The 72,089-nt window shown below is 34.9% G+C and overlaps 1 long non-coding RNA gene across 1 annotated transcript; it reads left to right on the top strand.

Moving 5' to 3' along the window:
* The first annotated feature begins 14,165 nt into the window (after positions 1 to 14,165).
* On the top strand, positions 14,166 to 47,352 carry LOC141521620 (uncharacterized). Its single transcript, XR_012478027.1, has 3 exons — positions 14,166 to 14,218; positions 46,031 to 46,084; positions 47,203 to 47,352. It is a non-coding gene; the product is annotated as an uncharacterized LOC141521620 (long non-coding RNA).
* The last annotated feature ends 24,737 nt before the right edge of the window (positions 47,353 to 72,089 follow it).

Below are 72,089 nucleotides of genomic sequence, written 5' to 3'. Positions count from 1 at the left end.
TAGTAGCCTGAGTATGTGACTTGGGCTCAGGAAGATCAGAGTCTGGGGGTGGCTAGGTGGCACAGTGGATAAAGCACCGGCCCTGGAGTCAGGAGTACCTGGGTTCAAATCCTGTCTCAGACACTTAATAATTACCTAGCTGTGTGGCCTTGGGCAAGCCCATTTGCCTTGCAAAAACCTAAAAAAAAAAAAAAATCAGAGTCTGAATTATGCCTGGGAAGGAGAAAAGTCTAAAATTCATACAGAGTAAAGATGAATTTGTGTACAAGGTTTCAAAATATTTCATATGGTATATTTCAAGGTATAGTTAGAACAAATAAAGGACATTTCTTTTTTTAAGAAAGATTTTATTTATTTTGTGTTTTACAATTTTCCCCCTATTCTTGCTTCCCTCCCCCCACCCCACCCCCCACAGAAAGCATTCTGTTAGTCTTTACATTGTTTCCATGGTATATATTGATCTCAGTTGAATGTGATGAGAGAGAAATCATATCCTTAAGGAAGTATGAGATAGCAAATAAAGTATGAGATAGCAAAATTGAATAATAAGATAATGGCTTTTTTCCCCTAAATTGAAGGTAATAGTCTTTGATCTTTGTTTAAAGTCCACAATTCTTTCTTTGGATACAGATGGTATTCTCCAACACAGATTCCCCAAAATTGTCCCTAGTTGTTGCACTGATGGAATGAGCAAGTCCATCAACATTGATCATTACCCCCATGTTGCTGTTAGGGCATACAATATTTTTCTGGTTCTGCTCATCTCACTCAATATCAGTTCATGGTAATCCATAAAGGACATTTTTAATGTTCATTGCAGGTAGAAATTTTATGGAACTCGTGAGATACCTTGAAAACTTTTATACAAAAACATTCCATTAATGAGAGAAATAGCAAGACAGTTAGATGGTACAGTGAATAGAACACCGGCCCTGGAGTCAGGAGGACCTGAGTTCAAATCTGCCCTCAGACATATAATTACTTGGCTGTGTGACCTTGGGCAAGTCACTTAATCCTATTGCCTTGCCAAAAAAAAAACCCAAAATGAGAGGGGATGAGGTAAAGAGAATGTAAGTTTCTTGATGGTAGGTATTGTTTCATGTTTGCCCTTGTATTCCCAATGGGCAAACTATAAATGGTACCTAGAAGGTGTTATATAATTGCCTATTGATTGACCACATTTTTCAAGATTTCATGAATAATATATGCTTTCTCAAGTCAAGGAAGCAGCAGCTATGAATCTGTTTCCAATTTAATTAAAAGAACTTTTACCAAATTCTTACTATATACAGTAAAATGAGCTAGATATGACAACAGAAGTTACAAATGTTAATAGGTTAGATAGAGAAGCAAGCTCAAAGGTCATGTCCAACTCCCTTACTTTACAACCAAGGAAACTGAGAATTAGAAAGATTAAACGATTTTCCCCAAAGTCACACAAGTGGCAGGTGGTAAAACCAGGATTTAAACCCAGATCCAGACTCTAAAGCTGTGACCCTTTCATTTCTATACAATGCCAGGTCCCTGTCCTTTTGGTATTTATAATATAGGAGGAGATCATGAGGCATGCACAAGTGATCACATAACAAAAGAGACCCAAGGAAGGAAAGACAATTTCTGATGGGTGTGAAGTCAGGATCAGGGAAAACTTCATGAAAGAAATAACATTTGAGTTAGGTCTTGGAGGAAAAGCAGGATTCTAATCCTGAGGCCCAAAGACATCAAGCAGCTTATGCAAAAAGGTACCATTGAAAGTTGGTGGTAGAGCTAACACAAGACTGCCTTTATTTTATCTGTCACATTTTAGGACTCTCCCCAAATAGTTTTGTATCCATGATGAGAATGGAGTTTTAAGTGTTATCTCCCCTCTCCCACATACACACATTTATCTCTGATTCTTTGCCTAAATCTATGATGATTTCAACTCTAAATCAGTGTGAAAACTGACTCTATTCATGGTCAACTTAGAATTTTGGAGACCTGCATAGAGCACTGAGAAGTTAAGTGATTTGCCAACAGTTACATAACTGGCATTCTTGCTAGCTACTGATGGAACATAGTTCTTCTTGTCACCAGTTGTAAATAGATAGATAAATAATTTATTAAATGCTAATTATGTGCCAAGCACTGGGGATACAAATATGAGCAACAGCAAATTATAATACTAATGTGATATATTACTCTGCCATTTTGGGCATTACTAACAATTCCTCACTGATTAGAGTCTTTCTTCCTTCAGGATCTTCTTTGATATGATATCTATTGATATCTTTCAAGTATGGAATAAATCTAAGTCTGTCCCTCAATGGAATGTCCTCTAGTTTTCCTAATAATAATAATAGCTTTTGCTATGTGCCACTAATAAGTTCTAAGCCCTTAATAAATATCTCATTAGATCTTCACCACAACCCTGGGAGGTAGGTGCTATTATTATTCCCATTTAGCAGTTGAGGAGACTGAGGCAGAAAGAGGTTAAATTGACATGCCCAGGTTCACACAGCTACTAAGTGTCTGAGGCTGAATTTGAACTCATGTCTTCTTGAATCTAGACTTGACTTACCATGCCATCTTTCTTTCAAACCTGAACCTGGGGTGGCTAGGTGGTGCCGGTGATTAGGTGGCGCAGTGGATAAAGCACCGGCCCTGGAGTCAGGAGTACCTGGGTTCAAATCCTGTCTCAGACATTTAATAATTACCTAGCTGTGTGGCCTTGGGCAAGCCACTTAACCCCATTTGCCTTGCAAAAACCTAAAAAAAATAAAACCCTGAATCTAACAAGATCTTAGCCATTCTTGTACATTCTCTTTCTCCACAGAGCCTACCCTGAGCCACAGCAACCCACAGTGATCATTTTCTCTCCTGAATTCCTCTGGCAATTATTTACTATCTATATCTTGGTGCTTTTTATGTATAGCGTACATAGTAGAAAGCTACATGGTTTAGTAGAACAAAGGATTCTGAGCTGGAAAAACAAAGCTGATTCCTTTCTATCTTCCTTTCAACCTTCCTTTCTTCCTTCTTTCCTCCCTCCCTCCCTTCTTTCCTCCTTCCCTTAGTTCTTCTTTCCTTAATCCCCTCCTCTTTCCCTTCTTTCCTTTTCTCTTTTCCCTCCTTCCCTTCCTTCCTTGTTTCCTTCTTTGCTCCCTTCTTCCCTCTTTCCTTTTTTCAACTTTGAAAAGTGGAATTATCAATATATTGATGTGAAAATAGTCATTCCCATGAAAGGAAAATTGTACAGAGATACCATCTTTTGTGACCTAGTTAAAGAACTTCACAAGGTAGATAAAACTATATTCCTTTAAATTTCTGAAAATCAATTAAAAGTCTCTTGCTTACATGAAAAGAACATTATCCTTACTTTACTCAGTTACAGAGAATTATAAGATGAGGAAAGGAAAGGCCGGATTTGATTAACAGCACCCAAAAAGGCATACAACATCAAAAAGTAGGAACAAGAAATGAAAGAATCTAAAAATCTTCCTAGGAATTCTAAGGGTCCTTTATAACAAAATGGGTTCCTTGGAAATATCCATTAAGTACTTAAATAACAATGGAAACTTGAATGCAAGGAAGCACATTGTGACATTTTCATTCATCATACTATAAGTTTATAATCCTAACCAAAAGAATTTTTTTAATTCAGATGTATTATTTCTGATACAAGAGAAACTCTTTCTAATATATGGGAATAAAGTAATAGTAAAGCAATGACCATAAATATTTCATGCTAGAAAAAGAGATTATCACACTTTCCTCCTTAGTTATAAAAATTGAAAGTAAGCAAACTATAGCAATAATCATATTAATAGCACACATTTATGTAACATTTTGTAATTTATAAAACACTTTTATATAGCATCTCATTTTATGAAATATAAACATTAAAAGATTATTTGGATAGTTTTTAATCTAGTAATCTATATACAATTTGAAAATTTCCATGTATATGTTTGTACTATTAACTTATTTCCAGTCTAGATCTTTTTCACATACTTTGAATAAATTATTCTTGTGCAATTCATGCAACATCTATTAACATCAAATCAAAAGTCCTTCCTGAGAATTGTAAAAGGTATATATATAACTTCAGGTCAACTTGGCATCAAAAGCCCTTCTAAGTAGATTTTTTTTTCCCCTTATTTTATGGGACTTCCCTTCCCAGCGAGAGAAAGCCTTCTCTGAAAGTTTCAAACTAATCAGAGAAAATATTATAATTTACATTTCCATCTTTCTTGTTTTTCCATTACCTCCACAGTGGGTAAAAAGAGAGATGAAAGTTTTATATGATTATGACATTTTTCTCAGTCACAGATTTCTTATGACAACTGACATCTTTGAAAGAGTAATAAAATACTGCTACTTTAGGTATGCATGTGTATATTCACATGTGCATTCACAGGAAGGATCATCTCATGACAGTTTTAAGAGAAAATATCTATGAGTATATATATATATATATATATGCACATACACTATATATATTACATATACATTTGTTATTGTTATAAATTTGAAAATTAAAATTTACATAAAATTATAAGTTTTACAAATTAATTATTTCATTGATTCCCTTAGCAACAGTTCTACCTCACAAACTTTGTTTAGTTACAGACTGTTTCCTTTTAAATGGAATGTATCCCTTCTTGTAGACTATAAGTTTTTAAAACAACATTCTAAAAATCAAGTTTTGGGTCAGATTGAAAACTATTGCACTGAATTTATAATACCTGAACATGGCGCCTCCAAGATCTGTATTTCTTGGGGAATAGAGTCATTTCTCTCACCTCTCTTTCCTTCCAACTAATTGCTTAGGAGGGTTCCCTTGCTGTACCACAGGAGACTGAATAGGTTTGGAAGGAGGCACTTGTGACACTGTCAGCTTGGGGCTCAGGAATTGAGTTGGGAGTGAGGGGCTCATTTTTTTTTTGAAAGGAACAAAGCTGAGGTATTTTTTAAGATGCTGATTTAGTGGGTTATTGAAAATGCTGCCCACATAGCCTTTTAACCCTCAAAGATATCAGATAACTTTTTTCTTGCTGTGAGATGAAGTGGCTGTCATTATCTCCGAAGGTCTGTATCATATTGGAATCTGTCAGTGCAGGTCAGAGAGTCCGCAGTGCTCTGGGCCCAGCTCCGGGACTGAATTACATTTCCCCAGCACAATGGCTGCAGAATGGGTGGGTACTTTGTCATTTAAACTGCATAAAGAGGCAGAAATTGATTTTTATTGTGGATCTTCATATCTAATAAAGCTCTGAGGGGCTCTTTTCTTCTCCGATTGAATAGCCATTGAATGCTTTCAATCTAGTTCTGTGTTTCATGCCGAAACTGAATAGCGGCAAGGAAGAAAATAGATGGGGGAAAAGAGGCCAAGTCACTTTCCAGATTGAAAAGGATATGGCAGAGAAATAAATTAAAAAAAAATAAAATAAAATAAGACTATTTGGAAAAGCATTTAAGTGGAAAAAGGAACTTTCTTGATGCTAAGGGGGAAAAATTGCTTTTTGAAATGTGTGTATGTAAGTGCAAATCCACTTGTGTGTGCACGTGCTTGCCCTGATTCCTGTGTGTGCATGTGTGAAAATTTATTTGTGTCAATGTGTCCAAATCCAAAGTGTGAATAAGAAATGCTTTACTCAAAGTCAGTTCAGAATGACTCTCCTCATGCCCATGGCCCAGAGACTGAAATAGGAACATGGTTCCATAAGCAAGTATTTACCATCATGAGGTTATTCTGGCTATATCTTAGTAACCACACATGTGTCCTTCTTAATTGCCACTGTCAGATGCTCTTTCAAATTAAGAAACTAAACTTTCTACAGACCAGCAAACACAGATTTCTCCAGATGCAATAGGTCCTTTGTGGTATCTAGCCTACTCTGGATGCTCAAAGAAATAGCACCTGGTGAAATTGTAACTACTGTCAATTGTGAGGGCTAGGAATAGGATGCAGAATTACTAATGGCAGCAGGCTTGCCATTCTTTTTGGTAAGCTTACTTTGAAAGTTGGAATACAAGAGAGATTTTTTTTTAGAGAATCATGTATATAACTCCATCAAGGCATGGAATGAAAAGGTTTGAAAGATTCACTGTCCACTAGTTGCTATTGGATTACACCAGAAAATCACAGTCAACAGAGACCACCTAGAATCTCTCTCCCTAAAGCAGCTCAGTCAAATGGGAATCTGTCTTAGTCTTTAAAACCTTTGGGGAAAAAGACTCTATGACCTTTCTCAATAACTCATCTAGGACTTAATGATCTTTAATCTTGAGATTTTCTGTAAATAACTGAAAACCTTCAATTTGTGCTATAAGCTCATTTCTTCATGTTGGGTACTTAGTGGAGAAAGAGGACTGTGACTTACCAGAGAATACAATGTCTGACTCTAATATTCTAGGACTCTAATAGTCTAGAGTCCTAGAACAGTAAGGAACTACCAAATATAGAAGTTTTTCTTGAATGCCTGAAGGATATAAATTTTTGTGCTTATATATTTATATCAGTATATTTTGTATATGCACAAAAACTTCCTTCTATTCTTTCATTTCTCCAGTTTACTATCTTAGAGGCTTATCTCAGTAACTTACAGGTTAAGTGAATTCCATCAGGTCCCATGATAGGTTTCTGTCTGAAGATGTCTTCCTAACTTTGAAGCTAGCTCACTATAGTTTGCTACCTTTTATCCACCCATATTTGGGTAGTGGGTGGAGGAGAGGAGAAGGGTTTCAGAGGGAGAAAGATCTGTTATTTCTTTGGTGTAAGGAACTCCTATGAAGTAACTTCTATCAATACAGAGTAGAACCTCTTCTGCACTTTATGATCTCAGGGAGTAATAGCCTGAAGTACCAAAAATTTAAATAACCTGTTCATGTATCTTGCCTTAGTGACACAGACATATGAGGCAAGACAAGTCCTACAGTCTTTCTGACTCTAAGATCAATTCTCTATTTATATGCCAACTGCTTTTCTATCGTTATAGAGTAAGGGAAAAATTGTGTGTGTGTGTGTGTGTGTGTGTGTGTGTGTGTGTGTGTGTGTGTGTGTGTATAAATATATGTATATATATACATATATATATACATATATATATGTATAATTTGTGTTTGGGCATGTGCATGCACACACCTTTTCCTTCATGTAGGACAAAGTCAGAGGATCTGGGTTTGAATTTTTTGGATCTGTTGCTCTATATGTTGGATAAATCATTTTATCTACCTGGTCGTCAGGTGCTTCCACTCTGTAATGATAGAGATAGAGTTAATGATCTTTGAAGTTTCTTTTGGGAAAGTTAGGTGATGCTGTGTATAGAGCATCAGTCTTACAACCTGGAAGACCTGAATTCAAATCTAGATTCAAAACACTAGCTGTGTGAACCTGGACAAGTCAACTAGTCTGTTTGTCTTAATTTCTTCATCTATAAAATTAGCTGAAGAAGGAAATGGCAAACCACTCCACTATCTTTGCCAAGAAATCCCAAAATGAGGTCATAAAGAGTCAATTAGACTGAAACAACTGAATAACGACAACAAGATTTCCTCTAACACCTATGAATAAGAAATTCAGGGGCTTAAAGTTATCCAAATGAGCAATAAGATCATATTTATAAGAAAGAATGGCATCCTAGTTTGCAGTATTCTGTCAAATCCCACCCCTGACACACTGATGATTTTAGCCTGGGCAAGACATTAAGCTCTGTTTGCCTTAATTTCCTTAAGTGTAAAATGAGGATAAAAACAGTACCTATCTCACAGAGTTGCTATGAGAATCAAAGGAAATAATACTTGTAAGGTGTTTAGCAGCAGGGCCTGTATGTAATAGGTCCTATTTAAGTATTTATGGCTTTTTCTTCTCCTTCCCCAACCTGGGGAGTTCCCAATATTGATAAAATCGTAGATCTGGATCTAAAATACCATGTGGCAATATTAGCAAACAAAATATTGCTTTGGATGAGTTCCTTATGGAATTAACTGAACCAATCAGTTTCTTTTTTTAGTACTAATAAAGAGGTAGCCTGGGACTAGGAGGGCCTTTAAAATATGAAAATGAATTCCTTTTTTTCTTTCTGAAGTTTATCCCTTTATCCAATGTTCAGATACATTACTTTCCCTTCTGGCCACCTTGCTTTGATCTTTGAAATAATTTTTGGTGTCTTCTCTCTCCATTTCTTCTTTTGCCTACAAAGTTCTATATTCTGTTACTTCTCGCTTTGTAACATATCCAGAATCACCCTCCCTTATCTCCTTTTGAAGAATATACACCATCAAGCTGAATAACCAGGTTGGTTGACAGGGGAGTTGACTGAGGAAACTTAATGTTCCCATTAGATACTTAGAGCAGAGGAAAGACTGAAATGGAGATCTATAACCCAAAGTGGGATTCACCCAAGAAGAGATAGCCTTTTCTGTGCAATAGAACAAAAATATAAGTTGACTACACCTACTTGTCTACTTCCATTTCATTCATTTAAGTGGACCTCAATATTGTTTTCATCAGAGAGGAGACTAGAGCAGCTCCCTTCTAAATTATTTTGGTGTTGATAGCCAAGGCCAGCCTTTGTCAAAATAGGGAAGCAGTTGTACCTTGTATTTTGAAAAAAAGCTGTTTGGCACCCTGTCCCTGGATGCATCAAACCTTGGCAGCTGAGGTTTCTTAATTTCCATCTTCAGACTTAGGTTTTTTAGAGCCCTGGGGCCAAGACTATTCTTGAGCCTGAGAAAGACCAAGAGTACAGAAATTTAGCATTTTTATCAGCCTTAAAGTTGTTTTTGAACTGCACCTGTGCCCCAGTTTTAGGATCCAGGACCCTCTCTTGAGTCTCCATCCCTAAGTAATTATCTTATTTTTCTGCATATTACACAACTTCAAGCTTATCCATCCAACTATTTAGCTCCACCAAATCCTTTTCTAGGGGCTGAAATTCTTTCCTGAACTACAGTTTCTATGTCTAGGTTAGTCCTTCCAGGTTTGGAATGCCAACACAGTCTGCCTCTTGTACCTCTGTCTCTATATCTTTTTATACTATTTTATAATAATAATGTCACATTTATAACACCTTAGGGGGTTCAAAGTATTTTTTTTCCCAACATGAGTTTGTGAAATAGGGAGTATAAGCATTATTCTCCCCATTTCATAAATGTAGAAAATGAGGCTCAAAGGGATTAAATGGCTTGCTCAAGGTTACAAAGCAAGAAAGAAGAATTTTAAGGTGGAATTCAAATGCAAGGCACAACTCCATATGCACAGCACATTTTCCCAACAATTAATAACTTTACTCATAACTTCATTTTTAAAAAATGGAATGATTTTCCAAATTATCTGGCCAATATTGAATCTTCCTTTGCAGCAAAGAAAATAATAAGCAAAACTGAACAAAATACTTGTAGACAATAAATGCATCATTCAACACTTATTTAATGAAAGAAAGGAAAAAGGTATTTTCCTTCTCTTTTCTCTGGGACTACCCATTAGTATTTAACTAATACAGAACTAAATCTATAAATTAATTAGATAGTTGTATCTTTTTTTAATTCTATTGGTTCATGTTCCAGTATCTTTGCCAAGAAAACTCCAAAATGGGGTTATGAAGAAATTAACACAATTGAAATAAATGCATAACAGCAATGTAGATGGATGACTATTTTTAATTATGGAAAGTGGTGACAAACAAGTTTTCATCAATAAGTTAGCAATAGGTTTTCAGGCAAAAAAAGGGGGACTAAATGTTATTTAGAAATGGAAAAGTCATTGACGTTTTATTTTTTAAATTAGAAAAATACAGAATGGAATTCATTTTTAAGTAAGATGAAAGAAGTTGAAAATATTTTTAAGTAAAATTCTTTTTATAATATTATTTCTTTAAATAACATAAAAGATCATGAAAAAGCCATTATCTGAGCCATACAACAAGTATGTCATCTATCAGAGCTTCTCAACCTCACAAGTTTCACTCTGGTGAAAGACTAACTAATGGAATACAGATTTATTTCTTTGGTTACATTATCTTTGGCATTGTCATAATTTTCAAATACAAAGAGAGTCAGCATGCTTCAATGAATATAGAGTCAGCCTTGTGACTGAGAAGACATAGGCTCAAGTTAAACAAGAAAGGAATGAAGAATATAGCAGTGGTTAATCTGTGGTAGAGTAGGGGGAGAAGACATAAAATAGCCATGAAATCTGTTTAGAGGGAAGAGATTTATTTTCTGTTGAACATGGAACAAAACTAGAATCCATATGAATAATCTATAGTGAAGCAGATTTTAGCTCACTATATAAAGTATTTTTTTCTAACAAAAATGATTTGAAGATGAAATGGACAACCACAAACCTAGAGACTAAATAGAAGGGTTTGAATAAATGTTAGGGATGATATTAGAAATATTCTTTTAAAACTATCATCATCATCATCATCATCACCATCTTTCTTATTATTAATGAAATTCAGGGCAAGTGTCTGATTTTCTATTATTCTTTTCTATTTAATGCTTTATATTATTTCACTTTCTGGGATCATTAGCTCCTTTAGGTTTAATTATTATCTCTAAAGATGATTCACAGTTCTTCAAATCCAGCCTTAGTCTTTCTGTCTAGGTATAGTCCTATATTACCAACTGACTTTTGAACATCTCAAACTAGATTTCTCACAAGCATCTTAAACTCAATATTTTCACGATTTCCCACAGATATTCTCCTTGTCTGGACTTTCCTCTTTTCACCACATGTATCCAGAACCAAAATGCTTTCCAAGGCAGGGCCCCTCTCTAGGGTGTGAATTCATTCCATGGTGGCTCTGCCCTTCACAAAAAAAAAGCAAACTCTCCTTCGGGCTCCTGCCAGGAGCAAATTACTGCACTGGATGCCTCATGGTACTGGTCTTTGCTACTCTGGATTAGGGGATCTGAACCCAACTCCTTTTCAAACAGCTGAGGGTAATGGAGGCCATAGTCTATCTTTTAAGTCATTTAATTATCACATAAACTTTTCCCCTTTATCCTTTCTCCCACTAGTAACCCAAAGATGGCTATTTTTAGACACAATATGTGTGTACTAACAGCAAAGCAGTATAGCCCTATGCATCACAAGCTGATATTGTTCTAGTCTTAAAGCTATTGGCAATCATATCATACTGATGAGTAGTTCACAACTAAAAAAATGGAGGGTTTGAGAGGAACAAAGGTCCTAATGATTGAACAACAAATTAGGATGTACCTGACAATCACATTCTATTACCAAATGTCACATGCTGGTGCTTGCCCAGCATTGTGGATGTGCCATTGTGCCTCACTGATACAGAAGGAAATGAAACCATTTAAGGCCAAGAGACTCCTGCAGCAGTCAGACCATCTCCAATAGTACTATTTCCTATAAATCAAGCCCTGGGATGGAACAATTATGGTAAAGACAAGTGAAAAAGATGCCTTGAACAGTATTCCCATCACTATAATGAACATAATTGTACAACTTACACCTCCAATCATTTGGTTGGTTAGTGTGGTCCTTTTCGATACTGAAGGACTAGTAGTAGAAACTTTTCTCTTATTGATGAGCACACCAATATCCTTCCAATTACCAAAGCTTGCTTGAAATATCAGTATCTTTTAAAAAATTGTTTTTAAAGTTATGGAATAAAGCAAGCGTTTCCATAATACAGTATAATAAAAAGGTTGAATCCACATGAAGCTGAAAATCTTTTATATATGACTTGCTATTCCTTTTATTTTTTTAATTTTTTTTTTTTTTAGGTTTTTGCAAGGCAAATGGGGTTAAGTGGCTTGCCCAAGGCCACACAGCTAGGTAATTATTAAGTGTCTGAGACCAGATTTGAACCCAGGTACTCCTGACTCCAGGGCCGATGCTTTATCCACTACGCCACCTAGCTGCCCCTATTCCTTTTAAATATATAATAAAATTATCATGTAAATTTCTTTTTTTCCCTTTTTTTCCCTTCTCCCACCCCTGCCCTAGAGATGGCTATCATTAGACACATAAGTTTGTGTGTGTGTGTGTGTGTGTGTGTGTGTATCTGTGTCTATGTCTATGTCTATGTCTGTGTATACATTCTATACATACTTATATTTATCAGTTCTTTCTCAGGATGCAGATAATTCTTTCAAAGGAAGTTAATTTGCAGCTAATTTGGATTTTTGTAAAAGTAAAAATAACATTCACTCAAAGATATTCTTAAACAATATGGCTATTATTGTACACAACATTTTCTTGATTCTGCTCATTTCATTCTTCATTATTTCTGCAAGTCAATGTTTTTCTAAGATCACTGAGCTCATCATTTCTTACAGCATGGAAGTATTCCATCACAATCATATACCACAACTTGTCCAGTCATTCTCCAATTGATGGGCGTCTTTCCCAATTTCCAGTTTTTTGCCACCATAAAGAGATTTGCTATAAATATTTTAGAACATATAGATTCTTTTCATTTTTCTCTTTGTAAAGAATACTTCAGTGAATATAGAGTCAATCTTGTAAATTGGAAAGACATAGAATCCATTCAATGGAAGGAAGGAATGAAGAATTCAGCAGTGCTTAACCTGAAATACAGTAGGGGGAGAAGACATAAAATAGACATGAATTCTATCTTCAGAGTAGACCTAGTAGTGGTATCACTGAGTCAAAAATTATAGACAGCTTAATAACTTATTTGAGTATAATTTTAGACTGTCCTCCAGAAGAGTTGGATCAGTTCAGAATTTCACCAACAATAAATTAGTGTCCCATTTTTTCCACATTCCTTCCAACATTTGGCACTTTCCCTTTCTTTGATTCCTCACTCTCACACACCTCTTATATGCAGCCTATTGCCAAATTTCATTGCTTCTACCTTCTTAACACATCTCATATGTGTACCCTTCTTTCTTCTCACAGTCACCAATTTAGTTCAGGTACTCAGCACCTCCATTCTGTTATATGCAAAAATCATCACCCACCCGATGTCTTTGCCTTTTCACTGTCTCTCCTGACTTAAATGCTCTCCCTCCTCACCTCTGTTTCTTAGTTTCCTTCTCTTCCTTAAATATTCAGCTCAAATCCCATCTTTTGCAAGAGAACTTTCCCAATCCCCCTGACAGATGATGCATTCCTCTCTGAAATTATTTTTCATCTATTCTTTGAGCACCTATTTATATGTTGTCTCCCACATTTGAATATGAGTTCCTTCAAGACACATAGTGATTTTCTTTTTTTTTGTATCCCTAGCACCTAATCAATCAATAAACATTTATTAAATGCCTAATATGTGCCAGGTCCTGTAATAAGTGTTGGAAATATAAAAAGAGACAAAAGAAATTCCCTGCTCTCAAGGAATTTACAATCTAATAGGGAAGACAACATAAAAACAAATTAATACAAAGTAATTCATATACAAGAGAAGTAGGAAATGATTAAGAGAAGCTACTTAAATTAAGAGGATTTGGGGAAGGTCTTTCTGCAGAAGATGGGATTTTAATTGAGATTTAAAAGAAGCCAGGGAGATCAGTAGTCAGAGGGAGGGTATAGAAAGCATGGGATGCAACCAGAGAGAATGCCTGGGGCTGAGAGGAAGTCTTGTTGAGGAACCAGTTTGGGGGCTAGTGACACCAGATTGAAGAGAAGTGTTGAGGAGTGAGATGTAAGAAGACAGAAAAGATAGGTGGATGGATTATAAAGAGCTTTGAATGCCAAACAAAGAATTTTGCATTTGATTCTGGGGACAATATTAAGTCACTGGAGTATATTGAATAGGGGAGTAAAATGATCAGGTTTGTGCTTTAGAAAAATCACTCTAAAGGTTAAATGGAGGATGCATTGGAATGAGGGGAGGCTTGAGAAAGGTAGCTACATGTAGACTATTGCAATAATCAAGACATGAGGTGATGTCAGTCAAAAGCGGGGGGGTAGTATCAGAGAAGAGGAGGCATTTTTAAGAGATGTGGCAAAGAGAATTAATAGGTCTTAGCAACCTTGACTGTGGGGGGTGAGAGATAATGAAGCATTCAGGATGACTTCTAATTTGTAAACTTGATGGAATGGAAGGAACATTTTGCTCTTTAGAGAGTAGGGAAAGTAGGAGAGAGGGAAGGTTTGGAGTAGGGGGAGGGGAAATAATGAATTCAGTTTTGGAATATAGAATTTTCAATGTCTACTGGACTTTCAGTTTGAGATATCTGAAAGTTAGTTGGAAATTTTAGATTAGAGGTTAGCGGAAAGATTGGAAGAAGACAGGTAAAGAGCATAAAGATGATAATTAAATCCATGGAAATTCATGAGATAATGAAGTGAAGTTGTATAGAGGGAGACCCATACAGATCTGTGAAAGATGACTATAGTTAAAAGTTGTGATCTGGAGGAGGGCTAGAAAAGGAGATAGAGAAGGAGAGTGGTCCCATAAGTAGGAAGAAAACCAGGAGAAAGTACTATTCTGAAAACCTAGAGAGAAGAGAGGATCAATAAAGAGAAAGTGAGATCAAGGGGAATGAGGATTCAGAAATAATATCATTGATTTGTCAATTAAGAGATCATTGGTAATTTTGGAGAGAATAGTTTTGGTGGAATGATAAGGTCAGAAGACACATTGAAAGGGGTTAGCTAGTGATAGGAAAATGGAAGCATTTTTTAAAGGAGTTTATCCATGAAGAGCAGAAGAAATATAAGACTATGGTTAGCAGGGATGAAATCAAGTGGTTTTTTTTTTCAGGATGGAGAGCTATGGGCATGTTTGTAGGCAATAGGAAGTGAATAAGTAGATAGGGAGAAATTAAAAAATAATTGGAAGCATAGGGATGACAAGGGGGAAATCTGTGGGAGGAGATAGGATGGAAAAGGAACACTTGAACATATGAAGGTGAAGAAAATGGAAAATGAAAACTGAATGATAGAAGAAAGGGAAGAGGGAAGACAAGGGAGTTTGCATTTAATGGTCTCAATTTTCCCCTTGAAATATAAGGCCAGGTTCTCAGCTAAGAGAGGGAAGAAAAGAGGAGAAATAAGAGGTTTGAGGAGAGATGAAAAGTTTTAGAAGAGTCACTATGAAGAATGAGTTGATAAGGGAGGTATAATGGAATTTCTACAGCCACCCAACTAAAGTTATATAACATAGGTTTGTGGTAGGCCCAGTCAGAACAATTGCATAATTTTCTCCACCTTTGTTCAATAGCATGTGTGTAGGTTTAAAGGTGAAAAATGATGGGAGAGATCCAAGGCTGAGGCTTGGTTGGGTATAATCAGCAATTTGAGAAGAGGGCTTAGGGATTCAAGAATGGATGACAGAGTGGGGTTGAATTGAGTCATCAAGAAATCAAGATGGAGAGGAGAGAGTGGCTAGTACAATGCAGATGGCCTGGGAGAGACGTTTGTGTTCTAGGGACTGGAGGCCATAATGAGGATGAAGAGAAGGTAAAGCAGGGAGGGAAGAGGGAGAGGTGAAAAGTGAATAAGTTATTATCAAATAAGGGCATTTCAGTGCTTAGCATAAAAGGTCTTACTAAATGCTTTTCAATTAATTGATTTCTGTATTGCCCAAAGGAACACAATTTTACACTTAAGTAAAAATTTGGGGATATTAGTTCATCTTTGGTAGGTTCAGTACTATAGAGCATCTTCAAGACAAGAACGATAGTAGGCAGGATTATAGGGACAATTGGTACATCATTCTGTTCTTATATTATTTTGATTTTTTTATTTTGAAAACTTTTCATTTCATGCAGCTTAGATGATTTGAGTATTTTTGCATGGTAACATATATAATATAATATAATATCATATCATTATTGTTATTTGTTTTACTTTAAACTTCATACTATAAACACAATCAAATGTTAGCAGTTATTTATTTTTAAACTAATGAGTTTTAATAAATTTGTTAAAACACTTTTATTCTTTCCCTTTAAGTTGTTATGTGTATTGTTTTCTCATACATTCTTTTTTTTTAAGGTTTTTGCAAGGCGAATGGGGTTAAGTGGCTTGCCCAAGGTCACACAGCTAGGTAATTATTAAGTGTCTGAGACCGGATTTGAACCCAGGTACTCCTAACTCCAGGGCTGGTGCTTTATCCACTGTGTCACCTAGCCGCCCCGCCCCCCCCCCCCCCAATACATTCTTATTTACTTTTCCTCAGATGATGATTCTGGACAAGGTTTATTCATCTCTTCTGGTTCTACTTTCTTGAGAAAGTGGCATCAAAATTTATATTGCCCATTTTATTTTGAACAATAAAACCAATTTCCAACTATTTATATTTGTAAATGTGTTTCAGCACAAATATTGTCCATAGCAATTTATTAGGTACTCTTTCCACTTTTTCTTTGATTAGCTTTTCTTATACATTCACCTTTGAATTTATATGATTTTTTAATGGAGTTAAAAATATATATGGAGAGTTTTTTAAAATCTTTTTTGTTTCTCATTATTTCTTTCTCATCATAACTTTCAAAATTCTTGATAATCCTCATATTATTTCACCTACAACAGTGTATTTCATTTTCTTTTTTTTTTTAGGGTTTTTTTTTTTTGCAAGGCAAATGGGGTTAAGTGGCTTGCCCAAGGCCACACAGCTAGGTAATTATGAAGTGTCTAAGACAGGATTTGAGTGTATTTCATTTTCATGAAGAATGTGTTCATAATAGTTTCTGTGCAATGATAATTTAGCTAGCATTTATATAGAACTTTCTACCTGACACAAGTCTCTGCTTATTCCAATATAGCCTTCATTCAACTGTCAAAATGATCTTCCTAAAATGACTGACCATGTGACACACCCCTACTCAGTAAATTCCAATGGTTCCCTCTCTCCTCAGGATCAAATATAAAGTGTCCTGACATTTAAAGTCCTTCATAACTTGTCCTCTCCTACCTTTCTAGATTTCTTACATATCTTACATCCCTTTCCTCTTTCAGTATTCTGTGATTCAGTGACATTGGCTTCCTTGCTATTCTTTACCCAAGAAACTCTGTCTCTGAAAAAATGTAATCTGTATATAGCTTGTTTCCAACATAAATCTTTAAATATTGTCTTCCCTTTTAGACTGAGCAGCTTGAAAAGAGGGAAAATCCTTTACCTTTTTTTGTATCTACAATAATTAGCACAGTGCTTAAAAAGTTTTATAGACTGATTGACTAATACTTTAAGATTTGAAAAATGTTTTATATATATTGCCCCATTTTATCTTAATAAACAACCCTGAGAGGTTGGTTGGTACTATTATTATACTTCTTTTGCAGATGAAAAAACTGAGGCAGAGGCTAAACGATGCATAATGTTTGTCCTTTGTTTTTGTAGAGGACCATGGCATCAGGGAGGTGATGCCATGACATGTATGTGAATTGGATTTGAGTGAGGGGGAACTTGCCTTAAGTCACCAACCTTATTTTCTCCTCCAAAGCCATCTGGCTCCAGTGGCCAAATATAAATCAGGACAACTGGAGATGACCTGGATGTGAGGCAATCAGGGTTAAGAGACAGCTAATAAGTGTCAAGTTTCTGAGGTCAAATTTGAACTCAGTTGCTTCTGACTCCAGGGCTGGTGTTCTATCCATTGCACCACCTAGGATCACAGAGGCAGCTAATTGGTGTACTGGAAAGAGCACTGGGCTTGGAATCAGGAACACTCATCTCCATGAATTCAGACTCAGACTAAGACACTTACTAACTTTGTGACCCTGGTCAAGACATTTGGCACTATTTGACTAATATCTCATCTGAAAAATAATCTGAAGAAGGAAATAACAAACCACTCCAGTAACTTTTTCCAAGAAAACTCCAAAATAGGATCATGAAGAGTTGGATGTGACCCAAAGGACTGAATAATAACAAAAAGATTATAATAGCTAATAAGTATCTGAGGCTGAATTCGACCTCTTGTCTTCCTTGACTCCAGGTCTAATATCCAATACAATGGTCCACCTAGATTCCTTAATTAGTTTTAATTTTTGTAAAGAAATGAACACAAGTTATTTTATTTGTTCTTTACAATAATCTTGCAATAAAGTAGAGCTATTTGGATTCAGGATTTACTGAGTCCAAATCTTTTAAACATTGCAAGTCCCTTCATTTATGCCTCTTGAATTATGCTTTTCCTGTACATTTCTCTCCATCCTCACCTTTTTCTCATCCTTTCATTGAAGTCACTGAATAGCAGCCTGTTATGTTGATTTAATTTGGAATGCATTATCAAGTTCTTTAGAGAATTTCCCTACCTCTCTATTCTCAGAATCCACTGTTGCTACATAAACTGCAATTATTTTCAGGGTGATATTTTCACAAATACTTATCAAGACTACAATATAAGATGACAAAGTCTCATGAAATAATATTTCTTGTTGCCTTTTCTATTACACTAAAACCAACTCTGCAAACTCTGTTTTTTTAATCTCTCCAAGAAGCACTTGTGAGCTGTCCTTTTATTTAGCTCAAACTTTCTTCTTTTTTCTGGTTTTGTTTATAGTAAGAATATAAATATTGATATGATTTAGCTCTTCTAGCAGTATCTCCTCTCTTTGGTCACTGGACTAAGATTTTATATGTAGACTACCAACAAAGAAATTGAAGTTTATAGATGTTCTAAAAACTGATTTCTCATATCCTCTGCCATTTTCCCATCAATCTGCTATCATCACTGCCAATGGGGAAGGGGAATTAATAGGACTGGATTTAATATGTAAATTAGTGAACATCAATAGAACAACAACAAATATTAGAAAACTGGAAAGGATGTTAAAAGATTACTATAGCAAACTTTTTAACATCCTAGAATGTAAATCTATTATATTTAGACTCTAAATATAATTTACACTCATTTCTCTACTCCTTATTTCTTAGAGAAATGATTATGTCTCTCTCATATTAATAGTCAATTCTTAAAATTGGAGAAACCCAAGTTTTGTTTTCCCTGTCTTATTTACTTGTCCTAGGCCTACTCTTTCAAGGACAGGATTAATGGAAGATAGAATTAATATTCTACTTATTCTGAGTATTGCTACTCCACCCAACTGAATCAGACTTCTAATCTAAAATGAATTCCTATCCCTTGCACTGAAGCTAACTTGGGCAGAAGTAGATCTTCTGTCTAGGTTGCCCAAGGCTGTGTCTAAAGTAAAAAGTAGTCCTTTTGTCCAAACCCCTCATTAAAATAGGTTCACCTATCTTTAGTTGATAACCAATAAAATTTGATTTTTTCTTCAGAAACTTTTAATGACATATTATGTAAGTCTACCTTCAGGAAACTTCATTGATCTGAGATAACTGACCAAATGTTCACTCCTTTTATTAAGAAAATTCTAGCATTTTTAATAAAATTATTAATTATACAGAAATTATGTCCCCAGAACCTTTTAAACATCACATTTCTCACTCCTTAATAGACAATTAAGAAAATATCCTTCCTTTAGTGGACTAATAAATTAATAGGGCAGTTTCCCATTTGTATCACACTGGTTCTTTGTCCAAAATTCAATAAAGTTTGAACCATGAAGGCCTACAGTCCTTAAACCAGAGGGTGAAGACCATATACCCCAGCTACTGTATTTTGCTCACTTAAGGAATGTTCATCACATTACCAATATTGTCTTCTCTAGAAAACAATCCCTTCCTACTCCCCTCCCTGAGTCATAACAAAATTTCTTAAAAAGCAAGAATACTTTTTTTTAGGTTTTTTTGCAAGACAAATGGGGTTAAGTGGCTTGCCCAAGGCTACACAGCTAGGTAATTATTAAGTGTCTGAGGCTGGTTTTGAACTCAGGTACTTCTGACTCCAGGGCCGGTGCTCTATCCACTGTGCCACAAAGCCAGAACATTTTTTTAAAGAAAAGAAGGAGGAAAAGGGGTCGAGGGAGAAGTAAAAAGTAAAAAGAAAGGGAAAAGAAAATGAAGAGGATGTGTCAAGGAGATGAGAATTTTTCCACAGTGGCTGAGTATCTAAGGGATAAGTTATAAAGACATTCAGTGGTTTGAAAGCTTGAACTTCAGACTTCTGAAGATCTCCTGTGATATATTGCTTGAGAACAAGAAATTAACCCAAAGAGAGCCAAGGATTCTATCCTTTGGTGTCTCCTCACCATGATAGAAGTTCTCATTCATGAGGGAAATGAAGTGTCAAGGGTAGACTCAGAAGCAGTAAAGAATGCATAAACCCATTTTTCAAGCTGATAGAAAACTAAAATCAGGGATGTTAATACAGGCAATACATAGAGTGAATGAAATGAATGTGTTTCTTTAATGTGGTGGGGAATCAAAGAAGTAATAACCTCCATTTCCTCTCCCATTTTTTTTTAGTCTCTTAAGTTCATAGTTTCATGAGATTTGGAGTTATTAAAAAACCTTCTTTGTTGGTTAATTTCCACACTATTTCCCACCTCCATATTTTTGTAATAGTTTCCCACTTCCATGCCTTGAGTACTGTCATCAACAATACTACTACTACTAGAAACTCTTTGCTCCCTTCAAGTTACCATCTCAAGTGGTAACTTCCTCCACCTTCTTCTAGATCTTTCTGTAGTTTTTGACATTGCTGACCACTGTCCCTCCTTCCCAATTCCTGTATACTTTCTCTCTCAATGGTTTTCATAATACTGTTATCCCTTGACTTTCCTCCTATCTATTTGAATACTCTTTAAGTTCACTTCAGTAGGTTCAACTCGGCATGAATACAAGTTTCTGTCTTGGACTTCATTCATTTCTGTCTAGTTGCTTTCTCAGTGACCTTATCTGTTCCAGGGGTTCAATGATCTTTATTCAGATGACTGCAAAATTTCTATATCTACTCCTAATCTTTTCCTAAATTCCATTCCCATATCAACTAGGCATTTCTCCTGGATGTTCCAATAGTATCTCATACTTAACATGTCCATAATGAAACTCCTACATCCCTCCTTTAAATGTCCATTATGGTCGATATTTCTTGTATTTATTTTTTCCTGTCATTCACATTTATAAATTCTAAGTCATCTCTTTTTCTTCCCTCTCACTTCCCATATTTATTTAGTCATCAAATCTTGTTAATTCTTCCTCTAAAGCATCTCTTCCAGTTGATCCTTTTCTCCATTTACTTGACTGACACCCTAGTTAAGGCCCTCAAAACCTCTTGCTTCTACTAATATAACTGTCTCCTAATTGTTTTCTAATCTTCCAATCTATTCTTCTCTAATCTTGACATAATTCTCTAAATAAATTTTTAATAGCACAGAGGAAATAGGATTTAATGGAAAGAATGCTGAATTTGGAGGAAAAAATCTAGATTTTAATAATTCCAGCTTTCCTTCTTATTAACAGTGTGACTTTAGGCAGGTCATTGAAACTGTCTGGGACTGTTTCCTCTGAAGAGAGGGAATAAGATTATACAACATCTGTAGTCCTTTCTAACTCCACTTATGAAGACAGATCTGATTGTTCTATTCCTCTGATCAAAAACTTTCAGTGGCTTCCTCTTACAACTAAAAGATGAAAATGTTCCAACTTGGTTCTTCTGAATCTCTACAGTCTGGCTCAGTTTAGTTTTTCATATTGCCCTCCTTGTTTTTTTTTTTTGTTTCAATTAGCCAATTTCAATACTTAACATATCATTGCCCACCTCAAAGCATTTGTCCAAGTCAAACCAATTTCTTGAAATTACTTCCTCCTCATCTTATTAACCTATCTTACTTTAAGTCTCAACTTAGCTCAGGTATAAATATTTTCTCTGTGAAGCTTCTGTGATGCAGGAAAATGTCACACTGCCATCATTACTACATTTGTTCCCACCATGCCAAATTCTGATGAGGTTAAAGAAAAATTTATGACTATCTGGAGATCCTCTTCATCAATGTACTAAAAGAGGATAAGCTTGTAATCCTGGTGCCAGAATAGGTAGAGCCTATCAGATATAACAAGAAGTTCTTGGAAAGAATGGAATGGGAAACAGCAACAGCAATGGTCACTTATTACTGAAGACTTAGAAGTTTCGTGACTTTTTCATCACCAACACTTTTTACTTAAAATCCATTTCCTTAAATGCAATAAAACTTTATCAATGTACTCTCAGCAAACATTGGCATTAATAGACTGTGTTATAGTAAGGAGAAGAGAAAGTGAGAATTACAAAAGCAAATGTGTGCCACAGAATGCTAAACTGATCATAGACTTATACTCTCCAAACTAAATATTTGCATTCAACATAAGTGGCAGCCCCAAGGCAGGTGACAACTAGAAGACTTTAGATCAAGACAATAGAGCACATTTCTGTGTGTAAACAGTTTGTTGCTAATTAGGACAGAAAGTTGAGTACAATAGGCAATTAGTAACAGTGGAGCAGAAGAGGAGTGGGCAGCTTTCAAAGATCTGGTGTACAGAATTGCATTTACTCAACTCACCAAGACACACAAATATCAAGATTGGTTTGACAAAAATGATGGGAAAATTCAAAACTGCTAAATGAAATATGATAGCTATACACGTTTTACCAGCAAGAGAGTTTATCTTTCTCTAAGGAGGCAGCATATAACTCCATAAAAAATAAAGTGTAAGTGAAGCTTAGAGGGATGCAGGATTCTTGACTCAATAGCAAGGCAGATGAAATTCAGTTTTATACTGATAGTAACAATCCAAAGCAATTTTATGATGCCTTGAAGGCTATTTATGGGTCAATTCTGATTGAACCACATTGATTAGTGATAAGAACATGATTTTGAAGAGATAAACTAAACACTTCTATAGTGCTCCCAGCAAGGCTGTCATCAGTCATTGCTGAAACCACTGATCTTATACCTCAGGTTGAAATCAAACTTCCAACTGAAATAGTTTTGAATGACATAAGATTCCTCCCATGGCAAAAAACCAGTACTGATTCTATTTCAGTTTTGATTTACAAAGCAGGGGACCGCTGTTCATACATTATATGATAAGAGGAATTTATCTGCTGGGAATTCAAGGATTTCACCATTATCCATCTATAAGGGTAAAGGAAATAGGTTGCTTTGTAACAGTCATGGAGGGAACAGTCCTTTCTCTTAGTCATCTATCTGAGAGCAAATGTGGCATCAGAAAGGGTTGAAAAATAGTCAATATGGTGTTTGCTGTGCAACAATTGCAGAAAAGAGGCCAGGAGCAGAACAGAGGCTAATACACACATTCATCAGTGTGACCAAGAACTTGGATTTTTGTTCAGTTGTGAGGGCTTGTGGAAGATCATGGCAAAATTTGGCTTCCAGAGAAGTTCATCAGCATTGTATATTAGTTCTTCAGCTTTCCCAGTCACCATTGGAGTGAAGCAGGTTTGTATGCTTGCTCTCATGCTTTTTAGAACTATATTTTTAGTGATGTTGTCATATCTTTAATGAAGATGAAAATACCATCAGGTAAATTATTTAACTTGAAAAAGCTATAAGTCAAGACTAAAGTGAAGGAAGAGTTGGAACATGAAATTTTTTGTTCACAGATGATTGTGTACTGGATGCCACTTCTGAGGCTGAGATACAACAAATTATAGGTTGATTCTTTACCTCTTGTACTAATTTTGATCTAACAATTAACACCAAGAAAATCAGCCACTACAACACAATTGATAAATGGAACCATCAGTTACAGCAAATGGTGAAATTTTGAATGCTGTTGGTAAGCTCATTTATCTTGGAAATATAATTTCCAGACATATACAAATAGGTGTTGAGGTTGACACACACATTACCAAAGCTAGCTCAGTATTTCAGAGGCTCTGAAGGAAAATGTGTGAGAGAAGGGGTATTAGGCTATCTACCAAATTGAAGTTCTACAGAACTACTGTGTTGATCTCACTGTTGCATGTCTATGAAAACTGAACAGCATACCAGCTCCAGAAAGCCGTATCATTACTATCTGAATTGTCTTAGGAAGATTCTGAAGATCACCTGGCAAGAGAGGGTACAGAACACAGGTCTTTTCTCAAGCTGAACTGTCAACCATTCATACTCTACTGCAAAGAGTGAAGTTCTATGAATTGGCAACAGTGTTTGAATTCCAAATGTATATTTGCCTAAAAGATTATTTTATGGGGAGCTCACACAGTGAGTGTACATATAGAAGTCAGAAGAAGAGATACAAGGATACTCTCAAGGTCTCTTAAGAACTCTGTAATCAATTGTGAGACATGGGAGACACTGACACAGAACTGCCCAGCATGGTGTGCTCTCATCAATGAAGGTACTGTGTCCTGAGCAAAGCAGAATTACAATAGCTCAAGAGAATATGAGATGCACTGATTTTGTGGAGATATCTCCACTCCAAAATGTTCATAAGGACATTTATTTCCAATCTGAGGTAGCACCTCCTGAGTTTGTATTGGTCTAATCAGCTATAGTTGGATATAGTGTACCTTGACCCCAGTGCAGTGATAGCATTTTGGTTCTTTTCAAGTACAAAGAGCAACAATTAAAAAAGAAAAAAGTGTCAGGCTAATGTGGAAAAAAAATTGGAAGAATTCAATAAATATTTATTTAGTATCTATTATACACAATGCACTGTACTGATTATATAATAGATTAACCTATTAGATCTCAATTTAAAAATACAGAAGCAAATCCACCAATTAGATGCATTTTCTTCTTGTTCTCACTTATTTTTTGTTTTTTTTTCCAACAGATCTCTCAAATCACTAAGCAGCTTGGTGGAGTGATCACTTTTTATGCACTGCTTTTACAGATGGTACAGAGCATTCAAAATCATTCTTCATTTATGTGTATTAAAAAAATTAGATAATGTAAGAAACATGTTGAGGATCATTGTAAATTATTCTAAATTTCACTAGCACTTTATTAACAAATTCACATTAATCCAGGACTAAAGTAGTGTAAGATTAGAGGATTTTTGTTCATCTGAAGCTAGGAACAAAAGAATATATATATCATAAACCTACCTACTTGTTTGACATAAAGCTGTCCTATCAACTCTATGACAGTATGTAGACCCCCTCCACTCTTTTATAATAAATATAAGCAGCAATAGTCAAGAGTATTTCCATTCTTTTTAGTTTTTTTTAGGGTTTTTTTTTTTTGCAAGGCAAATGGGGTTAAGTGGCTTGCCCAAGGCCACACAGCTAGGTAATTATTAAATGTCTGAGGCCAGATTTGAACTCAAGTACTTCTGACTCCAGGGCCAGTACTCTATCCACTGCGCCACCTAGCCACCCCTCCATTCTTGAAAATAGATATATGTATACTTGAGATGAAGCCCATGTCCCCAAACTTTTTTTCCAAATGGTCTGTGTTGATATAAAATGATCATTCTCACTTGCTTTATAGTCTTTGTCTGGTTACCCAAATTAATCAGAAAATTACTTTTGAAGTTAATGTTATAGGATGGAATATGATGGAAGATAAATTTCTGGCACTTACTAAGAAACCTTAGGCAAATGTTTTAACCTCTCTCAAAATAAGATTTCTCATCTCTAAACAGGGATAGAAAATACTTATACTGCCTATCTGATAAGATTATAGATTTAAAACTTAAAGGGATCTTAGAGGTTATGTAGTTCAACTTCATTATTTTAGAGGTGAGAAACTGAGGCACAGTGAAATTGAGACTAATATAATGCCACATGGGTAGTAAGTGGCAGAGATAGAGTTCGAACTGTGGTCCTCTGATTCCAAATTCACCTTCCTTTTCCATTGCCCCATGCTGCTCAAAAGATTATGAGTGTAATAGAAACATTGAATTTGTATTCTCTGTGAGACATTTGGAGAAAAATAATATTTGCTTTTAGGGCTCCAATTTCCCTATTTGCTTCCAAAAAAACAGGTCCAGTTAATTTGAACAATCTCATTCACTTGGTCTCAAGAAGACTAGTAGAGCCTGAAAGGACAATACTCACATAAAGAGAGAGAGAAAGGTTAGGTGGTTATGATGAAAAGAAGATAGGAACTGCTAGCCTCTAAATCCATGGGAAGTATTCCAAGTTACTAAGAAATAGTTATCAGATATGAAATTTGCCCAGAGATATCTGTTAATGGAGAGGGAGACCTACTTGGAAGACAAAGGAGATGGTGTGTTTTGGTTCCTTTGGAGATTACTGTTTGAGACCAGCCGTTACCTTGTCAAAGAGGGAGTGTCAGAACAAGAAAGACTCGATTGAAATTTTATCTTGAACCATAATGCTATCTGCCATCAGAAGAACTCAGAAGTGCCCAAGAAGAGCTGGTCCTTTGGAAAAGGAATACTTTTATCATTTTCTGAAAATTAAGTTTAGTTGCGATAATTCAAAGGATTTGTACCATGCAAGATAGCTGAAGAGGACTGATGCCATCTTCTGGAGAGACCTGTAAGCCAGTGCAAGAAAAAGGATAGAACAGTTTCAAGGTAGTTGGTGAGGCTCTGGGAGAGATGACCAAAAAGTGGGGAATGAAAGGAAGCTTGTTGACTGGGGTTTTATTGTAAGAGTGGTCTGGGTGAGACAATCAGCAATTAGGCAGCAAGGCCTCAGTATCATTTCTCCAGAAGTTCCTCAAGTCTGGCAAAGCAATTAGCAAGGTTGTTTCTATCAAACAAGTAGGCAGGTTTATGATATATATTCTTTGGTTCCTAGCTTCAGATAAGAGAGATTGAAACAACACATATATCTATACATATCATACATACATACACACACACACACACACACACACATATCTCAATATATATCAGGCTTGAATTTCACATCCCCTGCTTTCTTACCTTTCTGAATCAATAATGGTAGAATGATAGACAAGGGGACAGAAAATCTGACATCAAGAATCACAATGATTTAAAAATGACTACAACCATTAATTCTAGACCCTCACAATATCTACAATTTATCCAATGACCAATGAATCAATAAATTATATACATATTAATATCCTTGTTATAAATGAAATCAGAAGGCATCAAGAAGTTGCATATAAATGAAAAAAATGCAGTTTATAGATTCTCTTCGGAAAGATGCCTGCAGAGGTTGATGGAACTGGTTTAATCTGGTGTCCAAAGGCAATGAGAAAGATAATTTCCTTATTCCCTTTATCTTGCAGGTTCAAGGTAAGGGTGAACAAACAGACCAACATGGAGACAATTACAGCTTAGGTGGGAACTTGGTGCAAAGGATGAAACAGTAGAGAAATTCTGTGGAAAATATGGAAATCTTACAAACTAAGTCAAACATGTCTTGATACTCTGTGAATGCAATGAAAAGGGGGAAGATAATGAAAACTTCATGGTTTCAGATGAAGAAATTAAGTCAGAAGTTGATTATAGACCTTTCAGAAACCCAACATCAGTCAATTAGTAAATAGGCACTTATGATGATGTGTGACCCACAGAATTTCAGTAGAACCATTAAACATGTTGAGAGACCAGGAAGCAAGTGAAATAAATTTTATCTAGGTAGTTCTTATCTTATCCACCCATTCTATATGCATTGGGAGTTATACTCATTTTTATTTTAGGTCAGAGAATGATTCTATTTATTCACTCTACATCCTTTTTACATATGAAGTAATTCTATTGACTATGGCTTCCCTAGTCCATAAAGAGTAAATATTTTATTATTGAGGGCTTAGGACAAGATTTGCAGAACTAATTATCAAAAAGAGCCCACATGAAACTGGGGGGAAAGCAAGTAACTCTAAAGTCAAATAATTAAAGAATTTCAGGACCCAGTTAGAAATCTAGTATTCTCATCTTTTCAATATTATCTATAAATGCTGAAAAGCAGGTCTGTCAAGGCTAATTATCAAGTCTTTTCCTCTCACTTGTTATTCCCTCTTTTTTTCAGATGACATTGCTTATAGCCTCCTAAAATTCTTCTGCAAAATACCTTTTAGATATGTTGTACTTTAAACGAGTATTGTCTTTGGTTGCCATGTAAAGACATGGGAATGCAGAGACATGTTTGGGAATTAAGCATTTTCTGACAGATAATTTCTGAGTTCTCTTGTTTTCCTGTGATGTTATCCAGTACTTGCTACACTCAAAAAGTCCCAATTTTCTTACTGGAAAAAGTATTCAAGAGGCCTTTTGTCTTTCATTTTATTCCTTGCACTTAGCACACAGTGCCTGGCAAATACGATATGGTCACACATAGACACTATATGTAGATGAGGGATTCTAATTGACATTTTCCAAATACTTTTATCTGATAGTGATATACATCAAGTCTTAAAACATTATAAAGTCTCCTCATTGAAATTCAGAGTCATTCATAAGGAATTGACCTAAATATCTACCTGGGGGGGGGAAATGGGTGAAAGAGGCAAATTGCTTTGATTCCTACATGTAGTTGCCTTAGCTAGCCATTAGGCAGCATAGATAATATATTTACATACATTCACACTATGCATGTGTGTAGTCATATGTCTACATGTATGTACACATATGGATGTGCATGTGTGTAGATACATGGATGTTAAATAGTTTATTTAATTCTTTCTATTTATATTTCCAGCATCTAGGATAGTACTTGGCACATAAGAGACCCTGATTAAAAGTTGTTGATTGATAGATTGATTAATAATAAGAAAAGCATTGAACCTGGAGTCAGAAGGCCCAACTTATAATGTGGGCTCTATAACTAATTAATTGAGTTACTGAATCAATATGTTTAATGGCTCTTTCCACTCTCAATTCACCTATCAATCGATAAATATTTATTAAGTGCCTATTGTATGCCAGACCCAGGTATTCTAGGAATACAAATACAAAGAATGAAACAATGCCTACTTTCAAGAAGCTTACATTCCAATTGGGGAGCTAAAACTATAGATAGATACATATTATATATATAAAATATGGAAAGGAAGAAAACAAACATTTTTTGCAGTACCTACAATGCCAGACACTGTTCTAAGACTTTAAAAATATTTTTTCATTTTTATCCTCATAACAATCCTGGGAGGGAGGTGTTATTTCCCCATTTTACAATTGATGAAATTGAGGCAAACAGATTGAGTGAATTGCCCAGGGTCATATTGCTAGTAAGTGCCTGAAACTAGATTTGAACTCAGTTTAGATTGTAGTCCCAACATTCTATCCACTCTTCCACAAGTGTATGTGTGTATTTGTGTGTGTGTGTATGTGGTATGTGTGTATGTGTGTATACATACATAAATATACACACACATTTATTAAATGCCTATTGATTCACTGCACAATTATCTTCCAAGTATACTTAATAGCTTGTGAGTAAGAACAGAGAAAGTAAATGATGGACACAATCTAGGACTGAGATTTGGCAATAAGGCAAGGGGGCTAAGAATTCATTAATATCTAATTATAGGATTGAGATGGGGAAAAGGATTAAAGTCACAGCAAGGTCATTGGATCTGAAAAGATCTTGAAGGTGGAGGAACTGGAGGTCTTCATGGGATGAAGAATGGTTTAGTAGGGGTGAGACATAGGTAGAAATCAAAGATAAGAGATTATGGTCATGGAGTTTCTAATTTTTCATGTTTAATGATGAGATCCAGGGTGTGACTATACCAATGTGTTTGAAATTGAGTAAAGAAGTATGAAAAGATTTTTAAAAGGCTGAGGAATCAGGAAGTTAGAGTATAGGAAAAATCACCATGAATTTTGAAGTCCTTTAGTATAAAGACAGGAGCCGAAGAAGAGAACATGGAAGCCAGGTACTTGATTCTTTGAGAAAGGAGTCAGAACAATTTAAGGTTTCATGTCCAATAGCTATTATGATGTGGGTTGGGTGGAAAGCTTTCATTGAGTGGTCTTCAATGGAGGAGAGTTGTGGAATAACAGTTGCAAAAGGAGAATCTGAAAATGGGATTAGGGAGCAAAGAGCTCCTCTAGGAACATTGTATCAAGGGTTGTGAACAAAGCTCCATGCTGTGTGGGAGAGAACAGACAGGGATAGAATGTCATCATGGGAATCTAGATCTCAATGAAGGCTAGTTAAGGGAAGAGTATTGGAGGAAGACATTCAGGATGAAAGAAAGATTATTCATTGTGGAATAGGAATTCCAGAGGACACAATGAAAAGTCATTCCATATTACAATATGAATCTTGTTTATAATTTGATTGACTTTAAAAAAATTAAAATGGAATATATTCAAGTTGAAAGACTTGGAAAAAATAGAGAATTCCCTCATGGAAGGCATGCTACCATTGTGCTCATTGTATTGTATTTCTGTGACAGTGATTATTAATTGGCCATATCTCCTAGGATCAACTCATTAAGGGTAATATTTTCCCCCACTGATCTGTAATATTATGGTAATGAATGGATTTATTGTCCTCATGATTTAGATTTAAATCAACAAGAGGACTCTCAATCTAAAAGTTACAGAGCAGGGGCCAACCTGTATTTTTTGAATTGGTAGTACTTCATTGGGAGCTGCCTACATTCATGAAAAATTTAGGTCAAGTTTTGTTTTTGTTTTTTTAATCAAGAGAATCATTTCCCGAGGGGTAAAAGGTTCCAAAACTGATTTTACACTTTTGCTTCTTGTCTTGGATGGTGTTTTTCTACCATGATATTAAGAGTAAATTCTGCAAGGCAAAAAAATCATGAAAACCCATCTTATAAAAATTGAAATGAATATGTGATTTATAAAATGACTCCTGCTGCTAAAACAGAGTATGTGGACAGAAAAGCAAATACTACTAAATAAACATAAGTAAAAAACTTTTGGAGAAGAAGATGCTTAATTGTGAAATGATGGTCAGAGAATTAATTTGGATATCTGCTTCTGACCAGATTTGTTTCATCCTCATTTCAGTAGAAATAAACAAATCATTGATGGCAGATAGTGGCATATGCTGCTCTGTAATAATAGGTAATTTTAAGTACACAAACAAGCCTTTTATGCTTGTCATTTAAGCAACCCTCTGACAAACGCTGTTGCTGATAAAGTCTGACGCAAATATATGAGGTTCCCTCTGCCCATTGCCAGTGCCAAAATATTCGGCAAAAATGCGCCATCTGTGACAGGGTAACATTAAGCAAATTAATGTTCTGGAGTTTTTTAAAATTAAAAATAAACATGGAATTTATTTTTCAATCAGTCATGATTAGCAAGAAAAATTGTGGCAATCAAAGGTGGGGAACTGTTCTCAGTAACCATAAGCTGGTCCTGGGTATCTCCATCCATTACCCAGGCCATTGCTTCTGGGACTCTTTTCCTTCTACTCCAATTAAAGAAAAAAGAAAAAAGAACAAAAGTATCAGCTCCATTTCATTTGCTGAGACACACTTGCCTACACTTTTGGAGAAAAAGCGAGGGAATACTGCAAGAAGGTGACTTCTGGCTATCAGAGTAACAACTGTAGAAGCTTCTTAATACTGAGTTGCCTAGTCTTGCCTGTATTGTGTCTCTGATGTGAGTCTCAGAGATCTCTGATAATGAAGAATAATTAGAACTGTGAGAAATTTACTTGCTTATTTTTAAGGAGAGATGACAAGGGATTATCAAGGGTAAAGAAGAGCCCTAAAGATTAGACATCTCAATTAGTTGATGTCCTGTGGGTTATTGGATGGGAAGGTCATAAAAATGGTGATTTTATTTTTTGTAGCAGATGTAGATAATTTTATAGATTACATTAAATGATGTATTGAAACTAATGGAAAAGAGATCAAAAGGTAATGAAAAAAATAGGTGGGTAGGAGAGAGAAAAAGATAAAAGTGAAGGGAAAGGAGGTATTATAAACCAAGTCTCTGCTATGATTAGGTAATAAGACTACCTAGACACACTTTAGTTCTCTTCAGTATTTCTCTCACACCAAAACAAAATGACTCCCCATGACCTATTCAAATACTGTTAGGCATTCAGATTTGTTGGTATTTAAAGGTCTTTTTTATTCTGGCTCCTATCTACTCTTAATGAATTGTAGCATAGCTAGTGGCAATCATAAATTGTCCCTCCTTTTTTCATGAGGAACTAGGAGAAGATGGTTTTCAGTCTTCAGTTTCTGTATTACTTATACGGTTTGATGACAAAAGGTTTTATAATTAACCATGGAACTATGTTCACTTTTTCAAATTTCTTTTATTATTTTTCTTTCTTTCTTATGGTCCCCCCCCTTCATTCTAATTCCTCTTTCACAACATTACTAATTTGGAAATGTGCCATGGGGAGGGGAGAGGGAAGGGAGAGTGGTAGAGAAATGTGGAACTCAAAAGCTTGCAAAAGGATGAATGTTGAAAACAATCTTTGCATGTAAATGGAAAAAATCAAATAAAATAATTAGCCATAGAGTCAGAATTTGTGATTCAAGCATTAATGCACCAGAAATGAATGTATGTACTAAAAATATAAATTTATTATTCATTCTTCTCTTCCTTTCCTTTTGAATTTCAAGGTTTAAGGTAAGACTGAAGCTGAGAGCAGATGGGAGAAGAGTAGCAGTCATATCTTCCACTTAACAGTGGTGGCTGTGAACATAGTTGTATCTGTCTCTTTGTGTTTATTACTTACTAATCTTAGACATATTCCAAGACAGAAGTGTTCAGGTGATTTTGCGAGTTCAGGAGAGCCAGAAATCCCATCAAATGATCCTTTAAAACTGAATAATAGAGTCCTTCAAGTGATAGTGGCCAACAGCAATGGAAGTAAGTACAGAAAGCCTAGAAAGATATTCAACAAAGGGATGGGAGCTTTGGAAAGTAGGTTCTCTCAAGAAATGAAACACCAGCTACAGATTAAAAAGAGGTATAGACCTTATAACACAGCTGGGTTGCCCCCTCAAGTGAGCTACACATAAGAGGAACAAAGGGAGAAAAATCACTTACAATGCCAGGGAGAACAAGGTACTACCTCTGCCCACATGTACTTCATTACCTTTGACCTTACATTTGGATCTACTCTTCCCCAATACTTCATAGGTGCACAGGATGGATATGCCCTTATTTTGAGTAGCAAACTGGGATGTTTGTACCTACTACTATAAAATGGAGTCAGCTAGTTTACTATCAATAGGGTAAAAACCATTGGAGCCATAGAGCAATAGCACAATTATTACACCTTCTCAGAGTTAATCATAGAGCCTTGAGAAAGCAGAGTAATGTGTCCTCTGAGGATCCCAGTTTTTGAGTTTCACTGAAGGGAAGGAATTCCTCAGGGATGCTGCATTGTCTTTCTAACCTTTTTATACATTAATTTCTTTACACATTCTAAAGTCCAGTCAATCTGGACTTTTCCATCCATGGACATTTCCAATCCATTTCCAATTTTCATGACTTTGTATTGGTCAGTCTCAAGTTTGACATGAAGTCCTTCTCCCCTACTTCCTAAAATCCCAAGTTTCCCCCAAGGCTCACCTCAAAAAAAAAATCTTCCACATGAAGCTCTCCCTCCATTTTGGTTTTGGTTTGTAGCCTTTTCAAGTTGAAGAATTGTGGTAGCCAACCTTGATGCCATGTTCATCCTTAGAGAAGGTATTTGATAACATGTCTGAAAAAATCATGCTAAAAAGCATGAGAGCTAGGATACATCCTTGTTTCACTCCATTGGTGACCAGGAAATCTGCTAACCAGAACCTAGGCAAGTGTGCTGTCATGAAATTGACTTATAATAATGATGAACTTCTCTAGGTAACCAAATTTTGACATAATTTGTCAAGACTGATGGTAACAAAGGCCTTGGTAAAATCTACAAATGTATACAGATTTCTGTTTGTTTCAGGTATTTTTCCTGGAATTGTTGGCCAACAAACACCCTATTGACTGTTCCTTGACCCTTTCTGAAGTCACACTGGCTCTCATGGAGGTTATCATCTTCCAGATGAAGGATCAATCTATTGAAAAGGACTCTGGAAAGAATCTTACCAGCAATGACTAAATGAGAAATACCTCTCTGATTGTCACAGGATAATCTATTCCTTTTACCTTTATAGAGATGGACAATAGAGACATCCTTGAACTCCTAGGGGAATAACCTCTTCATGTCATGTAACCTGGAAAATTCAGTCAGCTTTTGGATAAGCATTGGACCCCCCACCCCACCTCATAGATCTCAACTGGAATAGAATCAGCACCAAGTGCTTTACCACTAGAAAGTAGCCTAATGGCATTCAAAGGCACTTCTTCAGTTGGAACTTCACCCAGGGGCAGATTGACTTCAACTTGAGGTAAACAGTCAATGACTTCTGTATTGACTGATGAAGGTCTATTAAGAACATTAAGGAAGTGTTCAGTCTATTTCTCTAGGATCATATCCCTATCATTGATCAATGTGATTCCATTAGCACTGAGCAGTTGAGCTGCACCTTAAGTCACTGACCCCATAAATAACCTTCAGGGCATCATAAAAACACTTTGGTTTGTTACTATCTGCACAAAAACTGAATTTCATCTGCCTTCATACCGAGCCAAGAGTCCTAAATCTCTCTTAGCTTCAATTGTACTTTACTTTTGATGGTATTAAATGTTGCCTTCTTAGAACTCTTCTGCTTATAAACCCCATGGAGTTCTTGTTTTTTTATTTAGCAGCTTCTGTATTTCTCCATCATTTTCCTCAAACCAGTCTTGATGTTTGCAAGTGTACTGACCCAGATGAGCAAATGTAGTGTTATATACCAGATCTCTGAAAGCTTCCCACTCTTTTTCTGCTCCACTATTGCCAACTATGTGTTGGTTCAGTTTCCCCTGCAAGTTAGCAACAAACTGTTCCTGCTCAGAGAGACACTCTAATCTCTTGACATTAATTCTTCTAGTATTCATTTTGCCTTGGACCTACTGCTTTGGTTTAATATGAATATTTAACTTGGAGAGGATGAGTCTGTGATCAGTCCAGCACTCTGCAACATACAATGCCTTTGTCATTCTCACTTCCTATCTGTTTTTTCTCCTTACAATCACATAGTCTATTCAATGTCAATGTTTGTACCAGGAAGTTTTACTGCTTTAGGTAAATAGAAGTCATTGTTTATGATGAGAAGGTCATGAGATGTGCAAGTAGTAGGTGCTGTGTCTGATAATCTGAGCCTGCTCTAGTATTAAAATTACCCAGAATTATAAGCTTGTCCTCTTTTGGTACATTGATGACAAGGGTCTCTAGGTCTTCATAAAATTTTTTTTCAACTTCAGGTTCATCATGGTGAGAGCATAGGCACTGACGATAGTGTAATGACATTTTTTCTGGAAGTGAAAATCTCATTGGCATGAGCCTGTTATTCACTTCTTTTGGTAGGCATTCAAGAATGCTGACTAGATTAGTTTTGATTGAGAAATCTACTCCAGCTTCATGGTGCTCCCCTTCACTGTGGCCACTTCAGAAAAATGTGTGCTCAGCTCTGACTTCAATAAGGTGACCTTCATTTACCAGTCTTGTTTCACTCAGGGCTGCTATTTGCATATGATATTTGCTGAGTTCTCTTGCAACAAGAGTTGTTCATCTATCATATCTATCATATCTATCTTGTGTTGTCTATGAGTGTGCCCATGTTCCATGCACAGATGGTGAATAGAATCTGCTTTGAAGAAATTTTTGTGAAATTTTTTGTCTCAAGCACACTGTGTGATCTCCACCTGCCACAGTAATCAGACTAGGGTTAGGTAAGCAGACAATTTTGTTTTTGTTTTTATTTTTGTAAGGCAATGAAGTTAAGTGACTTGCCCAAGTTCACATATAGGTAATTATTTTGTATCTGAGGCTGGATTTGAACTCAGATCCATTTGGCCCCAGGGCTGGTGTTCTATCCACTATGCCACCTAATTGCCTCAGTGGACAATTTTTAGGGCACCTTTTCTGTCCCCTTCCTCACATCAGGGTGTGAGCAATGTGATCTTAAAAGGGCTGTTCAGAGGGCTGCTGAATCTCAGTGCTACTTTCAATGGGGAAACAAACCTATTGGCCTGGGTCACCTGTGTGCAGAGTTATGACTATAGTTCCCAGTGTATCTGCACCTACTGCTTTGTCACTTGCCTGTCACCAAAGGACTTTGAGGAATGATAAAGTATGGATGAAATCTTTTGAAGTATACATAAATTGGATTTAAGTGAGGTTAGAGTTGCATGAAGTCATTATGATCCAGTGCAGGAAGACAGAGTCAAGACAATTGGCATGACTTTCTGTTTGCAGATGACTGTGCACTCAATGCAGCCTCTGAAGCTGAGATACAACAATGAATGGATCGATTCTCTGCTACTTGTACTAATTTTGATCTAACAACACCAAGAAAATACAGGTGCTCCATCAGCCAGCACCACACCATCCATATGTGGAGCCATACATTAGAGTAAATGGAGAAATTTTGAGCACTATGGACAAGTTCACTCACCTTGGCAGTATCCTTTCCAGGAAAGTCGACACCACACATTGCCAAAGCTAGCCCAGTATTTGGGATGCTCCAAAAGAAAGTGTAGGAGAGAAGAGGTATTTGACTACCAAACTGAAGGTCTACAGAGCTGTTGTGCTGACCTCATTGCTTTATGATTGTGAAACCTGGACAGTCTACCAGCACTATATCAGGAAAATAAATTGCTTTAAATTGTCTTAGGAAGATTCTCAAGATCATCTGACAGGAGAAGATAACAGACACTGATGTCCTTTCTCAAGTTAAACTGCTAAGCATTCAAATGTTAATACAGGGTGTACAACAACAATGAACTGGGCATGTTGTTAACACAAGAGAAGAAGAACAAGGGGGTCAGAAGAAGCAATACTGGACCACCCTGAAAGTTTCTCTTAAGAACTTTAGAATTGATTGTACAACATGGGAGACACAGGCTCAAGACCACCCAGGATAGCATGTCCTTATCAGTGAGGGTGCTGTGGTCTATGAGGAAGGTAGGTTTGAAGTAGCTCAAAGCAAATGTGACACATGTAAATTTAGAGTACCTGCCCCAGGTGTTCATATGAACTATTTGTGCCCAACCTATGGTAGAGCATTTTGAGTTCATATTCACCTCAATGGGACACACTTTAATTTGTCTCAAACAAAATGATGTCATTTTGGTCTTCTTTGACAATGAAGGACAAGAACCATCTTTCCCTACATCAACATTTTGTGGCTTTTTTAAAAATATACATAAATCTTATCTCCCAATGGAATTCAAAAACCAGACTTCCATTTGTTTGTATGACAAATTCAGTGAAGAAGTCACATGTATTCAAATTTCCATAGGACTATGACCCATTGCATGGTTGATATAATTGTAACTTCAAATATTATGAATTTGATTATCTGAAACCACTTCACTCAATAAATTCTTCATTGTAATCAGGATCTAGCTCCTTGAGGACAAGACTATCTCACTTTTTGTCTTTGTATCATATTGCCTAACACAGTAGGCACTTAATGAATGCTTGTTCATTAATTCTTGGAGTATTTATCATAGTGTCATTATTATCTATCAGTGTGTTGAAGACAGGATCTTTATTCAGTTACAAGATGAACTAGAAAATCTCTTAGGTCCTTTCTAACTCTGTTCTTCAATGATTGTATGCATTCTAATATGATTGTTTCATCTGTCTTCAGTCCAGAATGTTTTCCTTAGCTTTTTCACCCAAAACTGTCTCACACATCTTACATGATAGTTCAGAGAAGTTCCATTGTCTGTTCATTTAGAGTCTTGTGCCTTCCTATTTATTTCTGTTATACTTGAGCTTTCAAACTCAAACCGTTCTCAGTTAAGTCAGCAATCATTTAAGTGCTTATGCTAAAGTCCCTATAATTCAATGTAATTTAATAGAACTAAATGTTTATTTATTGTGTATCTACTATGATTAAGATATTGTTCTCCTGCCCATTTTCTCATCACTGTGTAGTATTTCTGTACTTCTTCCAAGAATACCTGACCTTTCTACCACAAACCCTCTATGTTTATTTCTTATGAGCATCTGCCATTAGACTTAACACCCAGGGTTAATTTCTCTTGACAAACTATTTTGTGACAATCCTCTGACATAAGGGAGTCTTTCTGGGAGGGCTTTGGGTCTGCCCTCTTGATTCTTGTTCTTGACAATTGGACTCACAGTGCCAAAATTCCCCAGTGGGTTGTTGTTGTTTAAAGGTTAAGTGTTTGTTCAGGTTCCCAGTTAAGATCAGAAGAAAGACTCCTGCGTCAGCCAGACATGGTGGAAAACATCTCTTTAATGAGTTTGGATCCTGAGAATAACATGTAAACATGGAAAATAATGGGAATCAGTTCAATGTTAAGTTTTATTGTAAGCAGTGGGGTAAAGGGGAACTTACATACAACCAACAGAGCATGACAAATGAAAGTTATGCTGCAGTGGAGAGCAGAGACTCAGTTCATTCAGTAGGAAAGGGGTGGTCCAGCAGGAAGTTGTAGTTCTGCTGGAGAGAGGGGATATGCTGAGGCACCCTTCTTTATGGAGTTCTTATGCTCTGATTTTCAGTAGCCTCCTGAAACTGGGGGTCAGGACAAAATATTATTTCATGGGTTTATTAGGGAGAAAAGTAAACTATAGACAGAATGTTATTTTGAGATTTTGTATATTAGGAAGAAAAGCAAGCTAGTGGTAGACAAAATATTATTTAGGGATAATACAGTTGTAGTCACTTTTGAAAAATTTTTTTCAGTATTTTCCCAAAAGTATGTTTTTTAAGGTTCTCCCTTAAGGGAGATTGTCCTGGCATTCTCTAGACTTACAAGACTTAGTCTTATAACACAATGTTTTGCAGTTATTTACAACCCTAGGCTAATAGGAGGGGGTGAGGACTTGAAAAGGAAAAAAGCTAGAAAAAGGAGAAAAGATAAACAAAGAAAATTGAAAGGATTTGTTTTCATCAGTTCAACCTTGGATTAAATCAGTTTTTGGAGAATACTGGACATGAGTCAATGAATTAAGTAAGGCAAGAGAGCAGCAGAATGGTGAAATGGACAGTATGCTAAACTTGGAGTCAGGAAGACCTGGGTTTGAATCTTCCTTCAAATGCTTATAATTATATGACCCTGGAAAAGTCACTGTATATGATAAGCCTTTATTTTTCCATCTGTAAAATGAGAGTATTGGATTGACCTCTGAAGTACCTTCCAATTTTAAATTTTTGCTGTCCAGGTAACTAGATAAGGCAGTCTAGCTCTTGAGTAAAAAGGTCTGAGTTCAAATGTGACCATAGACATTTGCTAACAGCTTCTCCCTAGACAAATCATTTAGCTTCAGCTTCTATCTTCTTCAGTTTCCTCTATTCTAAAATGGAACTATATATATATATATATATATATAATATATATATATATATGTATATATAAAATTTAAGGCAATGGGGTTAAATGACTTGTCAAGGTCACATAGCTAGGCAATTATTAAGTGTCTGAGGTTGTATTTGAACTCAGGTCCTCCTGGCTCCAGGGCGGGTACTCTATCCACTGTGCCACCTAGCTGCCCCAAATGGAAAAAATATATTAAGACCTACTTCTAAGGATTGCTATAAGGAGCAAATGAGAAAATATTTGTAAAGCCTATCTCCCAGTGTCATCATGAAGTTGATCTTTAATAAATACTTGTTTCCTCTCTTCCAAATTAATATGTGAGACCTATTGCTTGTCTCCTGCTGATCATACTGTCTTGGATCATTCACAGTCTTTGAAGTTAGAACTTGAGAGAAAGGCAGGCCAAATTACAATGTTTGGAAAGGAGAACATCATATAATTTCCTCAATTCTATTGGGACATAGTCTACCCTGTTTTTAACAAAGAAGAAAATTCACCAATTTTACAAAAGAAGCAGGAGAAGGATGGCTTGTCAAACAAATATATTATACAAATAAAAGATAATATTACTATGCTAAAATGCCCAGATGAGCTTCAAATCTAAAATGAAGGAATAAACAAAGTTTAAAGGAAACAAGTTTAATATTATATATTTTGAATAAATTTTGTTCATCTCATAAATTAAGTGAATTTCTACAGAGGGATTATAGTTCTTCCCTCCACCCCCAACCTTGTTATATTTCCTTTTGAGATATTTCAAAAGTTTCTATTTAAAAAAATTGTAAAGGGCTATGTTGAATTATTTGGACATTGAAATTAAAATGAAATTCCAAATTATCATGCAGTTCAAGGTTGATGTAGAATGAGTGATAATAAATAAAGGTTAAAAGGATGATGGCAGATCCTTTTTCATAGTTTTCATTTTTCCCTCCTTTCTGTTGTTTATAAAAACCTTCTCAGAAGATTAAAAATAATATTTCTTCCCCTATTGATTTTTTCTTTTCCCATTTGGCAAACATTAATTTATTTCCTGTGTTTCTAATGGAGATGATATTAATATAGCTTTATTTATTTATTTCATCATTTGGGCATCAACATTATTGATGATATCAGCACAGCTCTGAGAAGAGTCATCACAATGTTCACAATACAAAGATGCAGCAAAGTGAATTTTCAGTTGGATAAAGAACACAAAATGGCCTGTCACCAACCTTTTTTTCCCAGGCATCTCTATATACTTTTTGCCTGGGAAGAAATGACCGATGATATAAAATCAAAAAAATATAGGAATTCTCAGCCTCTCCATAATCAGTTAGGAAAAATCTTATTCCATTAACTCTAGATAGACCTGCACCTGAATTATACCATTCAATTGGATTCTTGTCATAATTAAAAGACAAGATAAATAAATTTCCTTCTTCCCTTCTAACTCCCTCTATTTTCTCTTTTCTTTCTCCCTATCCCTCTCTCTCTCTCTCTCTTCTCCTCCTCCTTTCCTCCCTTCTTTTTTTTCTCTCTCTCTCCCTCTTTCCCTCCATTATTTTTCCTTTCATTCCTCCCTCCCTTCCTTCCCTTGCTCTCCTCCTTCCTACCTTCCTCACTCCCTTCCTTCCTATCCACATCATTCCCTCCTTCCCAAAGTGTAATAAGTACTGTTCATGCTACTGTAAGGGAGGAAATGAAGTTTTGAACTGACCAAAATACAGCACAAAAGTCAGAGGTGTTTTGTTCCTGAAAAATATCCACGCAATTTTATATGTCTAAGACCCAGACAAAAGAAAAAAAATGAACAGTTTGAACCTGGAGGTACTCTAGATGGTTTTTATTTAATTTTATTTAGCTGAGTGTGTGAGTCATAGCCCCACACATTTTAGGGAGAAGTGTCCTTGTTACTCTTCAGCAGATAAGGAACTAAGATGACCAGTAGATGGCCCTAAAGAGATGAAGCCCAAAAACTTAACGGAGAGAACTATATGACCACAAAACTGTCAAAGATGACCAGCAGTGACCATGAGAAAACAAGGCAAAACCCAGCAGGGATTATATTACATCAAAGACTAGCATGATGAGATCACCAGAGGATGGTGACATCAAGGTTCTATTGGCTGGGCAGTGAGCTTCCTAGCAATAAAGTATCTCTAACTCTTGCCTTTGACACATTCCTTAGTCATATGTATATTCTACATTTGTTTGCTAGTCAAATGTGATCTTTAAGTATTTTGCACCCTTTCAGATTGATGAGAGTTTGTGAGAGAGTTTTCTTCATCTGTAAATGGGCCAATCTTTTCACATTGTTTAGTGAATATACAATGGATTACTTTTTTTTGAGCTTGTAAACTGACTGGCTGACAAAGCTAAACACTTGGGTGGAAGCTGATGAGCTATGGTTTTGAACTGGTGCTGAAGCAAAGAGTATCTTAAATCTAGAAACTTTGTGTACCTAATTTTAAGAAAAGGTGCTTCAGATGCCATCTACACAACATGTGAAATATTTAAAAAATACAAGTCAAAGTTCTTATCTTCAATTACAAATCATTTAAATAAACTATGTGTTAGAGAGGGAACATGGCCTAGAGAAAGGAAGATCTGGGCTCAAGTCTTGCCTTATGACCCTGGGAAAGTCACCTAACCTTTCAAAAACTGCTTTAAGACTAACTAAATGTTAACAAAAAAGTTCAGACCTGAATTACTAAAAGTTACTTCCCTAATGGGATTTTTGGTACTCATGGAGATATATTTATTCATTAATAAATACACACACATGTACCTCCACATATATACACATACATACATACATATATGTGTACTAGTATATGAGCAGAGTGCTAAATCAGAATCATAATAAATGTATGGTAATAGAAATCAAATGATCTAAAGTACCAAAGAAATATAAAATCCTTGAAGAGTAAATGTAGAATAGATTAATTAAGAAAATTTCCTAAAGATAAGTTTTGAGGGAAGTCTTGAAAGAGGTGATAGATATGGACTGACAATGGAAAAGATTAGGCATCCCAGATGTGTGTGTGTGTGTGTGTGTGTGTGTGTGTGTGTGTGTATGTTTTGGAGGAAGGGGAGTGGAATTGGATGACAATGGCACAAGAGTGGGAATTGGATGGTTGAAACAGTTGTTAATAGACAAGAAACACTGACATCCTAAGTAAATCTGTAGAAGAGCATAGGTTTGTCTTCAGTGACTTCTCTAATCATTCGTTTTTAGCTAGCTTGTATTGTTGCTATGATATTTCCCCTTTCTTAATATCTTTCTCCTCAAATCTTCTTTATCTCTGGATTTCTTAAGATAAAGAAATTATCGACATTTTCATACTCCCTGCTGGTTGTCCACAAAATTCTATAACTACACTTTTTTGGGGACTCCCCTGAAAAACTCATGTTCTTCAATATTTCTCACTCCCACCTTAACCTATATCTTAGGTTTCCTCAGGTTCTTCTTATAGCTGCCATAGTAATGGGTTTTTGTGGGGTTTTTTTGTTACCTGAGTACCACATAAAATAAGAGTATTTTAATAGGAAACTTCCCTGGAAATAATGCTTTAGTCTGAAAAGAATAATTCTGAAAGAGTAATTTGTTCACATTACTGAGGGAAATTTGGGAGCATGGGCAAGTAAAGATTCATAACCACCACTACCACCACCATCACTACTACATCTCCATGCCCTCCAAATCATATCATTTAAGCATCTGACTATTGTATCCTCATTTGGTTCAAGTCCTTTATTCACCAAGTTGTTAGACTGGCAAATAGATGGACCTTGCACTGGATGAATTTTGACTTGATGTTTAAAAATTAAAATAATATAAATCTTCTGGGATTCAACAACTCTGATGAGACCAGAGGTAATATCTCAGAAAATGTTGTTTAGGATACAGCTTTCTTCTAGTTTTATGATTCAGAATCTACTTTTTTGTGCCATTGACCAATCATTTGTGTTTGGGTAGCTTTCTTTTTCCTCCTTCATTTTTATTTAAAGATATATTGAATATTAAGACTTTAGGATAGTTCTTTTATTCCCCCTGGCTCTTGTTAGGTATACTCCACCCTTGGTTAAATGCGTTTTTTTTCCCTATTTTAAAACAGAAATCTGTACCACCACTGCCACTCTGAATTTACTTTAGATTTAAGGCTAACTCTATAGAACTGAAGCCTGTGACTTAATAAGGGCTGACTATGTAATAATTATAGCCAGGATAACTTATAAAAAAATTTACTCAGGTTACCCAATTTTGTAATCAGTTTCCTATATCAAATCTTGGCTATTTTAATATTGTCTTAACTGGTTTCCCAGCCTTCACTCTATCCTTTCATAGTAAGTAGGGACCAACTGTAAAGTCTGTAAAAAGTTGTTAAAGCATAATCCTACCAACACTTCTCTGAAGTCCCTAATTTCATTAAAAATCCACGTACATTTTACTCAGCTACCATATTTCAGCATCTTTCATTTTGTTACTTTTTCCATCATTAAAAAATATGGTATGGTTTAATTTTCTCTGAAAATCCATTTGCACACAAAAGCATCACAGAATAATTCCTAGTCAATGAAAAGCTATGGTTTCTCAATCATTTTAAAGGTACTTACACAGGTTTCAGGGTTCTGCCTTATTTTGATTACATCATTGAATTTTATTTTGCCAGTGACCAATATAATCATTCCATTCCTTGAATTATCATGAATTTCACCAAGCATTAATGGGTCATTTATTTTAGTTATCTGGTCCATTCATTCTTTATCATATTGGGGAAAATCTCATGAAAAGAAGACAGTTCCTTTTACTATAAATATGTAATGATTTGAACTATAATCTTATATATACAGCTTTATACAACCCTTATCCACATGAATGCACACATTATAACATGTTTGCATATATATGTGAAATATACACGTACACAGTATATATAGACATTCATATATACAAGCATATATATATTTATATATGCATATATAACAAATTTTATATAGACAATATACACATGCACACATATATGTATATGTGCATACTGGGTTTTTTTTTTTAGTTTTTTGCAAGGCAATGGGGTTAAGTGACTTGCCCAAGGTCACACAGCTAGATAATTATTAAGTGTCTGAGGCCGCATTTGAACTCAGGTCCTCCTGACTCCAGAGCCAGTGCTCTCTATCCACTGTGCCACCTAGCTGCCCTGTGCCACCTAGCTACCCCATACTGGGGGGGGTATTTATCCATCTAGCTCTTCTATGCCACTAGAATCTCTCTGGAAGAAAGGTGGGAAGTGGTGAATGGGGGAGGGGGAATAAGTCTCTTCTGTCTTTTATAATTTTGGTACAGTGGAGGGAGCACCAGTCCCGGGGTCAGGAGGACTAAGTTCAAACACCAAACACTTGACATTTGCTAGCTCTGTGGTCTTGGGCAAGTCACTTACCCTGACTAACTCACATCCAGAGTCATCTCCAGTTGTCCAAATTCGTGTCTGGCTACTGGACTCAGATGGCTGTGGAGGAGAAAGTGAAGCTGGTGACTTAGCATAGCTTCCCCTCACTCAAACCCAATTCGTGTGCTTGTCATGACATCACCTACTTGATCTTCTTCAAGAATGAAGGCCAAACATCATCATTACCACTACTTATATAAGGTGTTCCAAAAGTTTTAAGCTATTAAAACCACTCAAAGTCTTCTGGAACACCCTATATACTGAAGTCTCCCTCACACTTAAAAACAAACAAAAATAAGAACACTTTTTCTTGACCATTCCATCCCCTCAAGGTGCTATCTTTGATCTCTGCTCTCCTCCATAGCCAGTTCCCTAAGATCATCTATTTTCATTGTCTCCACTTCCTCACCTCTCACTCACTCCTCAATCTTCCTAACCCATCATTTGATGAAACTTGAACAAAGTTATTAACAATCTCTTAAATACTGAATCGAATTGTCCTTTCCCAGTGCTCATTCTATTTAATCTCTTTAACATTGTCAAACATCCTTCTCTTCCTTACTACCATAGATATTTCTCTTAGAATCTTAGTATCATCTTAGATCTCTTCCCTTAGATTTTGTGACACTCCTATATCTAAATTCTTTTTCTGTTTGTCTGACCACTTCTTCTTAATCTTCTTTGCTAGTCCATCCTACATTTCCTACCATCTAAACTGTTGTGCCCTGTCTTAGACATTTTCTCTCTTAGTGATCCCCATGGGTTGATCTATAGTATCTATGAAAATGGCTCTGAAATCTATATTTTCAACTTTCTCATAGGGGCAGCTAGGTAGTGCAGTGAATAGAGCACTGGCCCTGGAGTCAGGAGAACCTGAGTTCAAATCCAGCCTCAGACACTTAATAATTACGTAGCTGTGTGATCTTGACCAACTTAACTCCAAAGCCTTGCAAAAACCTAAAAACAAAACAAAAAACAATAAACTGGCATTTGTCAATTGCCACTTTCTTTTTTTTTGCAAGGCAAATGAGGTTAAATGGCTTGCCTAAAGCTGCACAGCTAGGCAATTATTAAGTGTCTGAGGCAGGATTTGAACTCAGGTACACCTGACTCCAGGGCCAGTGCTTTATCCACTGTGCCACCTAGCCACCCCAACTGCCACTTTCTTGCTATACATTTCTGTCAGGATGACCAACTAAAATATTAAATTCAAAGTGACCAGAGTAAAACTCATTTTCTTCCTCCAATAAATTTACTCATTTTCCCAGCATAGAATTATAGCATATGTTTGGATCTGGAAGCCTTCGCAAAATTATCTAGTTCAAATCTAGTTCAACTCTCCCCAATGCAGTGAAAGCAGATTCAACAATAATTGAGAAATATTTCACAAAATAAAAAAATATAATAGATCATAGATAATGTTACTATGTAGTTTTCAATTCATTATGTGGCCTCAAAGCATGATTTAGTGGCCTTAGTTTCTATTTGAGTTTGATATCATCGATCTAATTCAACACATTCATTTTTCAGAAGTAGGAAAACTGAAGGCCAAAGAAGTCAAAAGATTTTCGTAAAGTCACACAGGTAATAACATGCAAAACTGGGATCTGAACCTAAGTTCCCTGATTTCAAAACAAAAAGCTTTTAGACAGGACCATGATTTCTTTTCTCTTCTATGGAGGACTTCACTATCCTAATCATCAAGGTCCATAACTGCACAGTTTCCTCATCACTCAAGTGCAATTTGTTGATCAACCTGGGCAATTCTACCTCTACTCCTATTGAATGCTTTTTCTCCCCTTTTACACAGTCTGCCATTATTGAAATTCAGACCTTCAAAATTTCAACCTGAATTCTAATTTCCTAAGTCACCTTTGTGCTTTCAATTTCCCTTTCTTCTGTTTATACACTCTTCTACCATACTCCCCTTCTCTAATATAATCTTCACAGATTTGATCACAGTATTTCACAACTCTAAAGTTTGGCTGTTTCCCTTATGCCTCTGGATTGTAAAGCAAATTTCCCAATCCAACACTTACACACTTCAAATATTGAATTAACCTGGCTTTCCAGACCTGTAAAAATTATTCCCCCTCCCTCATATAGTCTATATTCTAGTCATGCAATCATGATAATTGCCTACTTAATTAGGCAATCCATATCTACCATCTTCATGCTTTTCCAACAATGGTTCCTAATATCTGTAACTGTCTTATCCTTGGCCTTTTAGAATCCTTAGTTTTTTTTAAAGTTTAGATCAGGACCAACTCCTTTAGGAATTTTTTCATGGTTCCTGCCTTGCCCCCACAAAGTGTAAATGTTCTCAATTCATTGGATCTTTAGATGCTTTTTTAAAAATTTAAGGCAATAGGGTTAAGTGACTTGTCCAAGGTCACACAGTTAGATAATTATTGAGTGTCTGAGGCTAGATTTGAACTCAGGTCCTCCTGACTCCAGGGCCAGTGCTCCATCCACTGTGCCACCTAGCTGCCCCTCGTTGGATCTTTCTATTTGATTTGCAGCAGAAATCTTATATACGTGTTGGGCTTCTCCCTAGAATGTGGGCTTCTTGAGAACAAGGATTGTCTTGCTTTTCCATTTGTATTTTTAATGCTTAGCAATGTTTTACACATAGTAACACTTGACAAATTCTTCATTCATTCATTTATTCCTCAAATTATTTTTATTTACTTATCTTTCAGGTCACTATACTATGCCATGGAAATTCTTGATCTGAATAACACCCTTGAAAAACACTCAACTTTGCAAAAATTCTCAAAGAAAGCATGTATGAATTGGTTGTAAAAATTGATTGCTTGTTCTTGAAATCTCCTCAAATCACAGAAGCATGATCCTGGTCCTGTTGCAGAACAGGTAAGTTTCACCAAAATATGGATATAAGAATGATAAACTAAAGTCTAACTTCCTGGACACAGGCATTTTCAAAATGCTAGATAAGTTGACAGTGATTCTATGTTGAGGGTATTTCCACTGTTTAGTATTGTACTGGCACACAGTAGGTGCTTCATAAATGCTTGTTACTGTTGATTGACTGCCAACTAATTCTCAGTCTGTTTCTGTGTAGAAAAAACTCAGGAATTATGTATGCTGAACATATATTAAATAATAGAAGTATTAATTTGTAATAAAAGCTTGAGATAGAGGCTATTGCCCTTCTTTTCACTCTAGATACTACCCTGAATTTGTTCTGTCTTTCCAACCTTTTATTTCACCTGCATGACAGGTTAAAAGCTCTTAGTAAGGTAGGAAAAGTGCAAGTTGCTCCTCACAATTCCATGAGATTTCACAAACTGAGTTAATCATCCAAGAAACATTTATGTTATTTGATAGTCACTGACACCAGGGACATGAAACAAAAATGAAATAAAATCTACTCTATTGGAACTCACATTTTATTTGAGGAGGCATTATGTTAAACAAGATTATATTCTCTCTCTCTCTCTCTCTCTCTCTCTCTCTCTCTCTTTCTCTCTCTCACACACACACAAGATGAATATAAGACAGTTTAGAAAGGAATTCCATGGTTGTTGGGAAGGGGGAGAGGGAGAACAGGAAAGTCTTCTGACTAAGGCCATACTCAAGCTATATCTTTTTGAAAATATAAATATTTTCTTTGTTTTCCAATTATGTGTAATAGTAGTTTCTATCTATCATTTTTGGTAAGGTTTTGAATTTTACAGTTCCCCCCTTCCCTCCACCCCTTCCCCCCACAGAAGGCAGACTGATCATCTTTACTCTATCTGTGTCTTAAAGGAAACCTCTTCCAATATTGATGTTGGAATGAGTTCCAGGAATTATAGTTTCACAATTAGAGAAACTAGAGAATAGAGAACAGGGATGGAACTCTGAGTTTGAAGAACAGAACATAGAGTAGTATGATGGGTTGGGAGACATAGGATCCCCAAAAAGGCAATACAAGAAGTAATAAGGACTTTCTAATACTAAATTAGGTAAAGCCTTGAGGAAAAGGTCTGAATCCCTCAAGCAGGAGGAAAAAATTTCAAAGACAGACTACTTAGAGCTTGTGGACTTTACTTCATCATTTGGAAATCCCAGAATTTAAAGATGATCTTTTTTTGGGAAAAAAAAGTCATACAAGTTGTGGGTAGCTGGCAAATTTCTCACTCTCTGGGAGAAACTATATAAATGTTCATTTTCTTTGTCTGATACTAGGCATATGAAGGGTTTGCCTCTATAAACGAGATATAAACTTAAGCCTCTGGGTACGAAATCAAAAAGTGGTCATAGAGATTACTCTTCTTTTTAATGAAATTCCTATTGCAGGTTCTTTGCTTTACTAAAAATATTATAGCCTACAAATACCCACAATAAAAATATAAATACCCCATAATGTTCCAACTAATAATTTATTGTCTGAGGGAAAGATTCCTTTGAGAAGAGGACTAAGAATTATTAACTGGATAGGTAATGGGAGCAATATAGATATACAAGTCAACAGAAGGCCATTACAAAAGGAGTTGAGAGGGCACCAGATAAAAAATTGTAAGACCCTTTGTGACAGGGTTCATGTCTTTAAGTTTGGTTGGTCCTTCTAGAGCCTAGCAGAGTGCTTGGCACAAAGTAGGCACAAATTCATTTGTCCAATGTTTTGCTCAGCAACAATGCTTATATAGGAATGAATGTGGTACTATAGAATATTTCCTTTCAAATATTCGCTCCATCAATTCAGTTAACAATGCAGTTTACAACAGGCTAGTAAAATGAAAAAATAGAACTATACATTCACATTCTGAGGACCATTTTACCTATGCTTTTAGAAGCATATCATCTGAAGATCAACCAGTGGGTGATTATATCTGTAATATATAAATTAGATAGATACAGATATAAGGATTATATATATATATTATATATATAAATCTAGAGATAGTTATAGATATGTAGATCTATATTTATATATGCATATATCATACATATGTATGGGTGTATTATCAAAAAGTTTAAAAGTATGTTGCAATAAGAAATAAACCAGTAAAGAGGGAAAAATTTAAAATAAGTGAGAGTGGGGATGAGATAGAAAGCAATCTTTTGGAGGAGATGGGATGGAATGGGATCACTTGCATAAATAGAGGGATTAGCCTTGATAAGGAACAAAGCTACTTTATGATTTGAAACAAGAGTAAATTAGAAAAAAAGTGGCAAAAGTCACCTAAGTGACAAGAAATGAGGATGGGGAGAAGAGATGAGTAGCCTTAATTTTTTTTCTGTAAAGTATGAGATGAAGTTCTCAGCTGAAAAAGTTGGGGGAGGGGAAGTACTGGCATGAAAAGATTAGGAAGAGCTATTACTGAAGGTGGGATAATGACTTGATAAGGGTGGTATGGTAGGATTGCCTAGCATCAATGAAGTCCCAGTTGAAATTATATAACCAAACTTTGTCAGGACAGTTGTATGAATTCTCCACTTAAATTCAGCAGTATTATGTAAGAGTAAAGGTGACATTTATCAGAAGAGGAATTACCTGGAGGTTATAACTATTCTATCCAAAAAGGAAAAAAAGAATTCTAACACTTTTCACTTAAACTTATTTGCTATATATTTCATTTAAATATTAAAGAGGTATTTCTCTCTTTGACATTCTGAAATGGATGCATCATTTTCCAAAATACATTCACCTATTATATAAGGTAAACCAAGAGTTATGAGTTATGGAATGAGAGGAAGCATTTAGAGAATCTAATGCTGAAACTTCTTCACCTCACTATTAAACATAGCACTTATGTAGTTAACAGGATTACAATCTCTCAACTATTCAGATAAGGATTATTGAGGGTACTTACACCTCCATATTTTTCTTTAGGAATAGAATACATTTGAAAAGGAGTCTATGACTAAAAAGTGTGTCAAATTCATTCTTTTACATAATCCTCAGAGCAACAATAGGAGTAAGAGGAAGTATTGTTCTTTCTTTACTGATGAGAACACTGAGGTCCAGAGCAGTGAAGAGGGATATCAGAATATAAATGATAGGACCAGAACTTAAACTGAAGTCTTCTTGCTCCCAGAAGAGTGTCCATGGTACTCCCTCACAAAACACTTCGCTAATCTTTACCAGCCCCATAAAAGATTAAATTAAGATTTGGAAGCTACATGAAGCACATAAAACAGTGAAATGTTTTTCTTGTCATTTCAGATTTAAAAAAGAAAAAAATTCCTGGAAGAAGTTAAAAACATCTCTCTGAATGAATTTTGGTTTTGATCTAGATTTCCAGAATCTCTACCCTATGATAGCTGACCTTTGATAATATTTTTTACAGGTTTTTGATAAAACTTTTTTTCTACACACTTCCTCCTCATGCATATTTCTCCCCTTCCTAAATCCTTCTCTCCCTCCTTTCTTCCCTTATTCAGGGATTTCATATTCTCCAAGATAAGTTCACTAAAGAAACTGAATCAGGCTAAGACTGTTATCCTTTCAGGAAAGAAAGAAGCTTGGAGAAGGCAATGATTCTTCCTAATGGAGAAGTTTCAGGTACTTTGGCACTTGAATGAGGGAGGTACCTTGGGGCCAGGGTCTTTTTGCCATCCCTCAATCATAGTAGGTAAGCGACTAGCTAATCCATCTCTTCACAATGTTGGCTCTGCTTCCTGAGTAATGGAAGTCACTGACAGTAGAGAACATCATCAGAATTCCCAGAGTAAATCCTTTCCACTCCATTCTCTACAGAATGCTGGTAAGGCAAGGTTCATTCTGTAAGTACATGACCAATTCAACAAAGAATTTTTAGCACTAGAAAGACTGGATAGAGTTCGTTAATGTGTTCAGTATGACTTTTCTAATGGATAGGACCAAGATTTCTTTTCTGGATGGAAAGCTTAGATTGCAGGAGGGAGGAAGCAGGGGAGATAGTGGATGAAGGTGCACAACAAATTATGTTTAACACATACAACATTTCAAACCTCTTTAAAACCCTCTGATTACTTTTCAGTACCCAGTGCTGTCTCTAAAAAATCCAATTTGGTCGCCTTTATGAATTTTATTAATATGCTGTTTATTCTCTATTCCAGACAACTCAAGAAGATGTTAAGAAAGATCAGACAGAACACCAATTCCTGTAGCAGCTCAACATAGTTTAAAAATAAACAACAAACACGTATATTTTATCTATACACAAAAAGTTTTCACGTGTATATATATATATGTACTCACATATGCGTGTCTATGTGAAAACTGTCAGAGTATGCACTAGTAAAAAAGAAGAAAATTCATATATATAAAATATGTGTGTGTGTGTGTATATATATATATATGTAAATGCATACTTCTGTGTTTGTGTATAAAATGCTGCAATTACAGATTGCCCAAGCTAATAAGCTAAATCAAAGATCTTATATTTAAACCCATGGTCTGCTACTTACAACTACTACTACTACTACTTACAAACAAGTCACCTCTTTTGCCTCAGACTATTAGTCTTTAGAATGAGGTGATTTCCAAGATCTTTCCAGCATTAAACTGTAGTCTTATCATGCAAAAATACTGAGAGCAATGAAGAACAATTAGAAAATAAATGAATCAGGGTTTCATGGGCATTTCTATTCTACTTTAAAGAATAAGTGATGGGGTCTTTGTTTTTTTTTCTGCTGGGCAATACAAGATTTATGGAAATATTAACCCTTTATGACTCATTTGGCAAAGGTTTTTAAATGAAAGCTGAACATTTTTGTCAAGAAAAATTATTAACTTTATCAACAGAAGTGCAAATAGAACCTTCATTAATTAATTTATTCATTGTTATTCTGTTGTTCTTGCTTGCTGTTTTAGTTTCTTTTTTAATCTATTCTTTAAAAAATACTACTACAAAAGACAATTTCAGGGACTATACTCTGTTTAAATATATTTTGCTGATAAGTAGAAAAAAGTTTAGTCGTTTGAAAAAGACTCCAAGATGGCAAAATTTTCAGACTTCAACTTAGCAAGATGATTTATTTTTAATTATATATTCATTATTAAAATGGAGAACTTTAAATTAGCAAGAAGATCATTCAGTGTTAATTAAGCATTCATTATTATAAAGGAAGGATAAATGGAGTGGATTAAATAATTTAGAAGTATAGGGAATAAGACCTAGTTAAACTAGTAATTTAGTTACTCACATAATCATATCTTAATTGGAAGTTAAGGGTCATAAGGTGAAAGAAAAATAAAGTTATGAGCAAACAAAATTTGCTGGGGCTCAAGTGTGACATATGGACAAAGTTTTTGGCAAACTTTTAAATACTACATCAATATTAGATGTTGTTATCTCATTCTTTTCATCTTTTTTATGTAGTTCAAAAAACAGTTCTGGGACAAGTTTGTATCTTGCTATTATTTCTATATATTAAATGTTCTACTGCTGTGTAAATCTACTGGGTAAAATCACTTCTTGTTATACTTGAATAAAATTATTAGAGTATAGGCTCATCTTTAATAGTCCCACTGAAAGCATCATCAGTACTACTACCAAAAACTGATAGGACACACAAGGGATGTGTGGTTTTTGTTGCTGTTGTTATTATTCCATTATTATTATTATCATTTCATTTGGGATATAAACATAAGCAGTGAGAAAAACATAAGGCAAAAATGAATATTTTTAAAAAGACAAGTGCAGAGCCTAAGAAGTTTCAATTTCTTTGCTCATGTTGATTAAGCAGACTAATTGTGGTAATTTACCTACCCTGCCTCCCCCCCGCCACACACAAAATAAGCTAAAGTTAAAAGTTTTACTACCTATTAAAGATACCATATCTAGACAACACCTGAACCTCAGAAAATGAGTTTAAGATATAATTTGAGATGGACAATAAAATGTACTTCCTATTCAGTATAACCTATCAAGTAGCTAAAGTCAAAGAAAGATAATCTATGTTTAGACTTTTCAGGTCTTTAACTCTTCTTTCAAGCAATATGTAAAATGAATGAAAATTATTACTGTGGAAACAGCTAATTAGTGTAAGATTGTAAATACTATTATTTTATAATGTAACATTAGCATTCTATATATGGATAGTATTTATATCTCCATTCATAACATTAAACAACAATATTTATATGACATGAATATTTTCCATTTTATTAAAGAAAAAAAGAGGAAAAATTCCAATCCCTTCTATTGGGGATTTCTGGAAAAACATGAAGGAAAATTGGACTTCAGCAACATGGGTGATGGAAATGATCTGAATTGGTGGATCATGAAATCACATTGGTGAAATCTTAGAATCATTTAACTATACAAATAAATAAATGTGTGTGTGTGTGTGTATGTTTATATACACAATCCATCTATTTGGGCTTAAACTGCAGAAATAATTATAATTTAATAGAGCATTTATACAATGAAGATGATGCTTCTTGAGTTACTTAGTATCGTTTTTGTCTCTTTTTTTCATTTTTTGAATGAATTCAAATAGAAATAGTTTTGAGACAAGTTTATATCTTGCCATTATTCCTATTTATTAAATGTTCTACTGCTTGGTTGGGTAAAATCACTGCTTGTTATAGTTGAATAAAATTACTATTTCCCCATGCATAAAATGCACCCCTTTTCGAAAACTTTGGAGTCTAAAAACTGGGAGCATCTTATAAAGTGGTTGTAAGACTTTTTACTTGCATTTCACACTTTTTCGCATTTGTCTTTGAACTCACTATTTCTCATTTATTACTAGTATATTGGGTTATGTTTGCCACATTCTGCCCAGAAATGGCTCAGAAAAGATTTTTATAATACTGAATTCAAGTTAAAAGTGATCCAATTTGCAAAAGTGAATGGAAATTGTGCTGCTGAACACCAGTTTGGTCCTCCTTCAACTGAGAAAACAATCTGAGATTGATTATGGGAAGTAGAAACCCTCCTGGAAACACCATGGCAAAAGAAGGTCATGAGAGGCAAGTTAGCAAAATGGCCTGATGTAGAGAGGGAATTGAAGATATGGATTGAAGAGCAAAGGGCATTTGGAATTCCTGTGTCCATGGTTCAACTTGAGGCAAGAAGAATTGCTGTTGAAAAAGAAGTTACTGATTTCAAAGGAGGACACAATTGGTGCTTCAAATTCATGAAATGGAATGAACTAAGCATATGTCCATGCACCAGACTTGCCCAGGGAGTGATTATGGTCAACTACAAAACCAGAGCACAGACAAGCAAATGGAGGAAGTTTTACAGTGATGAGGAGCTGTATGAATTTATGATGAATAAAACTTGAGTTCAATAACTTTATATAATACATTTTTTTCAAATTTTAGGTCCTAAAATTAAGATGCATCTTATACATGGGGAAATAAGGTATAAAGATGTAGGACTTATCTTCAATAGTCACACTGAAAGTATCATCCTTATCACTCCAAAAATTGATAGGACACAAAAGGGATGGTGTAGTTTTGTGGAGTTGTGAGAATCAATTGAGACAATGTTTATAATGAATCATGTAACCTTTAAAACAAAATGCATATGAGAACAGAAAGAGGGGAAGAGGAAGGGGGTAGAGAGATAGAGAAACAGAGAGAGAGAGAGAGAGAGAGAGAGAGAGAGAGAGAGAGAGAGAGAGAGATTAATTTGTGATTATGTGGCTGATCCATCTGCTAATAAGATCGCAAGTTCTCTGTGCCTCAATAAGTAGTCTTCACAAGTTAATTTGGCCAAAAAAGAAAAAAAAATCTTCTTCATCACTTAACCTTCTGATGTTGAACTTTTCCATGTCAAGTTAAAGTATTCTTCAAACCACATGCATGTGATCTATCATTGCAATCCATGTAGACTTTGCTGCTTCCTAAGGTTGTGTTGCATTGTCATGGCAATTAAATTTTAAATTTTTGAAATTTTAAGTTTAACTCAATCTCTTGATGAGGCATCAGAGTAGGATTTTAGGGAAAGAAAAGTAACATCTTATAATTACTTGCTGTTCATTTACACTTAACTCTCCTCAGAAGATCCTTCTGAAGTAAATAATATCAATATTATTGAACACATTTTATGGAAGAGGAAGGTAAGGATCTAAATCTTTAGTTATTTACCTAATGTAGAAGAGCAAGGAAGAACTCAAGCCTCCTGAATTAAAATTGTTCCTTCTATACTTATCTGATTCTTGGGAAAATGAGAAAATTGTGTAGAATGCAGCCCAATGCAAATGCTGTCAAACAAAGAAAATGTTGCAGACTAATGATTCTGGGAAACTATGAATTTACAAGATGAAGAGGTACAAATATTCAGAACCTAAACCTATGGTGTGGTTTAAAGGACTACTGATTTTGAAAAGCACTATATTTATCATCATCATCATCATCATCACCATCACCATATTAGTGGACCTTTAAATTTAAAAGATGTTTAATTAGCTATAAAAAAACTTTATCACAATATTCTACAATTTTTCAAGGTATGGGAAAAATACAATTTAATTATTTGCTCTAATACACAGTGGATAGAATGTTGGACCTGATTTGAAATTTGGCCTTATTTGCATGCTACCTGTGTGACCCTGGACAGGTCTCTGCCTGCCTCAGTTACCTTAACTGTAAAATTGGGATAAATTAGCACTGATATTCCAAGGTTGTTGAGAGAACAAAATAAGATTTGTAAAGCACTTTCCCAATCTATAAAGCTCTACCTAAATCTAGCTATTTTTTTCTTTTCCAAGGTTCTAGAAGTTTGCTAGAGCATTCTAAAGGAATTGGTAGGCTCAAATTCTTTCCTTTTTCATATTATAACTTTTAATTAAATACATAAATAAGAAAAGTTAAACTTTAAAAATGAAAATACAACCTTTGCCACACCCGCTTTCTTCAAAGCACCAGATCTTTCTAAAGAAGTTCCAATTGCTTCCTGGTTGAAATCTCTTGTATTCAGTTTGAATATAATATATGTGTTTACACATTCAAACATACATGTATGTAATACACACATACATATATCCATACATGCACATTTATTACTCTTTGCATTTCTAGGGGAAAATTCCAAGAAATTAGAATATTCCAGGTATTATGCTCTCCTACCATTTTCTTCAAAGGTCCAGGGTTAGCATTCCATGACTTGTTGGCATAGGAGGAAGACTTTTGACAGGGAGTGAGTTAATAAGAGATTAAAAAAAAGATTGACTCCAAGCAGGAATGAAATTCCATCTGAAGTAATGCATTCAAAATCTAGAATGGATGAAATTACTTTTCATCCCTTTTTTCTGCTACTTGAGAGTGAATATGAATAGAGTAGGTAATAGAATTACTTCAAACTGAAGATTAGCAAGACAAGAATAATGGAAGGTCAGGGGAAGGTAAGTGATTTTTAGACTTGTAGTTAGAAATCTTGAAATTACCTCTTTTCTAAGAGAAACTAAAATAGAGGGACTATACTAGAAGAATAAGGATTGTTTGAGGGAGTAGAAGTCAATAAAGATGAAGAATGGGTTCTAAAGAAGTGAGACACTGATAAGTTTGGAAAGACAAGAACCTGTGATGAGGGAGAAAAATCTTAAAACTCAAGAATTGGGGGTAGAAACATATTTATTAATAATGAGGTCCAAGACTTTTCTCCAATCAGTTTAAGCTAACAGGGGAAAGAGGGTGAAATTTGCAGTTTGGGAAATTTGACAACATAATTAATGATTTACCATTTATCATATTGTAATTGGAAGTATGCCAAGAAATCTCTACTAAAAAAGAAAAACAATAAATTCTGTGGGATCCCCAGAAATCCTGGTATCATAAGAAGAAACTATAAAATGCTTAAAAAGAAAAATAAAACTGTTAAGATATTTTTATGGAAAATAAAATGAATATCAGTGTTCAAAGAAAATGTAAAGAAAAATGAGGCAGTAGATAATTTCATAGATAAAATAACTACTTTGAAAATGAAGGCTCTGAAAAAAGACCATATTTAGAAGTAAAGACTACAGAAGCAGAAGACAATTTGACAGAAATAAAAAAGAAGTAATTTTGGAAGAATGCAATGATTCTATAGTAACCTAACTGATTAACCTTGAAGAGAGGATATGCTGAGATAATTTAAGGAACATAGCTCTCCTATAAAACATAATGAAGATATGAGTTTGACTGCCACACTATAGCAAGAAAAGTGTCTACAAGTTTTGTTCCGTTTTGTTTTCTTTTCTTTTTAATAGAGAGTATATGTGATTGATCACAGCCACAGATTGCTGAGGAGTATAATTACAAACTCCAGTTTTCTATCCAAGAAAACCCCTAATGAGATTAGCAAGAGTTAGATGTAATTGAAACAACTAAATATCAACAATACTCTGTTGAGTTACCTCCATGCTGCACTCCAGTTGTTCTTCTTGTTTATATGTTATCTATCAGATCTATGGAAAGGGGACAATTATGATCAAATAAGAAATGGAGTACATTATAAATTGCAAAATGAATGATTTTGACTATATTAAAAATGTTTTTGTACTAATAAAACCAATATCACCAAAATTAGAAGGAAAGCTGGTCTGGGAAACAAACTTCACAACTTCTGGTAAAGGCCTCATTTCTAAAATATATAGAAAATTGCATCAAATCTATAAGGTTACAAGTCATTCCCCAATCAATAAATGTACAAAGATATGAATAGACAGTTTTCAAATGAAGAAATTAAAGCTATATACAATCATATGAAAAAATGCCCCAAATCATCATTGATTAGAGAAATGTGAATTAAAAACAACTCTGAGGTATCACATCACACCTATCAGATAGGCTAAGATGAGAAAAAGGGAAAATGATCAATGTTGGAGAGGTTGTGATTGGGACATTTGATGCATTGCTGGTGTTGTGAAATGTTCCAACTACTCTGGAGAGCAATATGGAACTATGTCCAAAGAATGATAATCCAATTCTAGGTCTATATCTGGAAAAAATCATAAAAAATGGGAAAGGTCCCACATGTTCCAAAATATTCATAGCAGTTCTTTTTGTAGTGGCAAAGAATTTAAAATTGAGGGAATGCCCACCAATTGTGGAATGGTTAAACAAGTTATTGTACATGAATACCATGGAATATTATTGTTCTATAAGAAACTATAAATGGTTGGACTCTAGAGAAGCATGGAATGATTTACAGGATTTGATACTGAGTGAAGGGAGCAGAACCAAAAGAACAATGCACACATCAACAACAACAACCTTGTTGGCAGCTGCTCTCAGCACTTCAGAGAGCTAGGACAACCATATTAAACTGGCTATGAACAATGTTATCCCCATCCAAAGGAAGAAAAACAAAACAAAAGAAAAAACCCTTCAAAATCTGATGAACACTTTATAAAAAATATCTCTTATGTATCTCTTTTCCTTAATTCTAATTCCTTATACTGAAAATGACTAACCTGCAAACATGTTTACCACAAATATGTATATCCAATGTTAATCTGACTGCTGCTGAGGGAAAGAGGGCAGGAAGGGAATGTGGAAAGAAATTTTGTAACTTAAGAATACACATATACATATGGATGAATGTTGAAAAACTTTCATAACGTGTTTGTAAAAATAAAACCAATAAAAAAGAACTAATATATTAAGTATACAATTTAAAATTAGAAAAATAAATTAATAATCCCCCAAAGACAGGAAGAAAACTTAAAAGTGAGAGAAGCATAATCAAAATGTTAAAATACATGAGAAAAATAATTAAAAATATCCAGAATTTTTTAAAGAATCTGGAAATTTTTGACCAAACTAACTAAAAATTAAAGAGAGAGTAAAATCAAAGTATGAAAATTAAATATGAATTCACAACAAAGAGAACAAAATTAATTAAAAGTATTATATATGTTTATATGTGGGCAAAACTTAGAGGAGATAATGAATAATTATCTACAAAAGTTTAAAATACCAACATTTACAAAATAAGAAAGACCAATCTTAAACAATTCTACTTCAAAAGTAGAAGTTGATAAAAGTCAGCATCAACAAAATATTAAGGCTGTGAAAGAGAAATTTCTGGATGGAATTATGAGTGAATTTTATCAAATATTTTAAGAATACTATCTTCTATCTGTGTAACAAAACTAATTTCATTAATTGAGAAAGAAGGCAATCTATTAACATTTTTTAGAGAAAAATATGGTCCTAATACCTAAGGCAGTGAAGAATTAAAGTGGAGAAGGATAGCTATAGATCTATCTCATTAATGAATAGTGATATAAAAGTTTTAAAATAAATATTTCACTAGATTTATGATTTCATGGATTTCAGACTTCTCTCTAATGTTAAAGCTCATAGTATATTCATGAGTACACATTTGGGGTCATTCTTATCTTTGTCTTCCTAATAGTTTGCTACAGAACGTCTACTCAACATGCCAGAGAATTTTCTCAGTAACTTACATTACCTAGAAAGTAGTTGTGTAATGCTCTAGTCATCTAGGTGTTATCCTTTCCAATAGCCACATGACTATCTTGGTCATAGAGGTTTTTATGCCACTCTGTTTCTTTTCATCTTCAGAATTCTTCCTTGATTATATTTCAGCCTGTTCACAGTCATTATAGGTCTTTTCATGTCCTCTAAAAGAAGCTCATCTTTTGTTCTTCCGTAGCTGTGGTCTTCTGGGTAAAAATAATTCTACTCTAATAATTTTTTTGTATTAAAAATGGATCTTTGCTTTCATTGAAAGCTTGGAAACTCCTCTTCATCACAGTGGTGAATGTTTTCAGGGTCTATCTCACTGTATGCCTTGTCTAATGTTTATTAACAGTCATCGCTATATCTTCCATAGAGTGTTTTGACATTTGAATGGTAAGACATCCTGCTATGAAAGAACTTGTAAGATGCTATTCGCTCTATTAAATAAAATGTTTTTTTAAATCAACAAACAATAAACAAAATGGGATCTTGCATTGTCCATATCTTTCAGTCAATACTGAGATGGTAATGATTTTGTTTGTTGTTGAATATCACTTGCAAAACCCTATCTGCCCTCCTTCTAATACTTTTTTTAAATAAGCATACAATTTTATGTATAGAAGACTAATAATGTTTTTATAACTAAGGGAGAGTAGACATATAGAATTGTAGTTACTATATGTTCTGAGTCTTTTTTGTTTTGTTTTGTTTTGGGTTTTTTTTTTTGTAAGGCAATGGGATTAAGTGACTTGCCCAAGGTCATACAGCTAGGCAATTATTAAGTATCTGAGGCCAGATTTGAACTCAGGTACTCCTGACTCCAGGATTTGAAATTTTCCTCATACTTTGATATCAGTCTTTTCATTAGATACTTCGTAAATTAGACTCTCAAGGTCTACATAATTATACCATCTTCAGCACAACTCTCCTCAATATATCCTTGAACTTACTCAACTATTTTTCCCATTTTTGTTCTCTTTGATAGCATTTCTATGTTTTTCTCTAAGCATCTCAGAGACTATGATGTTAGGGTGTAAATATGATGATTTCACACTTCATGTTGGATAAAAAAATTTGTCAGAATAATTTGTGCAAATTTTTTTCCAATTTTCTTCTATTTGTAGTTGTCTTAATGTTTTCATTTTTGTATCTCTTAGATAACTTGCTTAATGTTTTCATTTTTGTATCTCTCTTAGATATTTTGCTAAGCTTTTTTAAAAACTGATTTTTACCTTCCACTGCTTCTCTTTATTTTGTGAAACAATTATGTATCATCCTTCCTATTCAGATTTTACAAAGTTTATCTTCTAATTTGATATTTCCTTTAGCAGACATGTCTGTCTGCTGGGTAAGTATGATAACACTAATATATACTGGCCTTTGCCCACAGCATGGGTAAGGTCTTTGCCTCCTCCCCCCCGCCCCCACAATATGAATTATGCTTTCCCCTCCTCCTTATTTCTGTTTCCCCCTAAAAGAAAGGAAAGTTGTCTCTGGACCTTGATTGGTCCATTCTTTAACCAAGTTTCTTGGTCACCTAAATACATAAAAATCTCCATCTGCATAAAGGCCTTCTCAAGTTGGTGGATTTCTGAAGACCACACAAATCATTATATCCTGCATGGATAACCATGCCCCTAATGTCATATATATTTTTTCAATTATACACAGAACTCCTAAGAGCCAAAACAAATCTCATCAAAGAGGCTTATACACTAAAATAAAAGTTTCTTTTCCTTCAAATTTATCTGATAGATGTAGAGTAGATTAAGCTTCCTAAAACATTTTTTTGATAACATCATAAGATGTCTGCAGGGTAATGTCTAAACTTCTTATCTTTGGTATTTAAGACCATCCCAATTCTGACTTCCACCTACTTTTCCAGTTTTTTTATTCACTAGTTTCTTTTCTTTTTTTTTTCCTTTTTTTTTTCAGGTTTTTGCAAGGCAAATGGGGTTAAGTGGCTTGCCCAAGGCCACACAGCTAGGTAATTATTAAGTATCTGAGACCGGATTTGAACCCAGGTACTCCTGACTCAGGGCCGATGCTTTATCCACTGTGCCACCTAGCCTCCCCTATTCACTAGTTTCTTTACAAATACTCTGATTCAATCACAGTATTTACTCATTGTCCCATCTTTATATCCAGAAACTTACCTTTGCTCATACCATTGACCTTCTTTCTTTATTGGAATTCTATTTATCCTTCAAAAACCATTTCTAATTTCATGTGCCTCAATCTTTTCTGTTCCTCCTGGTATAGAGTGATCTTTCTCCTCTAAACTCCTATAATAAAATCTGTATCACTCATTTAGTAATTATGCCATAATATCTTTTATTTTTAAATACATTATGTGTATAGACAATATAGCCTATCTTTCCAATGAGATTGTAAGCTTATTAGCAAAGTTCTTATGCTGACATATTTCACTCCCCAGCATATACATACATACATACAGACACACACACACACACACACACACACACACACACACACACACACACACACACATACACACCCATATCCAGAAAAAAATGCATACATAAAAAGTACTCAATAATTTTTTTTTTTATTTATTGGTTGGTAAAATATTTTAAGAGGATGACCTAAACATATTAGCTCTCCAACTATATTATTATCAAAGTAGTAAGCATCAAAACTACCTGGTATTGACTAAGAAATAGAGTGGATCAGTTGAATAGATTAGTTACATAATACACAGTAATAAATAACTATAGTAATTTAGAGTTTGATGAACCCCAAAACTCAAGCTTTTGGGACAAGAACTCATTATTTGAGCAAAAACTGTTGGGAAAACTTTAAGACAGTATGGTAGAAACTAGATAAAGACCAACATTTTACACTATATATGAAGATAAGATCAAAATGTGTGCATGATTTAGACATAAAGAGTAATATTATAGAACTCATACAACCTTTTGGAATTATGCCCAAAGGGCAACAAAAATGTGCATACCCTTTGATCCAGCAATACCATGTATGAAAAAGGGTAAAACATCACTTGTACAAAAATATTCATAGCAGCCCTGTTTGTGGTGGCAAAGAATTGGAAATTGAGTGAATGTCCTTCAATTGGGGAATGGCTTAGCAAACTGTGGTATATGTACATTATGGAACATTATTGTTCTTTTAGAAACCAGGAGGGATGGGAATTCAGGGAATTCTGGAGGCATTTGTATGCACTAATGATGAGTGAGATGAGCAGAACCAGAAGAACATTGTACACCCTTACAGCAACATGGGGGTGATGATCAACCTTAATGGACTTGCTCATTCCATCAGTGCAATAATCAGGCACAATTTTGGGATATCTGCGATGGAGAATACCATCTGTATCCAGAGAATTATCTGTGGAGTTTGAACAAAGACCAAAGACTGTTACCTTTAATTAAGAAAAACCTCTTGCCTTATTATGTAATTTTGCTATCTCTTACACTTTATTTTTTTTTCTCTTGAGGATATGATTTTTTTCTCATCACATTCAACTTAAATCAATGTATACCACGGAAACAATGTAATGACTAACACTGCCTTCTGTGGGAGTGGGGGAGAGGAAAGTGAGATTAGGGGGGAAAAATTGTAAAATTCAAAATAAATAAACAAAACTTAAAAAAGATTAATGTTATAAACAAATTTGGAAAACAAGGAAGAGTTTACCCTTCAGATCTATGAGAAAGGGAAGAATTTATGACTAAATAAGAAATATGAGTGCATTATAAGATATAAAATGGATAACTTTGATTACATTAAATTAAAAAAGTTTATACAAAAAATTTCAATATATCTAAAATTAGAAAAAAGATAGAAAGCTGGGAGAAATTTTTTATGGCACTTCTTATAGTATTTCTTATAAAGGTCTTATTTCACTAATTTGTAGAGAACAAAGTTAAATTTATAATATATCATTCCCCAATTGATAAATGGACAAAGGATATGAAAAGCCATTTTTCAGACAAAGAAATCAAAGCTATCCTACAGTCAAATGGAAAAAAGATCTAAATCACCACTGATGAGAGAAATGCATGTTAAAACAACTTTGAGATGTCACCTCATACCTGTCAGATTGGCTAATATGGTAGAAATGAAAAAGTATAAATGTTGGAGGAGATATGGGGAAATTGAACACTAATGCATTGTTGGTGGAATTGTGAATTGATTTAATCATTTTGGAAAGCAATTTGGAACAATGCAAAGGGTTATAAATCTGGAAAGACTTATATGACATGATGAGTGACTTGATAAAAAGTGAGAACCAAGAGAATATTGTACACAGTAGCATCAATATTGTGCAGTGATCAATGTGATGTGACTTAGCTGTTCTCGGCAATAGAATGATCCATGATGATTTCAAAAGATTTATGATGAAAAATGCTTTCTACCTCCAAAGAAAAAAATTGATGGTGTCTATATGCATATTGAAGCATACTAGCTTTCACTTTACTTTTTTCATGGAATTTTTTAAATGTTTTCTTTCACAATATGACTAATAGGTAAATATGTTTTGTATGATTGCACATGTATAACTTATATCAAATTGTTTGCTGTCTTAAGGAGGGGTAAAGGGAGTGAGAAAGGAAGAGAATTTAGAACTCAAAATTTTTAAAAAATGAATGTTAAAATTGATTTTACATGTAATTGGAAAAATAAAATATTATTCAAAATTTATTTCAAGAATTCCATATTACATTCATCTCTACTCACAATACACCCAAATATCTATTGCCCTTAGAATTAGATCTTATTTCTGAGATTCATCAATTAAGATGACATTATCATTTCAGTTTTTTAATTATCTCTTGAATGAATTCCCATTGGCTTTTTATCCCTAATTTCTATTTTCTCCCAGGAACCTCTCAATCACAGTTTTTTGTCAGACTTAAAACTAATTGATGAGACATCAATCTAATTCCTAGTTGAATGGATTTATTTCTTATTTTAGCCCATGTATTCATACTCTCTTCAAGTTTACTTTCCCTTATTTTGCATTACCATGATGTTACTTCCAATAACATTTAAGGACTTTTTTTTTTTGCAAGTCAAACGGGGTTAAATGGCTTGCCTAAGGCCACACAGCTAGGTAATTATTAAGTGTCTGAGACCGGATTTGAACCCAGGTACTCCTGATTCCAGGGCAGGTGCTTTATCCACTGCCCCACCTAGCCGTCCCTATCATTTAAGGACTTTTATAGAAACAAGCAACCACACATTTACATAGTTTACATTTTACATTTACATGCTCCAAAAGGTAACTCTTTCTTCTCTGGAGATGTTAGTTTTTGGTGTTTAACAAAAAGAATTTGGTTTCTTTTTGACCTTTTTCCCTAGGGGGATCAGCTCCCATATTATTTCCCCACTGAAGGATCCTTAAATCCAAAGTCACTCAAGGTGTGCGAGAAAGACTACAAAAAATTTCCCCAACATCACTAATTCTTTAATCAGCTCCTTTGACCTTGCTTTAGAAAATCAGTTTTCCTAGCTAGGGTTTTGGACCACATGCATAATTTCAGTTTTTCACACTCCTTTATACTCAAACACACACACACACACACACACAATGCTCCAGTCTTGTAAAATGTCTACATCTCTACTTTTCAGTGTTTCTAAGTTGACCTGATCTGTTTTCCTCTTTATTTTTCTTATTCTCTCTTAGTATAGGGCTCTTTATTTTCTTCCTCAATCTTGCCTCTCTATATTACAGCCCTACCTAATCTATTTGCTTCCATGAATTGGTTCTAATCCCAGTTTCTTCTATTCTCTGTGATGACAGCTGTCCCTATGTATTTCCTAAGTTGTCTCTCACCTAGCTCTGATCCTTAGCTTAGGTGATTGGATTGCAGTGTTATGTGACCTGGGCTGTAAAATGACTTCTAGTCCAAGAGCCTAATTAATCTCTATGAAGCATTTTAAACCATTAATCACCCCCCCCCCACACACACTACTGGATCCTTTCTTTCCCTTTTTTTAGAAATCATACTCTCTTCATTCTTCTCTTTCCTCTCTAACTGGTACTCTTTTTCTGCTGGTACTACATGCTCTTTCCTATCCCCTTAAAACAGATATTTTCCCAAAGTGCTGTCCTCCCCACCCCTCTTTATTTTCTTCTCTGTCTGTATTTTTTTTCTCTCTTGGCAGTCTCAGTCACTCATGGTTCTAAAGGTTACCTTTAGATACATAAGCACAGGAGTACCAAGCTTATTTCTACAGCTCTGGGCTGTCTTCCAAAATGCAGACTTTCATCTCTAATTGCCTTCAGAGCATCTTTATCTGGTGGTTTTTCATAAAAGGAAAGAAAATCTAAGTTATGGCCTGATTCTACTAGGAATTTCAAAGCTCCAATCAGAAAGAGGCATTCTGTGCTTCATTCTCTTAGTGGTCTGCCTCATCAGTGAAACCTACTGTTCTGATTTGTCTGTAAAAGCTGAAGTTTCTTCATTTCACTCAGCAATACTTGATCAATGCCTTTATTTCACTATTAGAGAAAAGTTCTTCAGAAATTCTTAAATTTCTGGAAATTATATGCCTCACAAAATAATAATAATAATGCCAACAATGCCAGCAAACTGTATCATTATATAAAATTTAATGATTGAATAATTCACCATAAGACTAATAATAAGCATGATGAAGTTATTAAGATTTGGCATCTTTAATCAAACAATTAATTAGGTGTCTGTCATTAATATGGCAACAATAAGTTTCTCATGGAAGAATCTTTGATATTGAAGGACAAGGAACAAGCATATCTGTTCAGATTGCATTGCACAGAACCCTTTGCACAGGACCCCATACAGTTATTAAGAGCTTTGGGGGGATAGAGATGGTTCTGAACTTGTGTTGTGAAGATTGTAAACTTAAGTTAAAGCAAAAGAGATGCCTAAAACTTATACATTCTGACACTAAAAAGCAAATTCTTTATACTGCTGAAAATTCCCTAAGAAAAGATCATAGTTTAAAGTCTGAGATCTTCTTTTCCAGATTCCCAGAGATCTAAAAGAATTGGGTTTCATACTGATTTGCTGAAGAAATTATATAACTGAATGTTGAGGTCTGAAAAAAAAACTGAAGGAAAAGGGGGTAAAGTATTTGAAGAACTTAACTAAGGAGGCTGTTGATCTCCCAATGATTGTTTCTCTCTCATTCTGGTCATCAGAATATCTCCAAACCTAGGACAAAAAGGAAACTACAAAAATAGCTATATTTGCTAATGTTTGTATGGCTCTTTGGTCTAAGCTACATTTCCTTGGGTATACCACATAGAAGAGTTTCTTTTTTAATAGAGATTATCAGGAAAGAAAAAACAACTATGTGGGGCTTTTTATTCTTTATTTTTCCTCCCTCTCTTCCCCCCCCTCCTCCCTCTCTCCACCCTCCCTCTCTCCTCTCCTCTCCTCTCTCTCTAAACCTTTTACACTGCAGTTGAACAAGCCCCTGGATAAAGACTTTATCCAAAAACCCCCTCTTTAAAGTTATTTCAAATTTCTCTGCAAGGCTTTCAGAAATCTGTTTGTTTGAGGGCAGAATTAGATGTGACCGGCGTTTTATTGTGACATAAAACCATATTTCTTCCCTGGAAGATTAAAAAATAAAATCGGTTAATAAGAAAAGCTGTCAGCAACAGAAAATGGCTGACATAATCCGTTTATCCTCCGAGCAATAAAGATATTGGTCCTTGGGAGTCTATCCTCTCTCTCATGTTATTTCGCCCAAAACATTATCTTCCCAGCATTCTGATGGATTAAGAAGTCATATGGGAGATAGCAGGGAAATGACAGATACAAAAAAATATATAATATCCTTTCATTTCCCCTCCTCCCTCCATGCTCACTCACTCATATTCTCTCTCTCTCTCTCTCTCTCTCTCTCTCTCTCTCTCTCTCTCTCTCTCTCTCTCTCTCTCCTTGTTACCCTTCCCTTCCCCCAACACACACTTTATTTTTCCTCTCTTTTTCTCCTCTCTGACACCCATTTTTCTCAACCTTTGGAAAAGAAATGGATCTTCTTTTACCCAGAATTCCAATTCTCTGTGATAATCCTAATAGGGGTGATGGTGTAAAGTAGTATTGAAGTCAGTTACCAATGCCAGCATGTACATACATATATCTACATATACAAAGATAGCTCTCTGAATAGATGAGCCCTAGATATATGCTTTATAGGGGTGTCCATAAAACCAAGAGGAAAGGAATGACACATACAAGACAGTACAATTGAATTTTAAATCTAGGATTTCTTACAATAACATGAATTTCTAATATGAGGCTTAAAAAAAAAGCAGAAACCAAAGTAAACTGAACAGTAATTAAATTATAACTGCATTTTGTGGTGAAAGCATCCTCCAAAGCACATTATAATACTTTTTTTTGCTTTATTTTTGTAAATGTCACACTTTATCCTCCATAATGCATATCTATTGGTTTTTATATCTTTACCTCCCACTGTCTAGTGAAATATTTTTGAGATTATTAATTGGAATTCTGAGAGTGGTTTAATCAGCTTTGAAAATAAGTCCTTGCATGAGAATATAAGACAATGGAAACTGAACAGTTGGTCTAAAATTCAATTCAAATAATTAAATATTTAAAGGGTATCTATTATGTAAAAGGTACTATTTAAGGAATTGAAGATATATTCAACCCTCCCCAAGTATTTATTAAATACCTTTTTGGTGGGAGGTATTGCAATGTAACAGTGAATATTCTGATATTGAGTCCATAATCTCATAAAATTTATGACCTATTAAATGTTTAATATTCTAAGCATTTTATGATAGTTGCGAGGTAGCATGGAATTGGGGATGGAGAAGTGACCTCAAAATCAAGATCAATTGAATGCCTACTTCTGACAGGTACTGGTCACATGATCTTGGTCAAGTCACTTAACTTGTCGGTGCTTTATGCAACTCTTTAAGAGTACTTTTGTTTTTCAGAGCAGATATCTAATTGCATTGGCAGAGGAAGTTTCTTTATCCAGAATTTGAACTATTAATGAAATCATATCTAATCCTTAACCTATTTAATAGTTGGAAAGGTAACATAGCATAATAAATAGAAAGCCCGTCAGTTAGGGAGCCTGGGTTCAGGTCCTTCATCATACATATTAATAGTAAGTAGGTAAGTCAAACTCTAAGTGCCCCAGGTAATGCTGTAAGAATATAAGTTAAAGAATAATTGTTGATCTATATTGATCAAAATGACTTCCTTACCAGAAATTTACTATGCTGGTGAAATTAAACATCAGGAATATCTAAAATAGACAAGCTACTATATATTTAATATAATGTTCTCTTTATTATAATACACGGTGTCCAATATCTAGATGAGAATGAAAGCTTTAGCTAGGTATAATAATTATGACTTTTGAAAATATAATGTTTGATGTGCTAGTATATATGATCAGATGCCAATATGGAGTCATTTAGACTTTATGATCCTATTGACCATAAAATGCAAGCAAGGACAGATTTTTCCCTGTGTTTTTTCCACTATCCAAACTAATTCTGATCTTTTATCTAACATATAAATGATTGATTGGGGCATATGACTGGATGAGGCTCCCAGATGAATGTAGCTGCACGCCAAGATCAATTTCTAGGATTCCCAATCAACAGCTCAAATATTCATTCAATTTCTGGTCTCAGGAAACTTACTCATTTAGGTCTGATCAAAAGTTATCATTGAACTATCAAAAAGTGACTTGGGCCCACACAACTGAGCTTTATTAGCAATTTTCCCTTCCATTCTGGGGACTGTTTACCAATTCTCATCCAATCTCATCTTTAAGGTATAAAACTTTCCTGTTCAGACCCACTTTTGAGCATGTACTCTCCCCCAAGATCTTTTCTGTAATACCTATCACTTTCATGTGAGTAGCCAAATCCTTATATCTGTTTTGCCATATAGTGTGTGTTTGTATGTCTTTGTCTTTGCTTGCTGTGCAACATCACAATAAAGTCCATGCTTGTACTAGCTTCCTGACTACTGATTTTCATTAAATCTTTGAACCAATTAAATCTTCTGCTTTAAGCAGAATCATCAGGTCAAATACAGCACCAGTCTAATAGGTCTTTCCAAACATATGGGTGTTTGTAGTCATAATTACATCATTAGTTTGGCATACATAAATAAAAAGACAATTCTGAGTAAAATTATAGTGGACTTGTGATATCTAGTTCAGGAAAAAATGAGAAGCAATAGAGATAGGTGGGGTGACTAAAAAAGAATTTGAATTAAATTAATATTTTGTAGCAATTAAGCTACAGATGGAATAAGAAAAGCAATACCTTTTTATCAGTGGAATATTACATATATATGCAGATTTAAGCTAGTTGCAAATACTTTAACACTTTAAAATATTTGTAGGGAAAAATATATTACTTCACAAACATTTTTTTTCACCACTTCACCCGACTCAAACTATCAGAACTTTATTTACAAATAAAATGCACACATTTCTAATAACTGACCATCAGTTGTCACTGAGAACAAGGTTAAATAGCTATTCATTTAGATACCTACTATGGATGGGATTAAAGAATGGATTGACTTAAAGGAGAGAGAATAATGAGGGAGGAACAAGGGAGATGTATATACTACCTTTTGCAACATATTTAAAAGAATGCAGATGAATTAATATAAAATATGTTCAGGGTACCTAGGGTAAATCATATTGATAGCAGTCAGTTTGCATCAGGGGTCAGAGTGAGGGGAAGAGGAGAGTTGTTAAATATATCATATCTAGATATACACCATTTATTTTCTGGGGCAATAGCATTCTATACAATTTGCTTATCACTTGCCATAGAAACTTTCAAGCATATTGGTATCAAGAAGATGATACATTTCAGTATATAAAACAGTATAGGACACTAGAGATAAATATTGTATCAATCATTGCTGTAAAATTATTTAAAATATAACCAAGTCTTGGCTTAATGTGCACAGTAGGAAAAGAAATTAAGTACATGTACTATTTTTAAACCCAAACTGAATGTTTATTTAGGGAGGAGTTTATGCTTGATGGTAACACCTTAGTAAATGAAAGCTGAGACCATTTTTCAAGTATGTTTGAATTTTAGAAGTCTAGCTTTTTGTAAGAAGAAAAGCACCTCAAGTGTTTTCATGTGGTAATAACTCTAATTGAAACAGAAATCCTTAATTGAATACATAATTATTAAGAATAGAAGTGTACACAAACCATAATTAATTAACTTGCCAATTTAATAAATTTTTATTTATACATGTATAGCAATATTGTGAGTGCATATTAGATATGCTGCTCTAACCTTGGGGATTGTGGATTTATCTCTACCATTTCAGTGCTAGAAGTGAGCCACCTCTTCTCTTTTAACAGCCTTATAGGACTCTGGAAGCCTAAGACCAGGTGAAAGATCATTTCTTTCCTCCATTATAGTTTAGCAAAAATTATACTATAAGTAGATTGATAGAAAACTCTGTTCATTTTGACCCTACTGAAATCCCCAAATCACTCATAAGAAAAGAAAGACAAGCTAAACAGATAATGAGCCTTGAAAATACAAACATATATATATATATATATATATATATATATATATATATATATATATATATATATATGAAAGTTGGCTCATGCCTTTTCTATAATTAAAAGTTTGGATCAATATTTCAGAATAACTGGTAACCAATTATGTCTTTTCTATCTTATACTTGTGAAGCTGACTTTTTTTGTACCTAAGTGTAAATATAAAGGTCTTACAGGGTACCAAAAACAATGAATTTTACAAGTATAAGAAGGGGAAGGGTTAGACAGCAGTTATTCTAAGAAATAAAATATCTAGGTGTTTTAGTGAGCTATTAGTATGATGTGACAACCAAAAAATGAATATAATTTTAGTCTGCTTTAATAAATTTATAGCTTCCAGGAATACAGAATAGCTCCATGGTACTCTGTCCTTGTCAAAATTCTTTTGGAATATTGTTATCAGTAGAGATCAATACAGTTTACAAAGAACCAGAATATAACCAGGATGATGATGAACACTGAGTCCATGTCATATAGGAAGGAACTGGACATATTTAACCTGGATAAGAGAAGATTTAATGGGAACATACCTGTCTTCAAGTATTTTAAGGACTCCCATGGGGAGAAGGAATTGGATATTTCTGTTTGACTAGAGTAAAACCAACTACAGTGGGCAGAAGTTATGAAGAGACCAGTTTAGGCCAGATG

Source organism: Macrotis lagotis, chromosome 1 (genome assembly GCF_037893015.1).
Source record: "Macrotis lagotis isolate mMagLag1 chromosome 1, bilby.v1.9.chrom.fasta, whole genome shotgun sequence".
Classification (NCBI taxonomy): domain Eukaryota; kingdom Metazoa; phylum Chordata; class Mammalia; order Peramelemorphia; family Peramelidae; genus Macrotis; species Macrotis lagotis.
This window is presented reverse-complemented; position numbering and strand designations above follow the sequence as displayed.